Source organism: Polypterus senegalus, unplaced genomic scaffold (assembly GCF_016835505.1).
Source record: "Polypterus senegalus isolate Bchr_013 unplaced genomic scaffold, ASM1683550v1 scaffold_622, whole genome shotgun sequence".
NCBI lineage: Eukaryota > Metazoa > Chordata > Cladistia > Polypteriformes > Polypteridae > Polypterus > Polypterus senegalus.
Window position 1 is genome coordinate 1 of NW_024385143.1, and position 64194 is coordinate 64194.

Consider the following 64194-nt stretch of genomic DNA (forward strand, 5'->3'; position numbering starts at 1 on the left):
CCTGAGTTTACTTCCCGGGTCCTCCCTGCTTGGAGTTTGCATGTTCTCTCCCTGTCTGGGTGGGCGCCCTGCGATGGGCTGGCACCCTGCCCGGGGTTTGTTTCCTGCCTTGCGCCCTGTGTTGGCTGGGATTGGCTCCAGCAGACCACGTGATCCTGTAGTTTGGATATAGCGGGATGGATGGATGGATAGATAGACCCACTAATGTGCTTGTCTTGCGGTGTTGTATGTATGTTATCATCTAGTTGACGCTCAGAACCGGCCAACTCAGTTTAATTTGAAAAGCAACAATGGCGCGGAGCTGCTCAAAAATAAAGAATGCTGGCAGTCGTCTGGTGTATACTAACAGTGTAAGCATCCTAGAAAGTATTTAAATGTCAGAACTACTCTGGGCATCTCTCTGCTAGAAAGATTCATGTTGCCCACATGCTCGCATTATTTGTGCATTAGCAGCTAAGCGACTCTTTCTTAGGAGGTTTCCTTTTGCCGGTGTGCTGGCCTCGCTTGCGTATCATCGGAGCTGGAGCTCTCACCCCGACTCTACGTCTCACCTGCGGGCCGGACAGACATACACACTTCCACGCGTAGAACTGGATTTAATTTCAAAAGCAGCAGGGATGCGGTGGTGGCGCTCAAACAAAAAGAATGCTGGCAGTCACCTTCTTCAGTTCGCCCTCTGGTGGTCGTTCCGAGTGTCAACTGGATGATAACATGCATACAAGACCGCAAGATCACCCCCCACCCTACCTAGAAGGGGGTGGTTTACGGTTGATTTCACCCTACAATATTTTTAGTCAACCAATGAAGAACGCGTGTACCAAGCTGCATGAAAATCACTCCGTGATGCTGGAACACGGTAAATTTAACGGTAAAAATACTGTAAATGGTGAAAGTAAAAGACCTTTTCGGGGAAGTTACCTTATGTTCTAGTGAAAATTACCTGTATATCTAAAACAATGCATTTCATTATATTTTACAGCCAAGTTCTGTAAAATCGAAGTTTTTCTACCTTCAAAACCATGTTAACTACCGTTTACTGATGCATTACAATTACATTGAAAAATCTGTTCATTTTACAGTGTAAAACTGTCAAATAGCGAAGGTATACAACCGTAAAATGTAAAACAGTAAAGCGCTGTTTCAGTAAAACCGAAGTTACAATATTTGCATAAAGACACGCCCCTTTCACAATATTCCTGGTGAACCGCATACCTTTGAATAGTAGGGGAAAAAAACTTAAACACCGTTATTGGACGGATTTTTCCCTGCATACTGAAGATTTTTTAAAGCTTACTTATGGTTGGCTGTATTCAATAAGCTGGCACACCTGTAGGACACCATACACCACGAAAGCAAACTTTTCTTCCCCACCAGACAATGTGCCTTAGTTTCCTTAAGCACTGAATTGTTTTCAATGTGTAAAATTAAATGGTACTTGTCTACTATTGGTGGTTGTTACTCAACTGATGCAAGCTGTGTACTGGGGTTTGACCCTGACAGTACTATTTAATGGTTTATTGATTTGCATATTTATTACACTTCATGAATTTGTGGATATGGATAAACAGTCCCTTCTGTTGGAATGTGTTTCAAAGAAAAAACAGTTTTTACTATAAAGTTATACCGTAGACCTAAAAGTATTGTCAACTTATTTATTACAGTAAAATTTTGGCAACCCAGCTTCCAGTTTTTTTTTTTTTTTTTTATCGTAAAGATAAACTTTTTATAGACCTAAAAATACTGTCGCTTTTTTTTTTTTTTTTATGGTAAAATTCCGACGCTGACTTTATATTATCCAGCGCTTTATATATTCAGAAATATTCCAACACCATCTTTATATACTCTGGTTTTGACTTTATATATTTGGGAATGACTTTATATATTCAAGTTTTGACTTTAAATATTCAGAAACAAGTTTTGACTTTATATATACCGACGCTGACTTTATATATTCAAGTTTAGACTTTATACAGTATATTCTGACGCCGACTTTATATATTCACAAAATCAATGTATTTGCCTGTTTGGCACCCCATAGTATATGTAGTGTGTGTGTATATATGTACACATGTATGTATGTGACAATGACAAAACAATTACATTGTCAATCATGTTAGGTTATTATTAAAATGTTTCCTTTTCTTTTCACTTCTCCGCTGCCAAGCGCGGGTATTTTGCTAGAGATATAGATATGAGAACAACACTCCTATCAATGACAAAACAATTACATTAACAATCATGTTATGTTATTTTTTAAAAGTTTTCCTTTTCTTTTTCATAACTTCTTTAACGCACTACTTCTCTGCTGCGAAATGCGGGTATTCTGGAGAGAGAGAGAGAGAGAGAACCGGCAAAGTATGAAAAGCCGGCATTCTATATAATGCCCGGCGTTTTTAGGCAATGTATAAAATTTGAGAATTTTTACACACTTTCCCTAGGCATTCTATAGAATGACAAATGCTATTTAGGCAAAGTATGAAAAAAGGTCCTGATAAGGCTATTATATAAATGACGTGCATTCTTCAAAAATACAAATGTTATTCTGAAAAAAATAGAGTGCCATCAAAAAAAAAATTATTCAAAATACATAAAGAAAAATGATAGTTGTACAAAACAAAATTAATGCCTTTCTTATTAAGGGAAACAATTTTCATATAAAAAATAAAATTAAAATTAACCTACTTGTTGCAACATGATAGGCTTGAATGACATTTTGAATTACATTTCATTACATTTTTCACGCAAAGAGATTTAATATTTTGGCACTTTGTTTTACACATACATTTGACGAATCCTTGGCCGCTGCCACTGGACTGAGCAATTGCAACTAACCGGAGAGGAATTTCATGGTCAGGAATATCTTCAATTCTAAGCAAGTTCTTACGGCATAAAGTGAATTGTGATCTCGCATATACTTGTTTTAAAATTCCTTCATTAGTTCCAAGTCGGTAGAAACCATCCTCTGTCACACTCATTACAACTGCCAATATATTGCGCGAATTGCCGTCATGGAGTACAGTAAAAAACACGAATTTTTTGTTTAACAAATGTAAATAAAAATTTGACACTCCCGAACAAAACGCAAAGTGCAACTGACAAATTCTAAGCCTGAGGACGCGCGCTAAAAGTCACGTGTGTGTATATATATATATATATATATATATATATATATATATATATATATATATATATATATATATATATATATATATATATATATATATATATATATATATATATATATATATATATATATATATATATATATATATATAGAGAGAGAGAGACTCTGTGTGTATGTATAGATATATACTTATACTCACCTAAAGGATTATTAGGAACACATGTTCAATTTCTCATTAATGCAATTATCTAATCGACCAATCACATGGCAGTTGCCTCAATGCATTTAGTGGTGTGGTCCTGGTCAAGACAATCTCCTGAACTCCAAACTGAATGTCAGAATAGGAAAGAAAGGTGATTTAAGCAATTTTGAGCGTGGCATGGTTGTTGGTGCCAGACGGGCCGGTCTGAGTATTTCGCAATCTGCTCAGTTACTGGGATTTTCACGCACAACCATTTCTAGGGTTTACAAAGAATGGTGTGAAAAGGGAAAAACATCCAGTATGCGACAGTCCTGTGGGCGAAATTGCCTTGTTGATGCTAGAGGTCAGAGGAGAATGGGCCGACTGATTCAAGCTGATAGAAGAGCAACTTTGACTGAAATAACCACTCATTACAACCGAGGTATGCAGCAAAGCATTTGTGAAGCCACAACACGCATGACCTTGAGGCGGATGGGCTACAACAGCAGAAGACCCCACCGGGTACCACTCATCTCCACTACAAATAGGAAAAAGAGGCTACAATTTGCACAAGCTCACCAAAATTGGATAGTTGAAGACTGGAAAAATGTTGCCTGGTCTGATGAGTCTCAATTTCTGTTGAGACATTCAAATGGTAGAGTCAGAATTTGGCGTGAACAGAATGAGAACATGGATCCATCATGCCTTGTTACCACCGTGCAGGCTGGTGGTGGTGGTGGTGTAATGGTGTGGGGATGTTTTCTTGGCACACTTTAGGCCCTTTAGTGCCAATTGGGCATCGTTTAAATGCCACGGGCTACCTGAGCATTGTTTCTGACCATGTCCATCCCTTCATGACCACCATGTACCCATCCTCTGATGGCTACTTCCAGCAGGATAATGCACCATGTCAAAAGCTCGAATCATTTCAAATTGGTTTCTTGAACATGACAATAAGTTCACTGTACTAAAATGGCCCCCACAGTCACCAGATCTCAACCCAATAGAGCATCTTTGGGATGTGGTGGAACGGGAGCTTCGTGCCCTGGATGTGCATCATACAAATCTCCATCAACTGCAAGATGCTATCCTATCAATATGGGCCAACATTTCTAAAGAATGCTTTCAGCACCTTGTTGAATCAATGCCACGTAGAATTAAGGCAGTTCTGAAGCCGAAAGGGGGTCAAACACCGTATTAGTATGGAGTTCCTAATAAGTGTGTGTGAGATGTATATCCATGGAAAGCACGCCGTTTTTGGTTACGACGCACGACCGCGTGCACTATAGCAAACTGTTTTACATGCTACATACAACAATTCGCATTCACGACAAACATGCGTCGTCTTAGATGTTCCTGCACTTTGTACACACCGTGGTCGGGTGTCTTGGTGGAGTATATATAGAAAGGCAGCCAAAGCCGCACAGAGCAATGAAAAGTCTACGTGAGTCATAGGTACATCTGGACTGTACAAAGATGACAACGACTCGAGTGACGAGGTGAAGGTGGGCACATGAGCAGGTAGTGTATACTGAACGAGAAATCAGCAGACTAGCATGACGGAGGAAGCGGAGTGGATGTCCTTCTCCTCTCCTCCCGTTCCACCCTCCGCGTCACACCGACGATTGTGTGTTGGTTTGTTCCGTGCATTGGTTAAAACCCAATGAAGGAAGCAGTCTTTAAAAACCAATAAGCCCTGTGCCTCTGTTTCATTACCGTCTCACCTGCTTCACCAATGCAGGCCCCACAACAGGGCAGCCAACCGGGTAACCAAAGTCTTTGGGTTCAGGGGGGAGTATGGTTACAAAGCTGAAACTTAAAGGAATTGACTTAAAGGAATTGACGGAAGGGCACCACTAGGTGTGAAGCCTTTCGCTTCATTTGACTCAACACAGGAAACCTCACCCGTCCTGGACACGGACAGGACTGACAGATTGATAGCTCTTTCTCGATTCTGTGGGTGGTGGTGCATGGCAGTTCTTAGATGGTGGAGCGATTTGTCTGGTTATTTCCGAAAACGAACGAGACTCCCGCCTGCCAAATAGTTAAACAACCCAACAGCGGTCGGCGTCCAAATTCTTAGAGGGACAAGTGGCTTTCAACCTCATGAAATTGAGCATTAACAGGTCTGTGATGCACTTGTATGTCCGGTACTGCACGCACGCTACACTGAATGGATCAACGTGTGTCTACCCGGAGCGGGGAGGCGTAGGTAAGCCGTTGAACCCCATTCGTGATGGAGACTGTGGCTTGCAATTGTTCCCCATGAACGAGAAATTCCCAGTACGTGCGGGTCATATGCTCGCACTGATTACATCCCTACCCTTTGTAACCCCCAAACCACCCCCCCCCCCCCTCCATGTTCGTGTGACTTAGTGGATTATATATAAAAAAGCAACCGGAACCGCAAAGAACAATGAAAAATCAACGTGGAAACCGACTGAGGCGGTGTTTGGAAATTTAACAGTCAACGTGACTCCCAGGTGCGTGTGGACTGTACACAGACGAAAGCGACTCAGGTAGGGAGTTGGGGGCGGGCACATAAGCGGGCAGTGCGTACTGAACGAGCGCCGTTCAACCCCGTCCTTTACTTTGGAAGGAGAAGGCGTGACCTCGCTCCTCCGGTTTTCAGTCACGGACAATTTGTATGTTGGTTCGTAGCGTGCATTGTTGCAATGTTACTTTTCTTGGTGGTTTATTCAATTACGGATTTTTCAAATGTTTATTTTTTCCTCTGTGCTTAAAAATCATTTAAAAAGCGACCTGATTATGCGGCGTATGCTACGCTGCGGGTTGGCTAGTATTATCTATCTATCTATCTATCTATCTATCTATTATACAGTGCTTTTCATATTGTAACAACCCGGCAGCAAGCTGGCGGAGTGGGCTCTCATGGGTAATTTATGTAAATAGTTTGCGGGAAATTATGGGTAATTTATAAAAAGCTTATTGTATGTCGGAATTTACGTATTGTCATTTGTGTTGTAAATAATGGTGTGTTTGTATTTAATTGGTTGGGTGGGTTTGGGTTATCGCCGTCCGGGGTTATTTATTTTGTAAAAGTACCAATTTATTGAAATGTGTCTTGCTTGACCTTGGCAATGGCAGCAATAATGTTGAGCTTTTGTTTCTGACTATCTTCTGTAATAAAAGATACAACAGGACAGAGCTGTTTATTTGCTAAGATGTTATCTAAGCAAACTACCGAGACACTCGAGTCGTGCGGTGTATGGGGCACGAGTGTTCTCTTTCTTAAAGAGCTGGGTGCAGTTGCGTGCATGCGCTGGCAAGCCGCTAGCCGACAGCTTCGAGAGGTGCACGGCAGAGTTCGGCTCGAAATCTTAAAAGACTCCTCCACGGGTCGCTACATTGGTGTCAGAAGTGGGAGACCAGGCTGTTAAGAAGACGCCGTCATGGAACAGAGTCTTGAAGAAATAGAGCGTGCCATCTCGGAAAATAGCGTTATGTTGGAGCGCCTGATCAGCAGAACTGCACGGAGAAAAGGACAAACTGGCCTGAGGGTGCCAGTATTCCCCGGACAGTGTTGCGATCTTCTAGGCACGGCGGAATGAACCTGTAGCTGCCGCGACACCCCAAATCACCAGTCGGCCGGTCCTCCCCACACGGTCACCCGCTAAGCTGCCACGATACAGCGGGTTGGCGCCCTAGAGCCATACCTTGCACAAGTGGATCTGGCTGCTCTTCACAATGGTTGGAGCTGCGAGGAAGCTGCAACACACTTGGCCCTTGCCTTGGAGGGTCCCGCACTTCAGGTACTCATCGACCTGCCGCCTGAGGAGTGTCGTGATCTTCAGGCCCTCACCGATGCTCTCACCCGTCGTTTGGACAGAGAACCTCAGCGGAACACAACAGGGAGGAGCTGACAAACCGACATCGGCGTGAAGGTGAGAGTGTGGGAGCATTTGCAGCTGACATCAGGGTCTATGTGCGGAAAGGTTACCCTACTTTCTCGACAGCAGCAAGGGAAGAACTCAGTGTTCATGCTTTCCTGCGGGCCTTACACCAGAGCGTCTCCGTCAGCACGTCTGTCTGCTGTCGCCCAGACATTTGAGTGAGGCACTACGGGAGGCTGAACGGGCTGAAGAGGTACTACAGCTTGGGTCTCCGGCACGTCAATCATCACGCCCAAGCCGGCTAACGAGCAGTTGGCGAGTGGTAGAAAGGGACCAACCTGAGGGTGTGGAGGTCAGTCGCCCAGCCATCATCATCCCTCCGCAATGACTGCCCTAAAGTGGGGCTGTGGGTTTTCAGGTGGACTGTACCTAGACTGCATTATAGACGGACGGCCATGCAGTGCCTTAGTGGACACGGGTCCACTATTTGTCTATTACAGAGAGGAGTGTTGCCCGAAACAGCTGGTCCTCTTCCAAAAGACTGGACTCCTTCTAACATCGAACTGCGCGCGTTACGGGTGAGCGGACAAAAATGCCGGAAAGAAACTATTGACTGTAGTAGTAGGGACGAGCCAGACCAGCCACGAATTCTGGCTCATGGACATTAAAGACAAATGCATAATTGGGTTAGACTTGCTGGCCCACTGGGGAGCATGTGTTGATGTGTCCAGGGCCATCCTCGCGTAGGTAATGAGACTGTGTCGCTCCAATCGGGCTGGAATCATCCTGGAAGGGCTGTTAGCTTGGATTTGCCTGGACACCACGGCTCACCGGCTCCCCACCGTTGTTCGGAAGATGCAGGGAATGAAGAGACCCCCAGGAGAGTATTGCAGCTCAGACCAGTGCTCCCCAACGGTTTTCCTCACACGACCACCCATCCACTGAGACGGTTGCTGCTGTGGAAGAATTGGGCCATCGAAGTGGTGAACAGCTGAGCACGCCACAGCAGGAGCAACTCCAGAAAGTATTGAACGACTTTCTGGACATTTTGCGGCTCGAGAAGAGGACTGCACCAGAACCTCGTTAGTCAAACACCACATTGACACTGGCCACGCCGCCCCATTCGTTGCGCCCCACAGATTGCCTCTTGCAAAACGCCAAGCTGCCGAAGAATTGATTCGCGAGATGGTAACCAACGACATCATTGAGCCTTCTGACAGTCCTGGGCCGCACCCATGGTCATGGTGCGGAAGAAAACGGGGTTGGCGCCTTGTGTGGACTTTCGTAAATTAAATGCAGTCACTCGAAAAGACTCTTACCCATTGCCTCGCATCGATGATGCATTGGACTATGTGGCTGGATCCCGTTGGTTCAGCACTTTGGACTTGCGCAGTGGATATTGGCAGGTAGAACTGGCAGCAGAGGACCGACCCAAAACTGCATTCACCATCGGACAAGGGCTGTGGCAGTTTAAGGTAATGCCGTTTGGACTTTGTAATGCGCCAGGTTTGAAAGACTAATGGAGCGGGTCCTAAAGACATTCCCGAACCCGTTGTGTGGTCTATTTAGATGACCTGCTGATTCATGCCAGAGACTTTGACCAGGCGGTGCACAATTTAAGGGAGGTCCTGACCGCCATTCAGCGCCGGGTTGCGGTTAAACCCTGAGAAATGCAATCTTCTCGCCCGACAGACTCAGTTTCTAGGGCACGTAATCAGCGAGAGTGGGGTGGCTACAGACCCCGCGAAGGTGACTGCCGTGAGCAACTGGCCCCACCAGCCAATATCACTGAACTGCGGAGCTTTTGGGTTTAGCCTCCTACTACCGAAGATCGTAAAAAACTTTGCGACCATTGCCAGCCCTTTGCACCGACTAACGAGTAAGGGCCAACAGTTTGGGTGGACGGAGGATTGCACAGCCGCCTTCCAACAGTTAAAGGCTGCCCTCGTCAGCGCGTCCTGGCGTACCCTGACCCCAACCAACCTTTTGTGGTGGACACTGACGCTAGCAATGTGGGGATTGGGGCCGTGCTCTCACAGAAGGGGGAGGCTGGAGAAAGAGTGATAGCTTATTACAGCTGCAGCCTCAGTCGACGGAGAGGAATTACTGTGTCACTCGGCGGGAACTGTTGGCAGTGATCCTAGCGTGCGGCACTTTCGGCCCTACCTATTGGGCACTAGGTTCACACTGCGGACTGACCATGCTAGCCTCACCTGGATGTTGAATTTCAGGCAACCAGAGGGCCAGGTGGCAAGGTGGATGGAGATTCTACAAGAATATGACTTTGAGATACAGCACCGACCGGGACGGCAGCATGCCAACGCTGATGCCCTCTCCAGGCGTCCATGCCTCAGCAATGAATGTCGATATTGCCGCCGACAGGAAGAAAGGGGGCTGGGGCCCGTCCGCATCCGCAAGGATAGATGACACTGTTGGAGTAGGGGAGCCGTACACTATTGACCAATTGAGGCAGTTACAGGCTAACGATCAAGCACTAGAAAAGGTAAAGGGCTGGTTGGAGACACAAGAACGTCCCGACTGGCAAACCGTGTCGTCACAGGGGCCTGAACGCAAAATACTCCACTCTCAGTTGGGCAACTTGGAGTTGCGATGGCGTAATCTACAGGCGGTGGCACGCACCGGGGAGGAATTGACCGGCTACAACTACTGGTTCCCCAGGCTTTGCGCCGAGGTCCTCCGATGGGTCCACGGAGGCGGCTGGATCCGGACATTACGGAACGCTAAGACAGTCGTCGACTACGGCAGCGGTTTTATTGGCCGGTGTCGGCAAGGCGCAGAGCTACACGTCCACTGCTGTGACGTCTGCACTGCACAAAAGGACCTGGTCAACGCGTTCTCGCGCGCCATTGCAACGATACCTGGTCGGGCACCCATGGAGAGAATTGGCGTGGACATACTGGGTCCTTTTCCTGTAACGGAAGCGGAAATCGCTACGTTTTGGTAGCAATGGACTACTTTACCAAATGGCCAGAGGCGTATGCAGTTCGGATCAGAGTGCCCCACAGCTGCCCAAAACTCGTGGATGAAATGTTCACTCGATTTGGAGTTCGGACGAGCTCCACAGCGATCAGGGCGGAACTTTGAGAGCCGTTTGTTCAGAGAGGTGTGTCAGCGACTGGGGTGAAAAGACCGGACCACCCCTTCACCCACAAAGTGATGGATTGGTCGGCGATTTAATCGCACCCTGGCCACTCAACTGGCAATTCTGACCAGTCAACACCAGCGGGACTGGGACCAACATCTGCCTTTGGTCCTATGGGCATATCGGACAGCAGTGCAGGAGTCGAGCCAATGCACGCCAGCGGGCTGATGTTTGGAAGGGAACTTGCGCCGGTGGATTTAGTGTTTGGCTCACCCCCTGAGCCTGAGATTATTGGTGGGCCCGAAATGGATTATTTTAGACGGCTAAAAGAGCGGCTGGACACCGTTCATCGACTGGCCAGGGAGGCCCTGGAGGGAGCTGGAGCACGCCAAAACGGGCTTATGACTCGCGGGCTCATGGCCCGACGCTGAAGCCAGGGGGCAAAGTGTGGGTATTTTGCCCAGCGGAAGCGGGATTGTCCCCAAAACTAGCCCACCATTGGCAAGGACCGGAGAAATATTGGACAAAATATCGGAGGTAGTTTTCCGAGTCGAATGCCTGGGCGAGGCAGACGGGTGGTGCTGCACAAGGACCGTTTAGCACCATACCACCCACTGGCCCCAGAGCAACAACAACTCGAAAATATAAGCGGTTCTCCAACCTCCACCCCCGGCACCGAGTCAGACAGTGACAGGACTGAGCCCGACACCAGTGATGGCACCTCCGGCAGGACAAAGCGTGTCCGTCGGCGGCCAGGACATTTACGTGATTTTATCTGTGATGAGTAGGGTTGTGGGGACACTAACCCTCTTAGGAGGGGCTGTGTAACAACCCGGCAGCAGCGCTGGCGGAGTGGCGCCTCATGGGTAATTTATGTAAATAGTTTGCGGGAAATTATGGGTAATTTATAAAAAGCTTATTGTATGTCGAATTTACGTATTGTCATTTGTGTTGTAAATAATGGTGTGTTTGTATTTAATTGGTTGGGTGGGTTTGGGTTATCGCCGTCCGGGGTTATTTATTTTGTAAAAAGTACCAATTTATTGAAATGTGTCTTCGTGCTTGACCTTGGCAATGGCCGCGCAATAATGTTGAGCTTTTGTTTCTGACTATCTTCTGTAATAAAAGATACAACAGGACAGAGCTGTTTATTTGCTAAGATGTTATCTAAGCAAACTACCGAGACACTCGAGTCGTGCGGTGTATGGGGCAGTGTTCTCTTTCTTAAAGAGCTGGGTGCAGTTGCGTGCATGGCGCGGGAAAGCCGCTAGCCGACAGCTTCGGAGAGGTGCACGGCAGAGTTCGGCTCGAAATCTTAAAAGACTCCTCCACGGGTCGCTAGAATATCTATCTATCCCTCCCTTGTTTTACATTAAGATGAAACGTAGACTTTTCAGTACATGAGTCATAACCTGGAATTCAGCACGATTAGCAGAATTTTGTTCAGGCTGTGTAGTATACAGGTACTGGAAAGGTTTTGAAAACCCTCAATTTTAAAATGGTGCAGTACCAGCATTTTTGGATTTTGTTCAGGACTAGGAGTAAATGGCAGCTTCCTTCTCGATCGCCCCATTAACCCCCATACACACACATCTTCACGGTTCCCTTGATGCTGGTGATTGCAGTTGTGGAAAAGTATCCGTTTCGAAGACTACACAAAACAAATCTCCAAGATTCCACGCGATCAGGACTTCAAGGGGAAAAATTGCCTTGACTCCATTGGTACTATCTGGGAGACCCTCACCTTATTGTTTCAATGCAATCAGGATTTCATGGCTATTAAGAGACGTGGAGCGTTGGTGCAGGCACACCTTGGAGGCCAGAGTAAGACTGGAGAATTTGGAGTTGTCTGACTGTTTCAATTTTTGTACCAGTGTTGGTATCAATGTCCGCTTTTAGATCTCAAAGTCAAAATTTTATCACCTGTCAAAGTCTGATCACCAAGCCAGCCCAAGTTGGGAAGAAATACCTTTATGAATATGTGCGTGGAGTCATTCAGTACATGAGATAAGATTGACTTACAGATGTTGGTTGCACTTCTTAAATACACTATCAGTTACAGTAGTACGTGATTAATTTTATTTCTCATGTCCTTGCTATTTACTGATAAACAGAACCCTTGGAGTCTGGATACTGCTACACTAGCTTGTGCTTGTTCTCTTATCAATACTTGACCTCATGCTAAAGTAGCAGCAGGACTTGGTCACCAATCAAAAGGCTTTAGTTCTCCTAGTAGGCTTTTTAATTAAAGACAAAAGCTAATGGTTAAAAGCGATCAGTTAGTGCAGTGGTTCTCAACCTGTGGGGTTGGGGTGCAAAGTAACAAAAAGGGGGATGCGAAGATGTGAAAAAAAAGAAAACAAATCAAAAAATATGAAAAAAATCTGTTGAAACCAAAACAAATTTAACTTAAACTACATTCTGATACTAGAACAGTAAATATAGAGTTAGATAAATGTCGATAAAAGTTAAGTAGGTATAATATGCATTTAAAAAAAAAGTTAGGGGGGGATGCGATTAAAACTGTTATGAAAACTCTGGTCGCAAATACTTAAAGGTTGAGAAACGCTGAGTTAGTGAAAATTATATTTATCAGTATCAATCAACTCCTACACTGATCCAACACTGCCCGGAGCAGACCAATCCAACAAAAGAATCCTCCTTATCTAACACTTGTACTGTATATTGATTATTAGCTGATTTTTTGATATGCTTTATTACTCCTCGAGGTGAAATTCCCTTCCCATGACCTTTTGGAGTTGAGAGCGCAATGTCCGCCATCATGCATCACCCCTGGAGCAATTTTCAGGTTAAAGGCCTCGCTCAAGGGCCCAACAGAGTAGGCTCTCTACTCTGAACTGGACTGGCAACCTTCCAGATACCAGCACAGATCCTTGGTCTCAGAGCCACCACTCCACCATAACGTGAGTACTAGAGAATGTCCGGAGCCCACGAAGCTGGAGTGACCCTCTAACCACTTCATATCTATTAACAGTATGGGTTTGGTCCACTATAGTGATCTGGTGTAGTATGGAGTGCTTTACGTCAAGATGAAATGTCTCACCATAGTTTACACAGCCTGCTTATGGTTTAAAACGTTTACATAGACTAGTGTGCTTGATTTTATTTATTTATTTATTTATTTTGTTGTTCTGCAGAAAGCTGGAATTTCTTTGAAAGTGGACAATCGTCTGCCTAACCTGGTGAATCTGAATGAGGATCCTCAGCTCTCCGAAATGTTACTCTACATAATAAAAGAAGGTGAAACCAAGGTTGGAAGACTAATGGCCGGCTCAGACTTTGACATCCAACTGACGGGGGCTCTCATTGCAGAACATCACTGGTAAATCCAATTCCTATTGGCAGATTGTAAACATTTTGACCCGAGATGGTCTAAGCTTGAATAACGCTTGACTTAATGGTGATATTGGGTAAAGCAGCACCATTTGTGCCTTGGCTTTTTGAGGATTTGTAATCTACATGCTTTATTTAAAATTCTTTAGTTATGTACAACTAGCTGAAATACCTGGCGTTGCCTGGGAGGTAAATAGTAAATTAAAAAAAAAAATTTAAAAATATATTCACGAGCAATGAAGACTCACTAATGTGCTTGTCTTGTATGTATGTTATCATCCAGTTGATGCTCGGAACCGGCCAACTCTATTTAATTTGAAAAGCAACAGGGGTGTGGTGGTGATACTCGGACACAAAGAATGCTGGCAGTCACCTCCAGTTCGCCCTCTGGTGGTCGTTCCGAGTGTCAATTGGATGATTACATGCATACACGAGTGCAATGCCTCCAGAAGGGGTTGGGTTAGAGTTGACTTCATTCTACCATCAACCAATGAGAAACGTGTACCAAGTTTCATGAAAATCGCTCCAGCAGTTCAGAAGTAGTGCTGGAACATACATACAGACACACACACATCCATACATACATTGACTCTCATATTCTACTGGTGTGCTTCGCTGCACGTTTAACCGGCTAGTTTCGGCGGCGGATCGTGTTTTTTCCAACATGGAGCTCGTTTCTTCATGAGATTCGTTTAATTGCCAGGTTTTGACAGCCAAGCGCTTTTTTTCCAACCTACAAGACCTCTCTTGAGATCCGTTTTAATGGCCTCGTTGATTGCATGTCTTTCAAGGTAGATTCAATACCCATTTCCTGAATGGAGTCATCTCCCCTTTTATGAGTGAGTGTGTAAGTACCGCATGTACTAAACAGTAAATTAGTAAAGGAGAAAGGACTAAACACTAAGAAAAGAACGGCACGACCGCGTCAGCTGCAGAGCTCAGCTAGGAGCGAATTGAAGTGAATGAAACGAGATGAATGGGAGGGGAGATGATCACGTGACTCCCACACCTGCATTAATGCTGCATCCCTCTACAAACACACAAACAGTCTCTTGGATACCAACTCTCCTTTATATAAATTAGTAAAGGAGAAAGGACTAAACACTAAAGGAAAATGAACGGCAAGACCGCGTCAGCTACGGAGCTCAGCTGTGAATGAAATGACGTGAATGTGAGGGGAGATGATCATGTGACTGCCCCACCCGCCTTAACTCTCCATCCCTCCACAAACAGTCTCTCGGATCCCAACTCTCCTTTATAGACCGACTAGCAGACCATGTGCGCTTCGCTGCAGTCGCTGTAGTTGTAATAATTATGTATCTACATGCGACTTATAGAGCTTCTTTATATACAACATTTTTTGTTTGTTCTCCTGAAGCCAAAATATATAAATTTTCTCTATGACTAATTCGTGAACATGCGACATAAAAAATAGAAACAGGAAAAACCGCAACACCGGCACACCGCGTCTACTAAACAGTAAGAAACACTAAGGAAAAATACTATTCAGTAAGTACTGCATCTAGTAAACAGTAAATCAGTAAAGGAGAGAGGACTAAACAGTAAGTAAAAAGAACAGTAAGACTACGTCTGCTGCGGAGCTCAGCTCGGAGCGAAATGAAGTGAATGGGAGGGGAGATGATCACGTGACTCCCCCACCCACCTTAACTCTCCATTCCTCCACAAACACAGTCTCTCGGATCCCAACTCTCCTTTTTATAGATAGATCTATCGATCTATCTATCGATCTATCGAGAGAGAGAGAGAGAATTTTTTCCCCATACTTGCCACAGGGAGGACAAGCTCACCATTTAAATGGCTACTGTTTTGACATTTTGTAGATCAGTTTAGCGGAGAAAGGGTGTGTACAACAAACAAGCCTAAACTACTTCCCTCAAATGGACTATGAAGAATCCATCTTACTGTGCATATGGTACCAGAGCTGTTGCCCCTAGTCTTAATGATGGAGTGAAGTTTGGCCTCCCTTCCAGCCTTGTGGATGTGTAAGCAGCTGACATTCTTATAGTGCACAAACAAATGTGTGCATTCTGTGATCGCCTACCTTCAGTATGCAGAGATTGCAGCCTGGCATCAAGAATATACTGGAGATGCATTTAACAAGATGGCAGGTGTAATAAGTCCTCCTGATATTACCATAGCTTTGCGCAAGTCTTGGCTTGGCCAGAAAGGGCTTTTCCTCAAATTTTATTGTCTGTTAATCACTGCAACTAATTTCAATCACATCTTAAACACTCTATTGTCTTGAAGCGACCTAAAGCCCCCACTCATTCAGATCCCTGCAATTACAAACAGTTTACACTTGTCTACACTTCTGTTTGTCTATCTGCTGTGTCATATCAATCCAGTTCGGGGGTCAAGAGCAGTGGATACGCAACCAGTGTTGGCAGCTAAAGCTGTGAATGGTCCCTGAATAATAAAAAAAAAATGACAGCAGTACACTATATGGCCAAAAGTATGTGGACTCCTGTTAGAGGAAAAAAAAATAAATAAAAAGTAGCCATGAGTCTGCAGTAACGGTGAATCAAAGATCAAAAATCAAGCCTGATGGAGCCTGCCACGCATAGCGACAAGCAGCAACTTAAATAATTTGGGGTCATTTACATAACACAGTCAAGAATGGGAAAGGTGCTATATCATTATTTAAAATGTATTCTAAGAAGCATTTAGATTTACACCATTTATCTGTATTTTGATTGGTTATAGTTTTGTTACGAATATACAGTATGTCTTAATATGTAAAGGTCCCAAAATAGGTAACACAATAGTCTTTTGACACATTCTTCTAGAGAAACTCTTCTATACTAATAAAAGGCAAAGCCCTCACTGACTGACTGACTCACTCACTCACTCGTCACTAATTCTCCAACTTCCCGTGTAGGTAGAGGGCTGAAATTTGGCAGGCTCATTCCTTACAGCTTACTTACAAAAGTTAAGCAGGTTTCATTTCGAAATTCTATGCGAAGCGATCGATAGCGTCCGCCATGTTAAACTTTCTTATTTATGGCTCCATCTTCACGAAATTTGGTAGGTGGCTTCCCTGCGCTAACCAAAACCAATGTGCGTACTTATTTCGGTGGTATGATGCCACTGTCAGCTGCCATATTCCATTTTCCAACGGTCTTTGTTACTTATGGGCCCATCTTCAAGAAATTTGGTACGCGGGTTCCCAATGCTAACTGAATCCTACTTGCGTACATATATACGTCCATAGCCTGCAGGTCGGTCACCGTGTGAGGCGGCGTTGGTCCCCCATCCCAACGCCCTCCGTTGTTGGCTGCCTGCCTATTCTAACCGTCTGTCACTCCGGTCTCTACATTCCCTTCCTTGCTTCGCCACGGGATTCACGTCTCCCTGCTGATGATAACTACAGCCTTTTTATTTAATCCATGGCTTCTCCCCTGTTTTATTGTTCATTTACTACAATTATATTTATTGTGTATGTATTTTAGACTTACTTTCCATTGTTCAGGTACCCATTTCCTTTTATCATTCCAACCGTACCCGCATTAACATGATTATCGAGGCGATCACCATCAATCAAAGAACTGTCACTTACTGAGTGGTTTCCATGCCCGGAGATGGCACCTGCCTTTTCCATTCTCTTTGTTACATATTGCACGCGGCCATATCAGGCTCACTCTTGATATCCATTGTGTCTTCTGTATTGAATGACTGGACAGGTTCAAGGTGTGGACTGATGACGGTACAGGGGATAATTAGACTACACAGGAGCACTACAAGAGTGAAATGCTTAAGCCCTTCACCTATGGTTCTGCATGTGAGTTGATGGCTGCGCTGAATTGTTTGGTTGTCACTTTCAAGTGTACGAAATGGCCAAATATTTTACACCTTTGGACAACCGCCAATGCTTCTTAAACATCTTAGATTCACACGTGACGATTTCAGTAGTGGACACTTTGATGTTTATGAATGTTTAAACTCTCAAAAGCTGGATGTGAAGTTATCGATGAAACCGGTTGTGTGCTTACAACACTTGACAGATGCCTGTTTTGTTATGGGAAAATGGTTCAAGGGATTAGAACATAAGTAGGCAAAGAATCAGAGAGAAGAGGTCCAATACTTCTATTTTGTTTACTTAATCAATTATAACATTTAAATACATATGAATGGGTTATAGAAATAAAGAGACAAACTTATACTTAGAATAACATACATACATACAGTAACATACATCAAAAGACCCAGAGCCATCACCCCAGACCAGTAGACTGAGGGGCCCACTTGTCAGTCTTGACATATGAATGGGTTATAGATAAAGAGACAAACTTATACTTAGAATAACATACATACATACAGTAACATACATCAAAAGACCCAGAGCCATCATCCCAGACCGGTAGACTGAGGGGCCCGCTTGTCAGTCTTGTCAAAAGATCAACCCTTTTAGCCTTTCATTTACCGGGCGGTGCGCGCTGTCCCCACGGTTGAGCCTCCAAAGAAACTGAGGGCGGAACCTTCCCTTATATACTAATTGAGCGCCTTTTGCCCAAAGCGGCTTACGTAAGCAGTGTATACAGAAGTGATTAGTTTCAGCACACACACCTTTCCACGGGACGCGGTGTTGTTTTGCACTTGGTCCTGATGATGACGACACCTGGTACCAGGAGGCACACAAAAATAAGAATTGCGTAGTGAAGCCCCTTGAAGTGAAAAACAAGTCAGCATGACCCTCTGGCCATATTCCCAGTACTTTTCCTTCTTGAAGCTGGTTTTTGCGCTGAGCTGACCAACGCCCATCTGCTCTCTTGATCCCCCTCTCTTTAGAAAAATCCTTCCATTACAATGCGAATGTCACTTCAATACAACAAATCCTGCAAATACTGTCGTAAGTGAAACAAACCATGAAACTCAAACCGATTATGACAGCAGCAATCCAAGCTGTGAGATTTGAAACCAGATTACTGTTCACATTTCCCTCAGTTTAAAAAGGTTTACTTTTTTTTCTTAATAAAAATTTTAAGGCAGTACTTCACCGCTGCAAAGCGCGGGTATTTTGCTAGTCATATATTTATAAATTCTTAAAAAACAAAATCCCATTAAGATGTTTTCAAAGTGCTCCTTTAATTTTTGGTACCTTCTGGTACCTTGTCCAGGGATTGTTCCTGCATCATGCCATATGCTTGCTCAGATAAGCTCCATCCCTGCTGCGGCCCTGTTCAGGATTAAGTGGGCTTAGGAAATTGTATAGTATCATATCTGATGATTCCCTTGGTAACTCTTCTCTGACATATCTCTTCATATTATTGAGTTCAGGTATTTCACCTGCACCTATTGTTAACAGGTACATAAAATAAAGCATATGGCCAAGCAATCTCCATTGACAAACTCGGGGTCATTCTAAAAAGGTCCGTGTCTGTAGATGTGGCACTGTCATAGGATGGCACCTATAGGGTGGTCCAGATCTAATTATGCAACTTTTAATGCAATGCAGGAAAACAATACAAGACAAAAGAATTGTTTGAAATATCTCGTAATAAACGAAAATGGACTTGCATTGAATTAATTCACTGATTTTTCCTTGTAATGTCCCACTTGTCCTCCATTCAGTTGGATGCAGGCTCGGAGTAATAAACTTAAGTTATAGCGTAATGAAAATTGCATAATTGGATCTGGACCACCCTATATAGTCACAAGTCAGTACCTGAAATGTCTGCTCTTTTTTATGTCTGTCCCAGTCAGCTGTAAGTTATAGTACGGTGACTTGGAAGCGCCATGAAATGATAGACCACACAAACTCGGAGAGTGCCAAAGTGCATAGCATTGTAAAACCAATCTCTCCAATGTGGCTTCAGTCACAAAGTGCCAAACCATCTCCAGAAGCACCATCAGTCACGAGAACAGCGCATCAGAATCTTCATGGCTGCACACAAGCCTAAGGTCTCAACATGCAATGCCAGGTGATGGCTGGAGTGGTAGATGCTCACTGCCCACCATTGGACTTGGGAGCGGTGGAAACGTGCTCTCTGGAGTGAAGAATCGCACGTCGATATCTGGCAGACTGATGGATGAATCTGGGTTTTGTAGATGCCAAGAGAACGTCCCTTCAGGATTGCATAGTGCCTACTGTAAAGTTTGGCAATGGAGAGTTAATGGCAGCATTTTGAGCTCAACCCCTTAGTTCTGGTGAAGGGTTATATTAATGCCGCAACATAGAAAGACATTTTGAGACTATCGTGTGTGTGTGTAGTAGAAGTTTAATCGATGTAATTAACTGTTACCAGCCTCAGGCCTAGGAGACCCTGGGCCAGGTACAAGCCACTGTTACTACATTGCTGTACCAAAGGCATCAAAGAAAAGCAGGCAGCAGTCAGGAATTTCTCGCCATACTTTCTGTCCTTTATATATCTCTGGGAATAAACAAGGATACATTTCCTCTGTGGAAGAATAGTGTAAACACATTTACTTTGGTTCAGCAACAGCTATCAAGAAGTACCGATTAGAAACCAATATCCCCAGAACTCGTTAATTTTCAAAGGAAGTAAATACAAACATTTGCTAAGGAAGCAGGCAGTTCTGCTATGACAATACTGTACAGCAGTATGGTGATGATGAGATGCCAGTCAAAGCAGCCTGGTCTTCAAAGCAGATTCTTTTGTGAGACCAGTTAATATCCATGTCCTGTAGATTGGGGTCACCAAGTCCAGTCCTGGAGGACCACCGTGGCTGCAGACTTTTATTCTAACGCTTTTTAATTGAGTGCTCTGTTTGTGCTGCTAATTAACTTGTGAATTCATTTTAATTGCAGTGCTTTTTTAAGTTTTGTTTCCCTGAATTTCTTCATTTCTTAAATGGCACCCAAACAGAAATGAAATGTGAAGTGAGGGAGCCAACAGAAGACCAACTAAGTGAGGGCCTCAAACTTCAACCAGCTGCTTAATTAGGTGCCAAGTCTCATCGTTAATTAAACCCGTTCTTTAATTTCGTGGCTTGCTGCTGCTCTCCTGGTGCCTTAGCAGACATTTCTGAAATTGTTGATTTTTCTCTTTCCAAAGAGCACCGTTAACATGTTTTAGGGGACCTGAGCAGATCAACATTCTTGAGACCTTCATCTTTCTTTATTTTTCAGATATTGGATGATGGACACCAGTTGTTTTGACTCATTTTGTATCTTATTGTTTGGCTGCTAATTAAGGAAAAAGACACAAAGGGTCTGGGTCTTCAAGAACAAGTCAATTCAAATTAGTTCAAAAGAAGATAATTAGCAGCAAAAGCTGGTCACTCATTCAGAAAAGGGTTAAAATGAAAACCCTGCAGCCACGGTGGTCCTCCATTACTGGACATGGCAACCCCTGCTGTAGATAGCTACCAACAATAACCTGTAACAGCATTACCCAAGAAACTTGCCTTTTTACTTATCCAAGTCTCAAACAAAGGATGCCTATTGTCCCTTCATCCATTGGCTTTTCCATTTATTATTGCCATGGTTTTTTTTCTGTAAATGCAACACACACAAATGTCATTTTTCCAGCCCATTACCAATGTCCTTTTCTTTAAACCACCAATTTCTAGCCCAGTAAACAATTACTCTGAAGAACCAGGCAGGAGGAAGCTTGTCATCTGTCTTTCATTTCCGGAAAAAGGAGATCCCTGCAGGAGGGATGGTCCCCAAGCAGTGGTATAGTGTTTTATTTATAATGGCTTTATTTTCAGGACTGACTAGCACAACATGTGATATAACCGTTAACATGCATGTAGTTTAACCCTTAAACCACCACAACCAGCTATATTCCGTTCCCAAGGCAATTTGCCAGCACGCCGGAGTCGAGTATCTTAGGCGACGTACATTCGTTGAATGCCACAGACCGCCATAGTCGGTTCCCAGTGCAATTGCCAGCCCGCTGGAGCTGATCAGTCCATGCCGTATGTTTGTTGAGCAGCCAGCTAATGACCACTGGCACCACCCAGTGAATCGGCCGATGTCGCTGGGATTCAGCAGCTGCACTTGACTGGCCTGCAAGCATCCATGTTGGCTGCTGTGTGCTTGCAAGCAGCCAGTTCAAGCGCTCGCTGATTTACTGAATTTTATCAATGGCGTCAGTTGCACCTTGTCTATATAATAGATTGTTGCAGTAGTGTTTTATATTTTTTACAGTTCATTGGTAGTGTGTAAAATGACCATTGTTGCAGTAATTGTGATGCTCTTTGCATGGAAAAAAGTGTTCTACTATAATTTCACTATTGGTGAATTTTGACGCTTCCTTAAAAAGTGCAGCTAAAAAGTACTTGGCATCTGGGTATGTGGCCAGTATGTTAGTTTAAGGGTTAAACACATTTAGCTGGTAGGCTGAGAGCAGAGCACACGGGCACAAACCTAGATATATGGGCACACGCAGCGTCTTGCTTTGCCTGGTCAGCTTGAGGTCTGCGTGTAGGAGATTTATCTGGTGGCATGAATCATGGACTATCTTTCAGACAGACCTCAGTATGTGCATCTTGGGAACTGCAGGTCTGACATTGTGGTCAGCAACATAGGAGTGCTGCAGGGGACTGGACTTTCTCCGTCCTATTCAGCCAACATATATCAGACTTCCAATACAACTTGGAGTCCTGCCACGTGCAAAAGTTTGCTGACGACACTGCTATCGTGGGCTGCATCAGGAGTGGACACAGGCCCGGTCTTGGGTATTATGGGGCCCTAGGCGAAAGGGGGGCAGAGCCCCCCCTGGAAGCTCTGTGCAATGCGTTCTCGCAACTCAGATTCCGGTTCTGCCTTCCCTTCACACTCCCATGCCACCTGCTGCCACTGACGAGGTGGAAGGATTTATGAGATCTTGACTTCTTCCTTCTTCTTCGAATGATGATGAGGGCTGATTCACTGATGTGAACGTTCGAACCTTAGAGATCTTCACTCAAACCGCTCCGCTTTTAAAGACAGCCGCCCCCGCGGACACGCCCACGTGATTTAAACATGCGAGGGGAGGGGCGGGCCGGGGGCCTGGCTGCCGTCGATCCAGGGCCCCCCGGATGCCGGGGCCCTAGGCGGTCACCTACTTCGCCTATGCCTAAGGCCAGGCCTGGTGAGCAGGAGGAGGAGTATAGAAACCTAATCAAGGACTTTAACTGGTGCGACTCAAACCACCTACACCTGAACACCAGCAAAACCAAGGAGCCCCTCATGGACCCCATCATCATCAGAGGTGACTGTGCAGAGGGTGCAGACCTATAAATACCTGGGAGTGCAGCTGGATGATGAATTGGGCTGGACTGCCAATACTGATGCTCTGTACAAGGGAGGACAGAGCCGACTATACTTCCTTAGAAGGCGTCAACATCTGCCATAAGATGCTGCAGATGTTCTATCAGACGGTTGTGGCGAGCGCCCTCTTCTACGTGGTGGTGTGCTGGGAGGCAGCATAAAGAAGAGGGACGCCTCACACCTGGACAAACTGGTGAGGAAGGCAGGCTCTATTGTAGGCACGGAGCTGGGCAGTTTGACATCCGTGACAGGCGGCGCTGAGCAAACTCATGTCAATCATGGAGAATCCACTGAACAGGATCATCTCCAGACAGAGGAGCAGCTTCAGCGACAGACTGCTGCCACCGTCCTACGCCACTGACAGACTGAGGAGATTGTTCCTCTCCCACTATGCGACTCTTCAATTCCACCCGGGGTTAAAAGTTAACACTAAACAAGGTTATAGACTGTAATACCTCCCTCGCAGTCTCCACCTTGCATTTTTTAACTTGCACTGTGCTTTTATTGCTTTTTAGTTAATATTGGTTTTTATCAGTATGCTGCTGCTGGTATATGTGAATTTCCCCTTGGGATTAATAAAGTCCATCCATCCTGCCTGCCTGCCGCTGATTCTGGACAGACTCTTGTTCTTTGCCTCAGAAGTCTGAAGCCGAGATTCTGGTCTCTCTCTCTCTCTCTCTCTCTCTCTCTCTCTCTCTCTCTGCTTTTTAGCACAGCCAGCCTCCTCCAGGCAACCTGGCATTTGTCATTTACTCCCAAGTGAGAGTTACTGAAATGTTTGTGTTTTCTTTCACATGTGCACTTCCAACTTTGTGGAAACCATTTGGGGGTAGGCCCTTTTTCTGTTTCAGCATATGACTGAAGACATGGTGGGACTTGTGTGGCCTGCAGAGAGCCCTGATTCTTAACCCTTCTCAACACCTTTTGGGATGAATTGGTCCAAACTCGGCACCTGACCTCATAATTGCTCTTTTGGTCAAATGGGCATCGATTCCCACAAACGCGAGTCTTGTGGAAAGAGGAGTGAAGGATGTTAGAGCCGCAAAGGTGGTGGGAGGGAAGACCATATGAAACTCACATGCTGGAAATATGTAAAAAGTGATTCAATTTTAATGCCAAACGTCCTGACTTTTGCATGTTTTTTTGTTTTTTTTTATTCTGTTACAGCCTTATTACAAATAAAGAAGGAACTGTCACTTTAACTCCAACACCAGAGGCAGAAACCTACTTGAATGGGAAGCTAATTACCGAACCTGTAACTTTGCATCATGTAGGTATTTGAAGGAAAAAAAGTTCTGAAACATACATATTGTCTAGCTTCAATTCATAAATACTATATAATCTATATAAGTAATTTTAATGCTCAAGCCAATTTACTGTACTGAATCATTACTTAAGAAAAATGAAGATCAAATGATTTTTACGCAGCTGTCTCTATTGTAATTAAAGCTTAATTGTTAGTGTGCCTTTGAATAGGGCAGCCATACCACCTGCGCTTCACAAGAGGTCACTCGCCAGAAGCTGAGGACTTTCGGGCCTGGCCAGTACTTTGATGGGGTGGGCAGTGCTGGTCCTGGAGGGCCGCAGTGGTTGCAGGCTATTATTCTAACCCAACTGCTTAATTAGAAACCAATCCTTGCCAATCTAAGACCTAATTTAATTTTAGGGCTTCTTAGTCTGCAATATATAAGGTTCTTGTATCAGAGATTTTTTTTTCCTTTCCAAGGGTGCCTTTCAAATAATTTGAAGCCTAAAATGAATTATTTTCAGTCTGTCACATTTTTCTCTTACAGTGGGATGCAAAAGTTTGGGCAACCTTGTTAATAGTCATTATTTTCCTGTATAAGTCGTTGGTTGTTACGATAAAAAATGTCAGTTAAATATATCATATAGGAGACACACAAAGTGAAATGAAGTTTATTGGATTTACAGAAAGTGTGCAGTAATTGTTCAAACAAAATCAGGCAGGTGCATAAATTTGGGCACCACAAAAAGAAATGAAATCAATATTTAGTAGATCTGCCTTTTGCAGAAATTACAGCCTCAACGCTTCCTGTAGGTTCCAATGAGAGTCTGGATTGTGGTTGAAGGTATTTTGGACCATTCCTCTTTACAAAACATCTCTAGTTCATTCAGGTTTGATGGCTTCCGAGCATGGACAGCTCTCTTTAACTCACACCACAGATTTTCAATTCTATTCAGGTCTGGGGACTGAGATGGCCATTCCAGAACGTTGTACTCGTTCCTCTGCATGAATGCCTTAGTGGATTTTGAGCAGTGTTTCGGGTCGTTGTCTTGTTGAAAGATCCAGCCCGGCGCAGTTTCAGCTTTGTCACTGATTCCTGGACATTGGTCTCCAGAATCTGCTGATACTGAGTGGAATCCATGCGTCCCTCAACTTTGACAAGATTCCCAGTCCCTGCACTTGCCACACAGCCCCACAGCATGATGGAACCACCACCATATTTGACTGTAGGTAGCAGGTGTTTTTCTTGGAATGCTGTGTTCTTTTTCCTCCATGCATAACGCCCCTTGTTATGCCCAAATAACTCCATTTTAGTTTCATCAGTCCACAGCACCTTATTCCAAAATGAAGCTGGCTTGTCCAAATGTGCTTGAGCAGACCTCAAGTGGCTCTGTTTGTGCTTCCTCTGCATCACTCTCGCATACAGCATCTCCTTGTGTAAAGTGCTAATGGTTGAACGATGCCCAGTGACTCCATCTGCTGCAAGATGATGTTGTAGGTCTTTGGTGCTGGTCTGTGGGTTGACTCTGACTGTTCTCACCATTCGTCGCTCCTGTCTATCCGAAATCTTTCTTGGTCTGCCACTTCGAGCCTTAACTTGAACTGAGCCTGTGGTCTTCCATTTCCTCAATATGTTCCTAACTGTGGAAACAGACAGCTTAAATCTCTGGGACAGCTTTCTGTATCCTTCCCCTAAACCATGATGGTGAACAATCTTTGTCTTCAGGTCATTTTGAGAGTTGTTTTGTGACCCTCCATGTTGCTACTCTTCAGAGAACATTAAAGGAGGAGGGAAACTTACAATTGACCCCCTTAAATACTCAGATTCACCTGTGTATGTAGGTCAGGGGTCACTGAGCTTACCAAGCCAATTATGAGTTCCAATAATTAGTTCTAAAAGTTTGGGAATCAATAAAATGACAACGGTGCCCAAATTTATGCACCTGCCTGATTTTGTTTGAACAATTATTGCACACTTTCTGTAAATCCAATAAACTTCATTTCACTTCTCAAATATCACTGTGTGTGTCTCCTATATGATATATTTAACTGACATTTTTTATTGTGACAACCAACGATTTATACAGGAAAATAATGACTATTAACAAGGTTACCCAAACTTTTGCATCTCACTGTAAGTGTTTTATTAAACCAAACAGTGCAGGATGAATCCACACAAGGTGGCGATGGAAGCGAGTTAGATGGAGAACTGTTGGCTCCTTTATTTGCATCTTGCTGCTCGTAAGGAGCCATTAAAACAGCAAATGTAGCTGTTAAAGACTGAAATAAGTAATTTTTGGTGACTTTAACAAGCTTGACCACTAAAATGAAGCATGAAAATGTCACTTGAGCAATAAGTGCTCCATTAGTGATAGTCGACCTCTCATTGAGAAACAACAAACTGAAGCCACTGCAGCCCGCCAGGACAGACATTGCCCACCCCTGATCTAGGAAACGCTTGGGTCACTGGTGGAAGAAGAGTTGGTGAGGGCCAGCAGGGGGAGCTGCATGTGGATCCCAATGACCCAGTGCAGTGACGTGGGCCACTGGGCTGTTAATATGGCATATTAATACTGTCCTTTAAATGAGACATACAGTAACGGGGGTCCTGACTCTCTCTGGTCTAAATTGTCACGGCCTGGTCCATTCTGTCCTCCTAATCATGCCCTGTCTTTAATTGGCTAACAATCTCTGTTATCCCTTCACCACCTAATAGCTAATGCACGGTGAGCGTACAGGCGCGAAATGGCAGCTGTCGCATCGTCAGGTGGGTGCCACACATTGGTGTTGGTTGAATTGGCCCCCACTGTCTAGGTAAAGTGCTTCGAGTAACGAAGAAAAAGCTATATATGTCGTCGTCATCCTCATCATCATTTAGGGGGATGGCTTTTGTACCCTTGAGATGTACAAATCTAAAATTCTTACTACTTAATTAAATCAAGTGATAGTTTTCTTAAAAGTACTGTCGCCTGTAATCCCTGCCATGGAAGTATCTTTGGTAGAGTTTCTTTGTAAACTTGACTTAAACGCTTGTGTATTTTACCCAGTAATAGACTGTCTCCTGAATTAAGTTTAGGTGATCCCGTAGAAGCCTTGTTAGCAAGATTTGCCTACTCTGTCCTGAATTTCTTGATGTTCTTCTTCGTAGGGAGATCGAGTTGTTCTTGGGGGTCAACACTATTTCCGATTCAATCACCCACTGGAGGTTCAGAAAACCAGAAAGTTCAGAGGATTAGGGCAGCAGTAAAGAGATGCCTCACGACTTTGAGTTTGCTAAAAATGAGTTGATTGAAGCACAAAACCAAAGGTAAGAATACAAATATTATATAAATTGTCAGGAAAATTTTAAAGTCTTGAATAGTCAAGATCACTGTTACAGATCCTCTTGGGGATTAATAAAGTATATCAGATAAAGTATATGAATACATCTGTCACTCCTACAGCAGACCTCACCACGGTCACACTTCCCTCGTACATATCCTCTACCACTCTTACATACTTCTCTGCCACTCCCGACTTCCTCATACAATACCACAACTCCTCTCAGTCACCCTGTCATCTGCTTTCTCCAGGTCCACAGACGCAATTGAACTCCTGGCCTTCTCTAAACTTCTCCATCAACATCCTGACAGCAAACATAGCATCTGTGGTGTACTTCCTTAGCATAAAACCCTACTGCTGCTCACTAATCATCACCTCACTTCTTAACTGAGCTTCCACTACTCTGTCCCATAACTTCATACTGTGGCTCATTAATTTTATCCCCCTGTAGTTACTGCAGTCCTGCACATCCCCCTTATCAGCACCAGTACACTTCTTATCCACTCCTCAGACATCCTCTCACTTTTCAAGATTCCATCAAACAATCTAGTTAAAGACTCCACTGCCATCTCTCCTAAACACCTCCATGCTTCCACAAGTATGTCATCTGGACCAACGGCCTTTCCATTCTTCATCCTCTTCATAGCTGTCCTTCCTCCTTGCTAATCCGTTGCACTTCCTGATTCACTATCTCTACATCATCCAACTTCTCTCTTGTTCTCTTCATTCATCAGCCTCTTGAAGTACTCTTTCCATCTGCTCAACATACTCTCCTTGCTTGTGAGTACGTTTCCATCTTTATCTTTTATCACCCTAACCTGCTGCACATCTTTCCCAGCTCGGTCCTTCTGTCTAGCCAATCTGTCCTTTTCTCCCTCCTTAGTGTCCAACATCTCATACAACTCATCATCTGCTTTTTCTTTAGCCTTCACCACCTCTCTCTTCACCTTGTGCCTTATCTCCTTGTACTTTTGTCTACTTTCTGCATCTCTCTGACTATCCCACTTCTTCGCCATCCTCTTCCTCTGTATACTCTCCTGTATTTCCTCATTCCACCACCAGGTTTCCTTTTCCTCCTTCCTCTTTTCAGATGTCACGTCAAGCCCCCTTCTTGCTGTCACCCTTACTACATCTGCTGTAGTTGCCCAACTGTCTGGTGACTCTTCACTGCCACCCAGTGCCTGTCTCGCCTCCTCCCTAAACTCAGCCTTGCAGTCTTCCTTTTTCAGCTTCCACCATTTGATCCTTGGCTCGTCCCTCCCTCTCCTGCTCTTCCTGATCTCCAATGTCATCCTACAGACTACCATCCTATGCTGCTTAACTACACTTTCCCCTGCCTCCACTGCAGTCTTCAGTCTCCTTCAGATCAACTCTTCTACCTAGGATATAATCTATCTGTGTGCATCTTCCTTCACTCTTGTACACCACCTTATGTTCCTCCCTCTTCTTAAAATATGTATTCACCCCAGCCATGTCCATCCTTTTAGCAAAATCCACTATCCTCTGACCACCTTCTTTCCTCTCCTTGACACCATACCTACCCATCACCTCCTCATCTTCTTTGTTCTCTTCCCCAGCATGTCCATTGAAATCTGCTCCAATCACCATTTTCTGTCCCTTGGGTACACAGTTCATCACTTCATCCAACTCACTCCAAAAATCATCTTTCTCACCCACTGCACACCCAACTTGCGGTGCATATGCACTAACAACATCATCACACCTCCAATTTTCAGCTTCATAATCATCAGTCAGTCTGATACTCTTCACCTCCAAAGCACTCTTGACCTTCTGTTCCTTCAGAATAACTCACTTCATAACATACTCCATTTCTCCTCCCATCCACACCATGGTAGAACAATTTGAATGCCCCTCCAATCCACCTGGCCTTACTCCCCTTCCATTTAGTGTCTTGCTCTCACAATATATCAACCTTCCTTCTCTCCATCATATCTGCTAACTCTCTCCCCTTACCAGTAATAATGCCAACATTCAAAGTTCCTACCCTCCGATCCACTCTCTTTACTTTCCTCCTCTCCTCCTGCCTCTGGACACGTCCTCGGCTCCTAATCATCTTCTCTTTCTTGCCAACAGTAGCCCAATTTCTGCCATCACCCTGTCTTGATTGTTCTAATAACATAGTTAAAAAGCACATCCGTTTGCACCAATCAGCGCACAGATAAATGGTATAATCTTTGACACAACTTTCCTATGTCTAACAGTTCAAACAGACTAAAAGTTTTGATACACATCTGTATAATACATTTTACTTAATTGCGCCCTTCTAGATTCATTACAAGATAAAACCATAAAACAGTACAATTATATAAATAAAACTAAATGAAACGCATGTTTTATTGCATTTTTTTTGTACAAATAATTAAAACAACTTTAAAAGGATTCCATCTACGACACCGAGAAGGCAATTTTGAAAAGGTGAGTTTTAAGTTTCTTTTAAAATGAAGAGAATCAAGAGTCCAGATATAATGAAGCAGGAAGTTTATAGAGCCAAGAAGTAACATGACTTGAAAGTTCGACATGTCATTAGAAGATGTCATAATTAAATCACAAAGCCAGTCCAGCATGAGAAGATTTCCTTTATTGACAAGTACGTGGAGCCCAGTACACGGAAAGAGATGACTGACTTACAAATGCTGGTAACTCTTCTTAAATACACTTCATCAGTGTACTGACTAACGAAAAAACACATCTCACACGCAACTGGACCTGTGAATACTCTTGTTAAGTGAAACCGTGACATGTGACACAATGACAAATGAGTAAGTCAGATCTGTGGATTTGTAATTGCATTGTTTAGTTCTGACAGCATTCATGTTTTAATTTAGTAGTGTGAGATACACTAGAAAAAGCATACAGACATACAAAATGCACTTGCAGGTGAACAAAATATTTTTTGTGATGGGTTAATGCAAAATGTGAGTTGTGGACACCAGCATTTTGTAAATGTTCAGGCAAAACCAAGCTTATTCAGTTTGTTTGAGTTGAAATAAGCGATAAGAATAAACGTTAGAAAACATGAGGAGCTCTCTGCCATTTTCATTTTGTAAATGTAGCTCTCTGGGGAAAAGGTTGGAGACCCCTACTCGATAGTTTCATGAAGCCTTCTCCCCTTGGTGATTTTTGGCTTGTGGTCGTTTGACTGTTACATCCAGCATACCCTTGGTAATATTTCATTGGGGTTCAACATGTAAAGACCCCTTCTTGTTAAGGGTGCACCCTGATGGTAGGTCTACACCTGCTAAACGGTTTTAATTCCCAGAGTCTGTCACGGTAGGACATGTCCTTGACAAGTCCTGAGATGCACTTGGTTGTTCACCTCAGCACCACTTCAAGTGCTGCCATATCTGTCTTGTAGTCTGATGACCAGAACTGCACACACTACTCCAGAGGTGGTCTTACTAGTGCATTATATAGTTTGAGCATAACGCCTCTCGCTTTAAATTCAACAGCTTTTGTGATATAGCAAGACATTTTATTTGCCTTTTTAATAACTTCTACACATTGCATAGATGAAGACTTTGTCAAACTCCTAAATCCTTTACAGGGGTTGCTTCCCATTTCTCCGCATCTCCCATCTTGTATTTATAGCTGATGTTCCTTTGACCTGCGCGTAGCACTTTGCACTTTTCTCCATTAAACTTCTGTACCTTGTCTAAAGCAAGGTTATTATAGTTAACGAAAACTAAAATCAAAACTGAAACTATTTATTAAACATTTTCATAAACTGAAACAAAATAATTAACAAAGCTGAAATGAAAAACTAAACGAAACTGTTAAAGTAGCTGGAAAGACTAACTGAAATAAAATAACATATTAAAAATATTTTTTAGTTTTCATTTTTGAATGAATGTTCATGCTGTTAGTCTTTAACCCTAAAACAAACTCATCCACCATAAGCTGCCCGCATCTATCCATCCATTGAATGGCGGCTGGTGACGGAGGGCGGGTGTTCACACAGCATTTACGGTGACACAGCGAATGGACTACGGGCGTGTAAAGTAGAAAGCGATTTACTGTGCCTCCTTTCTTTGCGCTTCTTGTATATCGAGATGCAATTAAAACTCCTGAAGTCGGAATGTGCTGGTCAACAAACCTTTATCGTATGGACAGAAAAATCACGAGTGAGTAACGCTTCAATTAATTTCTCAGGTGCCTGCGTTTTGTTGACAGTAATTCACCTGCCACTTCGCACAGGAGAACACTGAAGCCCAGTATGGGAGATTTTTGAATGTAATATTGAAGGCATTCATTATAAGCACATTGTCTTGGAGTGAGATATGTTGTGTGCTGTAGACATTTAGAGTAAAAAAAAAAAAGCTCAAACCTTAAAATTCACCTAAATTTCATTACAAATTGTCCACATTCTGGGCAAAAAGATTAAAAGTGCCAACAATCAGAGCACATTTGTTTAGCACAAATGACAAAGAAAATTATTTTTTTAAATTATGTAAAATTGTTCATATACAGTATATAGTAAATGATGTGATATAGTTAGCTTTTAAAGTCATATCCTGACCTTTTAAGTGTACAATTCTGACTGTGACACAAAACTAAACTCCATAGTAGCTCTTTAACCAGACCATAATTACTAAAACTAAATATAAAAATAGAAATGTCTTTGTGAAATAAAAACTAAATTTAAACTAAAAATATACGAGGAAGAAAACTATAACTAAACTGAATTTCCAAGTAACGTCAGAAAAAATATAGAAATAAAAACTAATAAAAGAAGTCAAAACTATAATAACCTTGCTCCAAAGTTCCCCGAGTTTTAGTTTATGGCCTGCTCAGTGTCTGCTATTCCTTCAAATATAGTATCCTTTACTAATATCATTAATAAAAAATCAGAAAAATGAGTGGTCCCAGGACAGCCCATGAAGTACTCTACCGATGTCCTCTTCTCTGTACTCTGTCTCCTGCCGGTTAACCAATTTAAGCTCCACTTTTGTAAAGTTGTCTCTGATGCTTACAGCTTCTCGTTTCAGAATTGATCTTCATTGTGGGACGACCGAGTCAAAGGCTTTGTGAAAGTTTTGCTTTTATCGACTATTGTAGTTGCCTGTTCAAAAAAAATCTGAAAGTTTTTGGTTTCGCAGGAGAGAGAGAGGTTGAGAACATACAATTAACTCCTTTACCCTTCTTTTTAATAGCCCTGTTTTTATGGATTCAGTCCTTTGAATTGATTTTTCTTCAATAAATGGCAGACAAACAGAATGAAATGTGAAACGAGACGACAGATGACTAGCTAAACTGGAATGTCATACTGCAGCCAAGTTCACTCCAACCAGTTTCTTAATGAGAAGTCGATTCTTGCTGTTCATTAAAGCTGTTACTGAATATCATGACTTGTTGCTGCTCTCATTCTGCCACAGCAGACTACTGATGTTTCTGTTTTTTCTAAGACCACCATCAAGATCTTTGGGCAACCTGAGCAAACCATCATGACTGAGACCTTCACATCTCTTTATTTTCAGGTTAGCTGGTCATGAGGTGGCGTGTTTGGTGTCTCATTCTTGTTTGGCTACTCATTAAGGAAAAAGAAAAAAAAACTAAGGGGTCTGTGTCCGTTAAAACGAAGATAAAACAAATTAATCAGCAGCAAAACGGCTCACTGATTAAGAATATGATTAGAATGAAAATCCGTTCCGGCTGCAAAAGGACTGGACTGGCCAAATGTTCCATTCCAGCTTTGCAGAGAAAACTAGAGGTGTGGGAATTCAGACAGCATTCCTGTAATATATAAAATTATTTTACAGTCCCTCCCTTTCAAAGATTCAAGAGGACAATGGAAAAGGGTCTCTCACTCAACATATCCGAAAAGGAGAGGAAGGTAGCAATGCAGAGAATTCACTCGAGCTCCATATGCGCAAAGCATACAATTATTCAACTTCAAATCATATATCGAGCACATCTGTCTCGCTTAAAACTGTCTAAAATGTTTCCAGGGCAAAATCCAACCTGCGAACGCGTTGCAATCGAGCTCCAGCCTCACTGTGTCACATGTTTTGGGCCTGCGCCAAATTAACATCATTCTGGACGAAGATTTACGTGCCTACCAGACAGCCTTGGTGTCTCAATCCCTCCTAACCCACTAACAGCTGTGTTTGGGGGGCATGACAGAGGGGCTTAAAGTGGAGAAGGACAAACAAACTGTGATTGGCTTTACTTCACTATTGGCACGCAGACTTAGTTTGCTAAGCTGGAAGAATCCTAACTCTCCTCTTTTAAGTCAGTGGGTAACTGATGTTTTATATTATTTGAAATGGGAAAAAATCAAATTCTCACTTAGAGGATCTGTGCAGAACTTTTTCAAAACCTGGCAGGTTCTGATCAATAACATTATAGAATAAGCTCTTAAAGCACTGAGGAAGTAGATTCTCTTCCTTTATCCACCTATTAAACTCATCAATTTATTTTTTCTAGCTTTAAGTTTTATTCTGTTGGTCATGCCCTCTTTCTCAGGGGTGGAGGTTGATTTGTTTTCAAGCCTATTTTTTGTAAAAATTGATCAATTTGTATGGAATGATTACAATAAAATCAATAAAATAAAAAAAATAAAAAAAACCTGCAGCCACAGCGACCCACCAGGACCGGAGTTGGACACCCCTGCTCTACAGTAAATTTTCAAATCTTTACCAGTGATAGAACTGGTCCAGGCTACCTGTATTTATTTTATATCCAAGGCATCTTAGAGAAATTTTGAAAGATCAGAATATAAAAGCTGTTGGAAGTATGTCATACTATACAATTGAGAAATGAATCTTCATATACCAGTTTGTGTAGGCCAGTGTTTCCCAACCTCGGTGCTGTGGCTGCAGGTTTTTGTTTCAACCAGATTCTTAATCAGTGGCAACACCTGGTAGCACTGATCTCATTTAATTAGTTGGTATTTATTTCTCCTCTTCTGTTATTCTAGTGAGCAAGTGGATAACGTCCCAGAGGTAAACGCAACTACTAAGGAGGGACTGAGGAATTTGGAAATTGTAGAGGGCGAAGTGCTGCTCAGATTAAATAAGATGAAATCAAACAAATCACCAGGCCCAGATATTTATCCTTGTGTTCTTAAGGAGGCTAGTGAGTACAGATATAAACCCTTGACACATATTTTTAGGAAGTCACTGCGCTGGAGAGATTCCAAAGGACTGGAAAATGGCAAATATCATCCCGTTATATAAAAGGGTGACGGGCAGATCCAAGCAACCATAGGCCAGTAAGCTTAACATTCATAACAGGAAAATTAATGGAAGGAATTATTAAGGATAAGATTGAGCAACACATGGCAAGGACAGGAGTTATTCTGAACAGTCAGCGTGGGTTCAGAAGAGGGAGGTCGTGTTTTACTAACATGCTGGAATTCTATGAGGAGGCAACAAAAGCATACGATCAAAGTGGAGCAGATGAGATTATTTATCTGGACTTTCAGAAAGCATTTGATAAGGTGCCACATGAGAGGTGGGCATCAAACTAAAAGAAGTGGGAGTTCAGGGTGATGTTTTTAGAGGGGTGCAGAATTGGCTCAGACACAGGAAGCAGAGGGTGATGAGGGTGTGAGGAACCAAATCAGAACTGGCTGATGTTAAGAGTGGTGACCAGCAGGGGTCAGTGCTAGGGCTGCTGCTATTTTAAATATATATAAATGATTTAGATAGGAATATAAGGAACAAGCTGGTTAAGTTTGCAGATGATACCAAGATAGGTGGATTAGCAGATAATTTGGAATCCGTTATATCATTACAGAAGGACTTGGATAGCATACAGGCTTGGGCAGATTTGTGGCAGATGAAATTTAGTGTCAGTAAATGTCAAGTATTACACATAGGAAGTAAAAATATTAGGTTTGAATACACAATGGGCGGTCGGAAAATCGAGAGTACACCTTATGAGAAGGATTTAGGAGTCACAGTGAACTCTAAGCTATTGACTTCCCGACAGTGTTCAGAAGCCATTAAGAAGGCTAACAGAATGTCAGGTTATATAGCGCCTTGATGTGTGGAGTACAAGTCACAGGAGGTTCTGCTCAACCTTTATAACACACTGGTGAGGCCTCATCTTGAGTACTGTGTGCAGTTTTGGTCTCCAGGCTACAAAAGGACATAACAGCACTAGAAAAGGTCCAGAGAAGAGCGACTAGGCTGATTTCAGGTCTACAGGGGTTGAATTATGAGGAAAGATTAAAAGAGCTGAGCCTTTACAGTTTAAGCAAAAGAAGATTAAGAGGTGACATGAGTGAAGTGTTTAAAATTATGAAGGGAATTAGTCCAGTGGATCGAGACTTGCATTTTAAAATGAGCTCATCAAGAACACGGGGACACAGTTGGAAACTTGTTAAGGGTAAATTTCGCACAAACATTAGGAAGTTTTTCTTTACACAAAGAATGATAGACACTTGGAATAAGCGACCAAGTAGTGTGGTGGACAGTAAGACGTTAGGGACTTTCAAAACTCGACTTGATGTTATTTTAGAAGAAATAAGTGGATAGGACTAGCGAGCTATGTTGGGCTGAATGGCCTGCTCTCGTCTACAGTGTTCTAATGTTCTAATATTCTACATTCAGAAAAGCACAGCAGCATGATTTTCACATTTATAAGACATGTAGAAATATTTCTGCTTTTGCTATTGATTTAAATGCTTAACTCTCTTTTGTTGATTTCATTCTGTTTTGCCCTTTTTCTGTGCAGTTTTTCCCTTGCGTTGCATCTTAATAATGACAATTAAAAATGAGCAGAGCAGACACGCAGGCAAACACTGAATAATCAAAGGCTGCAACTTCTTTAGCATCCGACCCACTAATTAGTAAATAATTGATTAATTAAACAATTGAAACACCTAGAAAAGTAGAATGAAAAATCAAGATGAAAATATTGTTAAAGAAAAAAAAAAAACATTATTCTCATATAATTGATTGGTACAATTTTTATATATAAAAATCTGTGTTTTAGGAATAATATAGAAATTAGAAAACTAAGAGTGTGTGTGTGTGTGTGTGTGTATATATATATATATATATATATATATATATATATATATATATATATATATATATATATATATATTATGAGGGGCCGTTCAGGACAAAAAGATTGGTTTGTAAATATATACATTGGTTCAGATATTTATATCGGTTCAGATACATTGGTTTGAATATATACATTGGTTTTAATACATCCATTCAGATATATACATTGGTTTAGATACATTGGTTGAAATATATATAAATTGGTTTGCATAGATCCGTTCTGATATATATACATTGGTTGAGATACATCCGTTCAGATTTATACATTGGTTTGAATACATCCGTTCAAATATATACATTGGTTGAGATATATATATTGGTTGATATACATTGGTTTAAATATATATATTGGTTAAAATAGATTGGTTTAGATATATACATCGGTTCAGATACATCCGTTCTGATATATATATTGGTTCAGATAGATCGGTTCAGATATATACATTGGTTGGGATTTATGGGCAGGCACAACGCGGTCACCCATGTTTAGCATCTCCCTTTTGCTTCAACACTGTTGTAATTATTGTGAACATTTTATACAAGCAGCATACGCTTGTCTGTCGCGTTTTGTTTCAGTAAGCCCTATTTGTTGGGGGCCCTCGATTTCAAAGCACTTTTTTCCTTTCATTATTTAAAACACTCGCGAGATACCGCCGCCTCGCTCCGCCCCGGCTCATTGTACCGCCTCACTCGCTCCCTCTTGTCCCTCCCATGACAGATTCTTCTCAAAAGCAGAGTTACTAGAAAGCATTAATCACAACCACAGTACGTCCCATTTTTTCACCTCCTCAGACGCTGGTTTATCATTGGTGGAAAGCCGCCTGGTGACATCTGTTATTCCGTATTGGTAGCATTTCATTTAAAGGGCGATCTGCTTCAGCAAGGAACTTAGTCCTGTTTGCTGAAAGATTTTATGAAGGAAAACACTGGAGTTGCTCTGTTTCTTTAAATGTTCATCAGGGATCAAAATGACCAGAATATTCCCGCATCACAAATAACTGATGTTTAACTATTTTTATAGTAAAACTAACAAAACCACACACAAGCACGTACAGCGCTCACACACACACTCACACTCACAAATCGTGGGTCGCACGTACTACTGATTAAGCGTATCTGTCAAGGACGATTATTTTTTCACCCCATAAAACAGATTCTTCTCAAAAGCTGAGTTACCAGGAAGCATTGAGTGCAACCGCAGTACCTCCCATGTTTTCACCTCAACAGACGCTGGTTTATCATTGACCGAAAGCCGCCCGGTGATTTCTGTTATTCCGTATTGGCAGCATTTCATTAAAGGGCGATCTGGTTCAGCAAGGAACTTAGTCCTGTTTGCTGAAAGGATGTTATGGAGGAAAACACTGGAATAGCACTGTTTCTTCTGAATGTTTATCAGTGATCAGGGACCAGATTGATCAGAATATTCCTGCTTCACAAATAACTGAGGTCTGTTTTTATTGTAAAACTGAGAAAACCAAACACACAGCGTACACAACACAAATACTCAAACTCACACATCGTGGGTCGCACATACTGCTGATTAAGTGTATCTGTCACGGACGATCATTTTTTTTTCACCCAATAAAACTTTAGTTCGTCAAAGTTAGAAAGCAGCGGTGATTTCTATTATTCCTTATTGGCAGCATTTAATTTAAAGATGATTCACTTCAACAAGGTGAAAGAGTCTCTTATTTTGATAGGGCGATCTTTTTTTAGGCTTAAGCATTTTTGATTGACTTACAAAAGAAAATAGCTATTACTTACCCGTAGTGCTCAAAATTATAATGCGCGTATCTATAAGGAAGAGGTGGTGGTAAGATTGCTGACTCGCAGTTAAATGATCACTGGTTTGTGTCCGGGGGGCTTCCTTTCTGTTATTTTATTTATTTACTTATTTATTTTTACAAATTGCTTTGAGTAGTAAGAAATGTAAGGAATTAATAACAATAATATTATTATTATTATTATTATTATTATTATTATTATTATTATACGTGTGAATGCATGATCAAATTCAGCCGCTGCGTAGTGGGGTATGAATAAGGACAATACCACGAGTTCATTGAAATAATTACACAGCAAGGTGCACACGCAATGCAAACATAATGTGTATATTATTGAAGTAAAGGTTCATATAAATTAATTATATTCAACTTTTTAACAAGTTGAGAGATGTCAACTGGTTAAAATGCACGAAATTATACATGTATTGCTTTATAGTCCACACATAGTGTATGTATATTATTAAAATAATGATGTAAAATTCCTATAAAATGGTATAGAATCTGCGTCGTAGACTTATTTTGTGTCAAATTTCTTCAAAGAAGTTTTAATTAGTTTGCTTTAAAAAAATCTTACGGCAAACATGTGAACCGTTGAAAATCGCTGATCTTAATCAATTTGTTTTAACGCATGCTCCGTGCAAAATGCTGTCATATCTGTTAATAAACATGCACGCACAGCGATGTCCTGATGTCTGCGTTCTAAGGCTGCAGGTAAATTAAACGCTATTGACATTTTACTGGGGTGCTCTGTGATTGAGGGCGGACAGTAAACTTTGGTAAAATGATGAGCTCGTTAAAATAAATGTAGCAATCCATTGTCATGCTATAAGTGACAGCTTGCTCTTAAACATTTACACAGGTGGTTTTTCCTGGGAATAAAAAAGGGGGGAAAAATCCACGGGAAAGGTTTTGTTGTTGAACTCAAATTTCACCTCCGCCATGTGAGCCAATCAAAACTATTGGAATGAAATATACAGTAGTTCTATATAAATAAATAAATAAATTTCCTATCACACCCACCCTTTCACCTCCTGTACATTGGAGAGGATTCTCATTTTCACAGCAGGTGCAATTATCCTATAAAACACATAGGAGTTCTCTGCACCGTTTTTCATGGGAGATTAAAACTCATCAAATGTATTTAAAAAACTTTTAGCAGCCTGTGGCATTCCTTATCTGCTGTGGTCCATTACAAAATGAACACCAGGCAGTTACAATTGTGCACAGTTTCTTTAATAAGTCTATTAGACAGTCTTTTATAACGTTTTCATATCGAGTGTGTCTCTTAATCCCTTCTAGCAGAGGAGACACTTATTTCCACAGCTTGGTCTATGCTGTAGAAACGCGTGCCCCCGTCTTCTGCTTGTAAATTAACACTGGAATTACAAAACTGTCCATAGTTTATTTAAAGAGATTGAAGGAAGTCTTCTATATCACTTTTTGTTTACTATGTCCTTACTCATCCACTAATTAAAAAAATCAAGCTTACACTGTCTTTTTAAGTATGTCTATGAAAATCGCTGTGAGTAGCCAGAAAAATGCTATATAAATGTATATATTATTATTATTATTATTATTTTGGTTTTTTAAATCCAAATAAACCTGATAGGACTTCTTCCAGGATATGTGCCACTCTAGGGTACCAACAAAGTCAAACTGATTAGGACATTTTGTGATCAGTTTGTTTAAAGTATATTAAACAAAATATAACTTTTCATCATCTTCTCATTTCTAATTTGGCATTTCAGGATACAGTACAGTATATACTGCAAATATACATTTAAATTGTAACCGCTGATAATTATTTACTCGTGTGTTTGCGTTTTCCATAAAACAGCATCAATATGTGCACAAAGTATAAGTGATAAAACACACAAATTCTGACATTAGCATGACTGTTGAAGGAAAAACATGTATTAGAAAGTATTCTATGGAGTTTTCATAAATTAATCAAACCTTTTGAGTTTTCTTAATATATTTTGTAATCAGGTTTTTAAATTTTTATTATTTTTACTGCCACTTCACAGATCAACAATCCCCAACATGGTCACTGTCAGAATAAGTCTTTTAACTTTTTTCCTGTGTCCATTAATACATTTTCTTGGTTTCACTACCCATCTGAAAGAGTTGGCATCAGGTTGGGTGGCACTTTTAAACTGTAGTAGTATGAGCAAGCGTCAGTGTGGTAAGCACTAGTTTGGCATTTCTTTCCGTCTCATTTTTTGTCCTGGGCCCAAGCCTGTAAATCTCTTTTGTAAATGGGTGGCTTGGATAGAGGACAGATACCAACAATTTTCAAGGCTATATTAAAACAATACTAAAAGATATTTGTGTATGTGTGTTGTAGTGCCCCATGTTGTAAGTGTTAGATCCATTGAAGAAGTCAACTTAAACAAAGAAAATGTACATTTTACAGGCTTGTTTGAAGTGTTTTACATTATAACCATATTTTTAATTGCTGCGTGAATATAATTTTTTAAAGAGGATGACCTTTACTATTGTCAAAAAAGACAAGCAGAGCAACAGGAGGAATATGAAAGTTATTTGTTGAGTTTAGGAGACAAAGGATACTTGTAAGGAAGTTCATGCCAGTGCTATTGGTGTACATTCTGGAATTTATAAAACTGCTGAAATTATTTCAAAAAAATGTTACTGGCCTGGTTTTATGCTGACATTAAAATGGCTACGTTTTCTGATAATTATAATCATTATTTTAATTAAAAGACTATAATTGTCAGAACAGATTCAATAAAATGTTTTAATATCTCAGTTGCTGTTTGTCGGACTCTTTAATTGACTTGTCCTACAAATGTGGATATTTGGTACTTCATTTGACAAATAATATGAATTTTTCCAAGTCTCATGTATTTCATATAGATAGATAATTAGATAGAACTTGTACTCTAAGGGAAAATGTGCTTCTTTTTAACAGAGGCTGAATGAATAAATAAATTAATATTAATATAATGAAAAACAGCCAATCCAATAAAATTGTCTAATGTTCATTCTGCAAGCAACAGTTGAAGCTCACAACTCTGACGCAAAAGCTCAGCTGTAGAAGTGAGTGTCCCTTTGAGTGGAGAGGATAATGGGACACAGTAGACTTGAAAGTTATATAGATGACTTTCAACAATCTTTTACCATGGATTTCAGACAATATTAGTTATCCAGGGTTCATTTTGAAAGAGCAGACAGGGTGCACACAAGCCCATGGATCTGCTCTAGCCATGGAAATGAGTGTTGCCTGTAGGGAATAGGATGCAAACACATAGTGGAGAAGATTATATAGAAAACTATATCTACAACCTTTTAAAATCAATTTTACATATTTTTAACTATTTTGTATAATCAGCAGTCAGAGGGCACACATTTTACAGCTCTACAGCAGCCATGGAAAATGAGCGTACCGACCAGTGGATGAGACATGCGTTTTCATTCCAATAGTTTTAATGACTCACATGGCTTGAGGTGAAATTTGAGTTCAAAACAAAACATTTCCCGTGGATTTTTCCCCCTTTTTTATTCCCAGGAAAAAACACCTGTGTAAATGTTTAAGAGCAAGCTGTCACTTATAGCGTGACAATGGACTGCTACATTTATTTTAACGAGCTGTCTTTTAAATGTCTTTGTAAAGTGTTACTAGGCGTCGAGCAATGTATTATTATTACTGATATTTTACTAAATCTTACTATCCATGTTTCTTTGTTGATGATCCCCGTTGAAGAATTTTTTGGTAACAGAACAGTAAACACGCCAAAACGACTAAAAAACACAACTGACGACTGGTATTTTTCGATATCATTTTAACAAAGTTTACTGTCCGCCCTCAATCACAAAGCACCCCGGTAAAACGTCAATAGCGTTTAATTTACCTGCAGCCTTAGAACGCAGACATCAGGACATCGCTGTGCGTGCATGTTTACTAACAGATATGACAGCATTTTGCACGGAGCATGCATTAAAACAAATTGATAAAGATCAGCGATTTTCTACGGTTCACATGTTTGCCGTAAGATTTTTTTAAAGCAAACTAATTAAAAACTTCTTTGAAGAAATTTGACACAAAATAAGTCTACGACGCAGATTCTATAGCATTTTATAGGATTTTTATATCATTATTTTAACAATATACATACACTATGTGTGAACTGTAAAGCAATCATGTATAATTTCGTGCATTTTAACCAGTTGACATCTCTCAACTTGTTAAAAAGTTGTATATAATTAATTTATATGAACCTTTACTTCAATAATATACACATTATGTTTGCATTGCGTGTGCACCTTGCTGTGTAATTATTTCAATGAACTCGTGGTATTGTCCCTATTCTTACCCCACTACGCAGCGGCTGAATTTGATCATGCATTCACACGTATAATAATAATAATAATAATAATAATACAATTGTTATTAATTCCTTACGTTTTTATAGCGCCTTTCTTACTACTCAAAGCAATTTGTAAAAATAAATAGGTAAATAAATAAAATAACAGAAAGGAAGCCCCCTGGACACAAACCAGTGATCATTTAACTGCGAGTCAGCAATCTTACCACCACCTCTTCCTTATAGATACGCGCATTATAATTTTGAGCACTACGGGTAAGTAATAGCTATTTTCTTTTGTAAGTCAATCAAAAATGCTTAAGCCTTAAAAACGATCGCCCTGTCAAAATAAGAGACTCTTTCACCTCGTTGACGTGAATCATCTTTAAATTAAATGCTGCCAATAAGGAATAATAGAAATCACCTCGCTGCTTTCTAAATTTGACGAACTAAAGTTTTATTAGGTAAAAAAAATGATCGTCCGTGACAGATACACTTAATCAGCAGTATGTGCGACCCACAATGTGTGAGTTTGAGTATTTGTGTTGTGTACGTGCGCGTGTTTGGTTTTCTCAGTTTTACAATAAAAATAGACATCAGTTATTTGTGAAGCAGGAATATTCTGATCAATCTGGTCCCTGATCACTGATAAACATTCAGAAGAAACAGTGCTATTCCAGTGTTTACATCCATAACATCCTTTCAGCTAACAGGACTAAGTTCCTTGCTGAACCAGATCGCCCTTTAATGAAATGCTGCCAATACGGAATAACAGAAATCACCGGGCGGCTTTCGGTCAATGATAAACCAGCGTCTGTTGAGGTGAAAAATGGGAGGTACTGCGGTTGCGATCAATGCTTCCTGGTAATTCAGCTTTTGAGAAGAATCTGTTTTATGGGGTGAAAAAATAATCGCCCTTGACAGATACGCTTAATTAGTAGTACGTGCGACCCATGATTTGTGAGTTTGTGAGTGTGTGTGGTTTTGTTCGTTTTACTATAAAAACATCAGTTAAACATCAGTTATTTGTGATGCGGGAATATTCTGGTCATTTTGATCCCTGATCAACATTTAAAGAAAGAGAGCAACTCCAGTGTTTTCCTCCATAACATTCTTTCAGCAAACAGGACTAAGTTCCTTGCTGAAGCAGATCGCTCTTTAATGAAATGCTGCCAATACGGAATAACAGATATCACGGGGCTTTCCACCAATGATAAACCAGCGTCTCATGAGGTGAAATATGGGAGGTACTGCGGTTGCGATTAATGCTTTCTAGTAACTCTGCTTTTGAGAAGAATCTGTCATGGGAGGGACAAGAGGGAGCGAGTGAGGCGGGTACAATGAGCCGGGGCGGACGGAGCGAGCGAAGAGGCGGGTATCTGCGCGAGTGTTTTAAATAATGAAAGGAAAAAAGTGCTTTGAAATCGAGGACCCCAACAAATAGGGCTTACTAAACAAACGCGACAGACAAGCGTATGCTGCTTGTATAAAATGTTCACAATAATTACAACAGTGTTGAAGCAATGATGAAGCAAAAGGGAGATGCTAAACATGGGTGACCGCGTTGTGCCTGCCCATAAATCCCAACCAATGTATATATCTGAACCGATCTATCTGAACCAATATATATATCAGAACGGATGTATCTGAACCGATGTATATATCTAAACCAATCTATTTTAACCAATATATATATTTAAACCAATGTATATCAACCAATATATATATCTCAACCAATGTATATATTTGAACGGATGTATTCAAACCAATGTATAAATCTGAACGGATGTATCTCAACCAATGTATATATATCAGAACGGATCTATGCAAACCAATTTATATATATTTCAACCAATGTATCTAAACCAATGTATATATCTGAACGGATGTATTCAAACCGATGTATATATTCAAACCAATGTATCTGAACCGATATAAATATCTGAACCAATGTATATATTTACAAACCAATCTTTTTTTTTTTCCTGAACGCCCTATATATATATATATATATATATATATATATATATATATATATATATATATATATATATATAAAAATATTAATTTAAAAATAAATAAAACAAGCTAGTTGGAATAAAAACCTGCAGCCACAGTGGGCCCCCAGGACTGAAGTTGGGAAACACTGGTGCAGACTAACTTCTATCGGTTTATCCCTTGGTGACAGCTTTTTCTTTTTTTCTTTTTTTTTGGTTCATTTCCTAAATTACCGTATATACTCGTGGTTAAGTTCTCCCGCGGATAAGTCGGGACTTGATTTTACTGTACAATTTCTGGTATTGTATAATGTCAATCGTATAAGACGAATGAGGAAAACTCGCGCTATTGGTCCAAGAGATTATGATATGCTAACGCCCACCTGAGAGAGTAACCACGGAGCACACGATGTATTGTGCCTAAGTGACCACACGGTAATACCCACACTATTCCGAAGCAACGTTTGCACTGATTTGTGTTTTGTTTTTTTTTTGTTGTGTTTTTTTTTTTTTTAAAACACAATCACATTTTTGAACGGGCGTATAAGTTGGGGTCTGATTTTTATGATCGGTTTTTCAGGTTTCAAGACCCGACTTGTACGTGAGTATATACAGTAATTTACTTCAAAAAGTAACTGTGAGGGTGTTTTGTTTTGGGGCTAAGCATTCATTTTAAAATCCATGATTCTAGGATTGAAGCTGAAGTTGATGAAGCTTGGCAACATACACAGCAAGAAATTCTACTGGGGTTGCAGGCTGCAAAAGATGCTGCACAAAAGGACTTGAGTGATCCTCATGAACGTTACGAAGATGGACTTTGTGCTTTCCAAGATGAAATGGTAACCTTCTGAGAATAACTAGGGAGTTGTTACTAGGGGCGAAGTGGGGAAAGTAGGGTTTCTGCATTAGTGAAATTCTTCATTGCCCGATTCTTAACATCTTAGATCTTGATTCATTTCTATGTGAAATTTTGCTTTCCATCTTAATAAATTGTGGTCTCTCTCTTCTATTTGTTTTATTTTGAGAAAATGCTGGTTCAGTCTTATTTGAAATTTTCTTCACTGTGAACTTAATTTGAGTTGAACAGAAAAAACTCCATAATAAGAATACAGCCATGACAATATTTTTTTGACATGGTTTAAACCAAAACTCTTAACATTTCAGTATTGACTGCTGCTGTGCCAGCCTTAAACCTTTTGAAGTTACTTATCAATACAGTGGGGCTTTGTACTTTGAATGTTCCAGAGGGATATTCGACAGAAATTTGATCCGGAGTTCGATTGATGCTTCTTCATTCAAACTGTGTGTGTGGTGAAAAAATACTGCAACAAAGGGTGTTTGCGCAGCGAGCGTGAGCGTCATCTGTTATGTACAGTCTTAGCGTTAGTACAGCAGCAGTTGTTGACCTACAGCCATAATCTCCTCCCTTTCTCTTGCCTGAGTCTCTGGTCCGGTCCTGTCCTGTCCTGCTGGTGCTCTGTGCGGCCTCCTAACTCGATAGCTGTATCCAGAATGAGTGAATGAAGCAGGTCTCTAATTAGCAGAATGCAACACTCCATTAGCTGCAACTTCTAGCTTCAATTCCTCCATCTTATTTGCGAGGGATCTTGAGTTGGTGAGAAAAATGCTAGGAAGAGGTGACTTGTGTAGCCAATCTCTGTAACCACGCCAGCCCTGCTGCTGCTGCCTCTTGACCCTGTGCTGCCTCGGTCTCCTTCCTATGGGGATAGGAATCCACGGTGAGCCCCTACGCTCCGCTAGGTCTGCTGGGATATTGTGTTAGCCGAGAAACTCCACTGTAGCAGCCTGCTCGCTACATTGTCCCATTTATAGGAGATCATGCCGGCTGTAGACGTTATTCGCCCAGCAGAATGTCGTCATGACAAATGGCAACACAAAAGGACAAAACGGCAAAAGAAGAGCACAGAGCTGCTGCATCTATACGTGCTGCCATACATTTCACTTTATTATTTGGTATTTGTGTATTCTCATGTTTATTATTTAGGGATGTTTGTGTATCAGAATGGGTATTGTGTAATAGTCTGGGATTAATTCCCTCTCCGTTGTTTCTAAAGGGAAAAATTGATTCAGACTTTGAACAATTCAGAGTCTCCTGAAACTAAAGTTTGAAGTATGAGGCACCACTGTATTACTTCTCTGGCTGACATCTCTGTCCAAGGTGACTTACGGCATTTGAGATACAACTGGTTACACTTCTCATGCTTTTTTCAGTTAGAGTACAGACAGATGACATGCTCATGGTCACTTGGTGTCAGAAGTGGGATTCAAATCCCAGAAATCCCACAAATGCAGGTTTAAAGTACAAAGCAAAAGTTCCGTGAGCATGGGAAAAGGAGCTATATAAATAAATGTAGTATATTATTATTATTATTAAAGCCTTAACCTCTACTAAACACTGAAGATTAGCAAATACATTTCTAAATCAAAGCACTAAACGGTCCCTATAGAAAGTCTTCACCTATTGGGGGCTTTCAGATTTTTATTAATACAATATTGGCTCACAGTGGGTTTAATTTGACATTTTTGGGCTCTTATCAACAGAAAAGGACTGTTTAATGTCAAAGTTAAAAGCCGAGTGGTCTAAATTGCACATATAAAACAATCGTTTGCATAAGAATTCATTGCCTTCAAGTCACTATTTAGTGAATGGTAACCTTGAGTTTGTGTGCTCGGTTGTCTCTATCGGCTCTCCCTCCCAAGAATCCATCATGGCGATCATGAACTGACCAACCTTTGTCAAGTCCAACCACAAATTGTCAATCAAGTTGTGATCTGGACTCTGACTCTGCCACTCCAGGGTCCTCATCCATAAAACCCGTGTGTGGATTAGATTGTGAAACTATGTGCATGCCTAAAAACAGGAAAATGTAGATTTATAAAACCTGCCGTACGCACATTTCAATGCGATTTGGTTTTATAAATCTCAATTTTGTAAATATTGTTTGTGAACACGTCTCGATGCTTATCGGCCACCTCATTATGCAATCACAATGCTGCAGATCTTCATTGGTTGGTACAGCAGCTTCCACCTGACCTGTTGAGACCCCACTACCAGCAGTCAAGAGAATATGGTTGGATAGCACAAATTTTACTGGAAGCAAAATGCGAATATTCATGCTTTTTGCTGCAAATTTCAATTTCATGCAAATTGTTTTGCTCATCTCTATCAACACTTCTGATTATACTGGTATTTGAATTTGCATCAAATAATGATTCTTGGAAAGCCAGTCCAGTTGTTCACTTTTTTTTTCCCCCTTTATTTATTTTAATGGCTTCTCCAAGGAAAAAGAGTTAAATCCAAAGCAAGAAAAACTGAGCCATGAAGTTAAGGAAAAAAGAAGCAAAATTCATCTGAAGAAGTTGCTCCTCGCCTGTAAAGCTGAGTCTTTATCACAGGTGAGTGTGTGTTGTTTCTTTTATACTTCCTCCTAAAATGAAGTACTTCTGGAGTCTGGTTATTGATTATCTGCTGCTAATCGAAGGTGATCATCTAGTCATGTCAAAGGATATCCTTGTTGGGGAATTGTGGAGTGCAATGAGGTCTGCCTTAAGTTTTTGAACTTGCCTCTCTTTAATGGCCTCTTTGGGGAGATGCAGCCTGACCCAGCAGGGCAAAGCTCTGGACAGAATGCTTTCCCCGTTATGATTCACTTAAACAAAACTCCACCATAATTAATTGGTTTAGAGCTGCTAGTCAATCATTGCATCTACATGAGTTTTAATAATTCAAAGAAATTTGTTTTTATACTGCTCACAAAAATTAAAGGAACACTTTTTTTTTTTTTAACTAGGCCTGGCATGAAATCAATTAAACCTGTCTGATAATTTTCTGGTTGGTTAAGCAGCTGAGGTCATTGTTAATCACTTTCAGCTGTATTGGTGTTCATGGACTTAACGACAGGTGCACTAAAGTGGCAACAATTAGAAAACCCTCAAAACAGGACTGGTTTTACATGTGGAGGTCATTTCAAGTTTCTCCCTCTTGATCTTTTTTGGCTGGTTTTCCACTCGTGCTAGTTTTGGCTTGAGTAATCATCTCTACTGGCAGTATGAGGCGATTCCTTAACCCTACAGAAGTTGCACAGGTTGTCCAACTTCTCCAGGATGGCACATCCACACGTGCTGCAGCAAGAAAGTTTAATGTGTCTCCCAGCACAATCTCCAGAACATGGAGGAGATTTCAGGAGACTGGCTGTTATTCTCGGAGAGCTGGACAGGGCCGTAGAAGGTCCTCAACCCATCAGCAGGACCAATACCTGCTCCTTTGTGCAAGGCGGAACAGGCTGAGCACTGCTCGTGACCTACAGAATGACCTCCAGAGGGCCACTGGTGTGAATGTCTCTACCCAAACAATCAGGAACAGACTTCATGAAGATGGCCTGAGGGCCCGACGCCCTGTAGTGGGCCCTGTGCTCACTGCCCAGCACCGTGGAGCTCGACTGGCATTTGCTCAAGAACACCAGAATTGGCAAGTCCGCCACTGGCACCCTGTACTTTTTACAGACGAGAGCAGGTTCACCCTGAGCAGCTGTGATAGACGTGAAAGAGTCTGGAGAAGATGAGGAGAACGATATGCTGCTTGCAACGTCGTTCAACATGACAGATTTGGTGCTGGGTCAGTGATGGTCTGGGGAGGCATATCCATGGAGGGACACACAGACATCTACTGCGTAGGAAATGGTGCTCTGACTGCCATAAGGTATCGAGATGAAATCCTTCAACCCATTGTCAGACCCTACGCTGGTGCAGTAGGTCCTGGTTTCCTCCTAATGCACGACAATGCCCGGCCTCATATGGCAAGAGTATGCAGGCAGTACCTGGAGGATGAAGGAATTGAAACAATTGAATGGCCTTCACGATCCCCTGACTTAAACCCAATAGGACATCTGTGGGACATTATGTTTCGGTCCATTAGACGCCGCCAGGTTGCTCCTCAGACAGTACAACAGCTCAGGGATGCCCTCATACAGATCTGGGAGGAAATGCCACAAGACACCATCCGTCATCTCATTAGGAGCATGCCCCGACATTGTCAAGCATGCATACAAGCTCGTGGGGGCCACACAAGATACTGAAAAGCATTTTGAGTTGCAGAAATTAAGTTTTTGAAAAAATGGACTAGCCTGCCACATCTTCATTTCACTCTGATTTTAGGGTGTCTACACAATTGAGCCCTCTGTAGGCAGAAAACGTTTATTTCCATTAAAAGACTTGGCATCCTTTTGTTCCTAAGACATTGCCCTGTCGTTATTTGTATAGATATCCAACTTCATATTGAGATCTGATGTATCTAATGTGTTTCTTTAAAGTGTTCCTTTAATTTTTGTGAGCAGTATATATAGCTTAATTCTAGTTAGCGAAACTGGGTGATTGGACTCTTAAAAACTCCTGATTAGCAGCAGTGGATGTCTCCATCAGTATTTGGGTTATTTGGCCATGTAGACCCTTAACTGGGTTATGGTTAAAGGATAAGTCTGGTATTTTTCAAGTCCGTTATTTTTTAACAACCATGCTAAACTGTATATGCATCTGCCCCATGAAATTGCATTCTAACATTAATCGCTTTCTATAAATTTAAGAAAAATCTCTTCCTGCACTGGTGCTTTCATTGAAGTCTATGGGGCATGGAGAAAAAGCTTAAAAACTTGCCAAATACAGTGATACCTTGAGATACAAGTTTAATTTGTTCCGTGACCGAGCTCTTAAGTCAAAATGCTCTTATCTTAAATCAGTTTTGCCCATTGAATGAATTGAAATGCCATTAATCCGTTCCGGACCCCCAAAAAACACTAATGTTTTTGTTACATGTTTTTAAAAAAGAAAAATGTACTTGTAAATAACGAATAATGTATTAAACCGCAATACAATAGAATGTACTGCAATAAACTGGTTTTATTAAGTACAGTATAATGTAGAGCATTTACCTTGGAGATCAGACGAGTTGAAGATGCTGACGGAGGTGGTGGCTTAACTGAATGTTATTCACTGATTTTTGCCCTTTTCACACGACCTTCCTCACTTTCATCTGCAGGGGTTTTCGATAAAAACCTGTCCAATGAGGTCTGCTTCATCCTCTCTTTCAGAATGTTTCTAAAATGTTAGGCAAGTGTCATTAAATACAGCTGCTCCGTGATCAGTTGTAACTTTTTCAGGATGTTTCTTTTCAGTAAAGTCAAGCATTAGGCAAGTGTCATTAAATAGCACGGCTGCACTATCTATTGCAGTTTTTTCAGGGTTATCTTTTAAATAAACTCAAGCATTAGGCAAGTGTCATTAAATAGAGCCGCTGCGCGATCAGTTGTAATTTTTTCAGGGTGTTTCATTTCTTTAAAATTCAAAACTTTTTTCCCAAATTGCAAACACTTCCTTTATCTCACTTTGAGGTAACCTCCTCCGCCTCTGCCTTCTCCACGATATCGATCTCCTGCATACAGTACATGATGTTGCCTCGCCTGTAGTTCCGTCAACTCCTCCATCGTCAGATCCTCTGAATGTGCAGCGACAAGCTCTTTGAGGGCTTGTAACTCAAGGCAAAAAATAAACTTAGTAACGGCTCGTATGTCAAAAAACTCGTACATTGGGGCACTCGTATCTCAAGGTACTACTGTACTGCCCTGTTTTTCAGGTCAAGTATTGATCCACATCTTGTGATTACACACACACATTGTTAAATAGTTTATAGTGTCATTTTTTGAGCCAAAAACACCAATAGTGTAAGATTCAGCCTTTTTAGAAGAAGACAAGCTGTGCACGACAGCTCACCATTTAATCGTCCTACTCCACAACCTTTTACTCCTCTATGATGCGGTTTCCTCCCGACAGACCAAATCACAGTAAACTTTTTGTGCCACGTGCTTGGTTTTGCTTTGATTTAATTCTGTATTTACATGAAAATTTGCAAAAGTGAATAGAACAACATGTATCCTTAGAAATATGTGATAATATAAATATTTCCAGATGCCCTTTGTTGTCACAAATGTACTTTGGAAACATGGAAGGCATGTTGGTGTATTTAGTAATTTTAAATTTTTCCTCCATTGTAAAGCCCCAGAGCAGGCAAGATATGTTCTTTTAAATTTATAGCAATCACTTAATTTGCCACATGATAACTTAAGTACGCTTTCAGTTAGGTCAATCAAATATTGCATACAAGTAGGTACAAAATGTAGATTTCTATCAACTTTTGAGCTATTTCCGTTAAACGGAATTGATACGTTTTTATTCATGCAGCTGCAGAGTCTGATTTATTCAATTTTATTTTTATAATGTTCAATAATATATTTGATTTGTTGTTTGTGGTTCTTTAATGTACATAACATAAAAATATAATAGTCTTGCGGTTTACTCCTCAAATATCCATCCCCATATCTGACTCTGTTGGTTAAATGCACTCAATTAAAAGTAATCCTAGTTTTCCTTTATACAGTCATATAGAAAAGTTTGGGAACCCCTCTCAGCCTGCATAATTGACTCTCCTTTTAGCAAAAAAGATAACAGTGGTATGTCTCATTTCCTAGGAACATCTGAGTACTGGAGTGTTTTCCAAATAAAGATTTTTAGTGAAGCAGTATTTCACTATTATTTTTTCCTCCACTACTATTTAATTTGAATATAAATCAAATGTGAAAAATTGGCTATGCAAACATTTGGGTCCCCTTGCTGATTTGAATGCCTGTCACTGCTCAATGCTGATTACTTGGTATGATGAGCTCGTTAAGCCTTGAACTTCACAGACAGGAGTGTCCAATCATGAGTGGTGGTCAATTACAAGTTGTGCTTCCTTCCCTTTGACTCTCCTCTAAAGAGTGACAGACAGCATGGGGTCCTCAAAGCAACTCTCAAAAGATCTGAAAACAAAGATTGTTGAGTCTCATGGTTTAGGAGAAGACTACAAAAAGACATCTCAGAGGTTTAAACTGTCAGCTTCAACTGTAAGGAATGGAATCAGGAAATGGAAGGCCACAGGCACAGTTGCTGTTAAACCAACACAGCAGGTCTGGCAGGCCAAGAAAAATACAGGAGCGGCATATGAGCAGGGTTGTGAGAATGGTGACAGACAACCCACAGATCACCTCCAAAGACCTGCAAGAACATCTCACTGCAGATGGTGTATCTGTACATCGCTCTACAATTCAGCACAATTTGTGGCGTGCCCTGCCATACAGATGTTCTTTGTGCAAACAGAGTCGCTTGTTGTATACAAATGCTGATTTAGACAAGCCAGATTCATTTTGGAACAAAGTGCTTTGGACTGATGAGACAAAAATGGAGTTATTTGGACAGAACAAAAAGCATCATCTGGGGCTGTGTGGCTAGTTCAGGGACTGGGGCCCTTGTTAAAGTCGAGGGTTGGATGAATTCAATTCAATATCCACAAATTCTTCAGGATAATGTTCAAGCATCAGTCACAAAGTTGATGTTACGCAGGGGTTGGATATTCCAACAAGACAATGACCCAAAACACAGTTCGAAATCTACAAAGGTATGCATGCAGAGGGAGAAGTACAATGTGCTGGAATGGCCGTCACAGTCCCTGACTTGAAAATCATTGAAAATCTATGGGATGATTTGAAGCAGGCTGTCCATGCTCAGCAGCCATCAAATTGAACTGAACTGGAGAGATTTTGTATGAAGAATAGTCAGAAATACTTCTATCCAGAATCCAGACACTCATCACAGGCTATAGGAGGACAGCGTCTGGAGGCTGTTAGATTTGAAAAGGAGGCTCAACTAAGTATTGATGTCCTATCTCTGTTGGGGTGCCCACATTTATGCACCTGTCTAATTTTATGATGCATATTGCATATTTATAACCTTAATGTCACTGCTGACATTCTACTGTGTCCATAAGGCATGTCAGATATTAAAAGGAAGTTGCTACTTTGAAAGCTCAGCCAATGATAAGCAAAAATCAAAAGAATTAAGAGGGGTTCCTAAGCTTTTTCAAATGACTGTAAGCCCCATACTTTAGCTATAGTGTTGGTCACACAGTTTTTGCACTTAGAAGCTCCATCTTATCAAGAATAAATTACACAATTAGTCTTAATAATAAATGAAATTAAACTTTAATTTTCAAAACTATTATGCTGTTAAGGTCACTATATTAGACACACACACCATTGTTTTTACTCCTTCAATTAATCCTCAGTCTCATGTTTCTATCTTTCTATGACCAAATGATTTAAGGAATTTGAAGAGACGCGGTTAAGGCACAGTAAATTCATGGAGGCTCTTGAGCTGGAAAAGGCCAAATTGTCACAAGAAGTGGCAGATCTTAAACAAGCACAAGCCAGCAGGGGAGAAGAGCAGCAGATGATTCCTCAACAAGGTAGGTGCTCACCAATCCGCTCCGCCAACACTCGCTTTTATAACATGCCTAGCCGATTTGATCCTGAGATTAATTGGCTCTCTGTGTCCATCCTTTGCCATTTCTTATTGGCTGTTACTTTAGGGCAAGGATGATTTTTGTATTCTTTTGAATGAATTTATCAACTGAAGTGGGGTGATAAGTCTGATCTGAGAACCATGGGATTACAGGTTGGGTAGCGCTTGGTGCCGGATTGCTAATGTGGTTCATGGCTGGATTCATTGTGAGCCAACCCGAAAAACCCACATTACCGTCTCAAATTGGGGGTGGTTCTTCCTTGGGTGGAATGGAGGAAGTCCTTTAACCTAAAAGTCATACCCAGGTTGGAGCAGTTGTAGGTCAAGGGCCCAATGGGGTGGAATCACTTCTGGCATTTACGGGGTTCAGACTGGCAACCTTCTGATTGCTAGCTCTAGCTAGATCGCAGATCCCTAGCCTAGAGACCACCACCACTCTGCCCTACTGCATATACAGCTGTAATTTTATTGGGATTCTCATAATCTAAGAGTCCTTTTAGGTACCTTTTTGCCATCTCCAAGCAGGATTTCATATGTTGTCTTGTCACTCTGTTATAACAGATGAATTCCTGTATATTGTATTTGTTGTAGGGTTGATTGGGAAAAGGGGGGCAAACCACTACAAAGTGAAAATTTAGGCTTAGTATTTAAACCTTAAATCACCAGCAGTTTGACGACTTTGCATGCAAATACAAGTTGGGAGTTGGGGAGTAGGCACTGATGCATGATGAACTACCTCGGGATCCCCAATTACAACCTGAGTGCAGCCTTGCATTGGGTGACACCTCTGCACCACATTAGTTTGAATGGAGTGGACATTAGTTTGAATGGAGTGGAAAAGTGTCAGGTGCTTATATATATATATATGCGGGGCCTGTGCTCATTAATGTCATACCCAGGTTGGAGCAGTTGCCCTACTGCATATACAGCTGTAATTTTATTGGGATTCTCATAATCTAAGAGTCCTTTTAGGTACCTTTTTTGCCGTCTCCAAGCAGGATTTCATATGTTGTCTTGTCACTCTGTTATAACACCAAGATTAGTGGAGTATTGCAGTGGAGGTGGTTCTTATGGAAGTTTCTCCCATCTCCACAAATTCTCTTGTGCTCATCCAGAGTGCCCATTAGGTTCTTGGTCACCTCTTTTACTAAGATCCTTCTCACTTTCTTGATCAGGGTGGCCATATCTAGGAGGAGTCATGCTTGTTCTAAACTTATAGTATTAAAGAATTTTGGATTCCACTCTACTATTAACACGTACATGCCAGCCATGATATCCAGCAACCTCGAGGGATCCCGCAAACCCTCGGGATGTCCAAAAAATTTCACAAATCTTTCTCTAAAATTTTGTTGCTAAAGGTTAAGAAGGTCAATCAACAGGAAAAAAAACAGCTATGGGCTCAAATATCTGACGTCCGGGGTACCTAAAGTGGATGTGTCAGAATTGGGTCAAAAAAGACCCAAAAGGCACAGCATGGAGTTAGGATTTGAAGATGCTGTGAGAATGAAGTCTGAGATGCTCCCATAAAACAAACCCAAAAGTGATCTTCTTTCAACTGTTCATAACTTGACAGTTTCAATGCAAAGTAAATTCTTAGCATCGGGGGCCTGGGAGATTCCAATATTGATACATTTGCAAATTTATTCTAATGTATGCAAGTCAGAAATTTACGTAAAATGTCTTGCCAAGCTTTCCTTAATCTCCCTTCCTTCAGCAATGATAGAAACCACAGCATGTTGTCTTGCAATAATGAAGATGGTTTTAAGCAAAAGAAGATGAAGAGGTGACCTGACTGAAGTGTTTAAGGGACACAGTTGGAAACTTAAGGGGAAATTTTGTCAAGCATTAGGAAGTTTTTCCTCACCCCGAGAATCACAGACACTTTAGAATAAGGTGGCCAAGTAGCGCGGTAGACAGAAGGACTTTAGGGACTTTCAAAACTCGACTTAATGTTTTTTTTTTTAGAAAATTTTAAGTGGATAGGACTGGTGAGCGCTGTTGGACTGAATGGCCTGTTCTAATACAAGTAGAGGATTTCCACTCTACCATTCTTGAAATGGATGACCTTGGGGTAGGACTGTGAGATTTCAGTCAGATTTTCGGAGGAGGAATATCAATGACCTTCTGATTCGCTCCTGTGTAAAGTGCAACATAAGTTAACTAATGAGCACTACACACATTTACAGTATCTCAAATTCACCTGCGGCAAATGGATGGTAGTTGTGATGTTTTGGACCCTTTTGACCATACAGGGGGGCAAAATCTTTGACTTCCTGTCAAACCAAATTGGAATCCGAATTACTTTTAAAATTCTTACAGTATTACTGGGCAAAATCATACGCAATGAAAAATGTATCTTGTACTACGTTGCCCACTGGGGGCCCTATTCAATTAGAAATATCCCAATCCACATGTGGAATGAGGATGTCCCGTTTTAAAGTGGTTGGAATTCCATTTGATCTGTCTAAAATGGCTGTTGATCCACCCTTAAATGAGAGAACTTGGATTCTATTGTCAGTGTCTCTGATTGACTACATGATGGGTTGTCAGGTTTAATACCTCGCCATGTGGGCTGCAGATAAATTCCTGTATATTTGTTGTAGAGTTGATTGGGAAAAGGGGGGCAAACCACTGCAAACTGAAAATTTAAGCTTAGTATTTAAACCTTAAATCACCAGCAGTTTGACAAAACTGTTCAGAAAAGAGAGTCCATTCTGGGCCTTCAGCTGGATAGAAAGTAGCATTTTGTGTGCTGTAATGTTCAACCTGTCCACTAGATGGGGCCAAACTAAAAGGAATGGTTCTAAGGGTAGGCGTGGAAACGTCTCCTTTCGTGGTGCTTTTAATGGTTTGTAAATAGTCGTCGTCTTCACCTTTAAAAAGCAACGAAGCTCAATTAATATGATCCAGTCATATTGTGTGAGTGAGAGGGAATTTTTATTTGTTTTTATTGAGTTGCATTTATGACTCAAGTTTTGAATGGAAAATTAAGAGAATTGAGTGGGTATCAGTGCTGCTTCTAGGAGACCAGCAAAATAAAATCAGCTGTCTAATGAAATTCCGATTTTTAAAAATGTTCAGATTTGTTTCTCTAATACCCAGTTGCCATTCAATTGGGATTTGAAGTCCTTTTCTGTCGGTGGCTATCTCACCCCAGATGCTCCTTTCAGGCTTCATGAGTCAAACAAAAAAAAATTGTTTTCCTTCTACTACTACAACAACATGGACATTGAGTGGGGTGTCTTCTCGTGAATTAAATTTAATTGAATTGCTTTTTTTAAGATTTGCTCCCCTGAATTTCTTCTTCATTCCTCTGAATTGCTTCATTTCTTTCCTTAAATGGCACCCAAACAGTTGGTCTCCCTCACTTCACATTTCATTTCTAAGTCAGGGCCTCAAACTCCAACCAGCTGCCTAATGACGTGACGATTCTTGTCGTTTTAATTAAACTCGTTCTTTAATCCTGTGGCCTTAATGCTCTCGTGGTGCATTAACAGACATTTCTGATATTGTTGATTTTCTCTTTTCTAAGAGCAACCTTAAAATGTTTAGGGGACCTGAGCAGATCGACATTCCTGACACCTTCATCTTTCTTTATTTTCAGATATTGTATGATGGGCACCAGTTGTTTTGGCTCATTTTGTATCTCATTATTGTTTGGCTGCTAATTAAGGAAAAAAAACAACTAAGGGGTCTGAGTCTTCAAGAACAAGTCAAATAAAATTAGTTCAAAAGAAGTTAATTGGCAGCAAAAATAAGTCACTCATTAAGAAAAGGGTTAGAATGAAAACCTGCAGCCACGGTGGTCCTCCAGGATGACCAGAGTTGGTAACCCTTGATTTAAAGTACTCGTGGATACTTTAAATATGGAGTAACTCTTCATAAAAATCGATACTTCTCTTAATCTGCTGATTGTAATGAAGAATCAGACTTTTTAATATTTTTTTTTTTTCCATTTTTAGGGAATCCAAAATGGACGTCTCTTAGACTGTCATTGCTGCTACAGGAAGCAAATGCCATTAGCAGAAGTCTGAAGAAGCACACCGTGTTCACAAGGTGCGTTATATACGTAGCTTCCTATTAAATGGTCACATTTAACTCCACATTGCTGGCTCTTGAGAGTAATGCCTTGACATCGGCTCCTGAATCCATCGGTTCAATTTCATTCTTGTGGTAACACCCTTCACTGAGAGAGAGGTTGGGTGCATGTGTTGATAGGATGCACCCACCACACGACGAGCCACCTGCATTGGGACTCGAGTGAGTGCAGCGGGTGACAACTCGGCATCACGCTGGTACAGTGTGAGGTGGTTTGTTTTTTTTGGTGGCTGGAGTGCCAATCGTGCCACCAACCTACACATTTTCCCTATAAGTTGGAGGACCTGCTTGCAGATTAACGTCATACCCATATTTTAAATTATTCTGAGATAATTGTTTAAATCTTGAAATAAGAATGAGAAGAATGTATTGGCTTCTCTGTAGGTTTAGAGCTGTGGAGGCCATTATTGCTTATACGGTTACTCTGGCTACGTGTCAATAACTGGCTGATTTTAAATTACACTCAAGTAATCCCTGAGGATTTATTATTAGGGTCTTCATGCCCTGATCTCCATACAGTTGTAGCTTTTTAAAACCACTGGATTCTGTGATTTTAACCTCCTTAGTGTGAACCCCTGCTCAAAATGTCAAACAGATTGTTGCACGTTACCCGATGTGTGACCCGTGGTTAACTTTAACAGCATGGAATTCCGAGCCGGAGTCACGGGAACAAGTAATACTGCAGTTCAGTAACCGATGAAACTCCAGGTAACTGCACATAACAGCACCTTCACAAACCAAAAAAAATATTCAAAAGGTAGGACATGTTCTGCTACCATCTAGTGGATGAAATATCATGCTGCAAAAAAAAAAAAAAATCATTAATATTTCTTGGTGTGTTGCTGATCTAAGGTAGACTCCTCAATAAACATTGGATAAGCAGAGTTGGAAACTCAATAGCAAGCGTTAAGCCAGATTTCGATCAAACTGAAACTGAACCATAGCTTCGCTCAAGGGGTAGCTGATAACGTTGTGAATTGGTCATCCGACATTTTACTCGGAAAGTAAAACTGATACATGGTGCAACGCTTTATGGTCAAACCAAAGTAATGTGCTCTGTGAATTCTGTTGCATGAAGCTTCAGTGTGATGCAGTTTTTGAACAAACTGAAACTGAACCATCACTCGAATCGGTAGATAGTGCTGAAGGTGAGCATCGGTCATCAGATGTTGACACAGAAAGAGAAGCTGGTGTATGAGAGCACTATATGAGCGAACCGCCATGATATGCCTGGTGAATTCAGTCATGGGATGTTTCAGCATGATGCAGTTTTAGATCAAACTGAAGCTGAACCAAATCGAGGAATAGTGATGAAGATGTGAATTGGTCGTCTGATGTTTACACTGAAAGTGAAACTGATTCATGATGGGGCATTATATGAGCGAACAGCCGTGATATGCCTGGGGAATTCAGTTGTGTGAAGTTTACTCATCAATATTCATGGGAGAGGCGGATTCGGCAACTCGAAACACAATGGTGAGCGTAAATCCAGTTTTATTAGAAACTGAAGCCGAACCATCGTTCGAATCGAGGAATAGTGATGATGCGTCATCGGTCATTCGATGTTGACACGGGAAGAGAAATGGATTCATGATGGGACACTATATATGAGCACACTGCCATGATATGCCTGGGAAATACAGTTGTGTGAAGTTTACTCATCAATATTCATGGGAGAGGCGGATTCGGCAACTCGAAACACAATGGCAAGCGTAAATTCAGTTTTAGAACAAACTGAAACCTAACCATCGATCGAATCGAGGGATAGTGATGAAGATGTGAATTGGTCATCAGATGTTTACACTGAACGTGAAACTGGTGTATGATTGGGCACTGTATGGCCAAACCGCTGTAATTTGCTCTGTGAATTCTGTCGCATGAAGCTTCAGCGTGATGCAGTTTTTGAATCAACTGAAACCGAACCATCACTCGAATCGAGAGATCGTGATGAAGGTGAGCATCGGTCATCAGATGTTGACACGCAGAGTGAAACAAACTGATTCATGATGGGGCACTATATGAGCGCACTGCCATGCTATGCCTGGGAAATACAGTTGTGTGAAGTTTACTCGTCAATATTCATGGGAGAGGCGGATTCGCCAACTTGAAACACAATGGCAAGCGTAAATCCAGTTTTGGAACAAACTGAAACCGAACCATCGCTCAAATCGAGATGAAGATGTGCATTGGTCATCAGATGTTTACACTGAACGTGAAACTGGTGTATGATCGGGCACTGTATGGCCAAACTGCTTTAATATGCTCTGTGAATTCTGTCACATGAAGCTTTTTGGAACAAACTGAAACTGAATTGAGGGATAGTGATGATGTGCATTGGTCGACAGATGTTGACACGGAAAGTGAAACTGATGCACGATAGGGCACTATATGAGTGCACCGCCATGATATGCCTGGGGAATTCGGTTACATGGTGTGACAGTAAGCTGTGTGACAAAATTGCAAAATAATTGCGATTGAGTGCAGAGACAAACAAGACGTTGGCCCCCTAAGGACTATTCACAATGCGGCAACTGTCGACGTCCATGTGAGAGTAAATGCAGAAGTCACTAAGCCTTGCGCTGTGGCAGCCTACACTAACACAAGTTAGTGTCAATCGTGCACATCAAGCACTAACACATTCCGCCTTATGCAAAACCGAAAACCTCTAAGAAAAGTACACAAAGAAACGTATGTCTACTGTCCTGATGGTGATGTTTGCTTGTATGTTGGTGACTGTTTCTGAAAGTGTCACATAGGATGTGCACTAAATGTGCATCAGTACAGCAGAGGACACTCCACAGACATTTCCTATTGTATGTACGTTGACTTTTTCATATTTTTATGTTTCGGTTACCTGGAACGTTTTTTTTTCTTGTTGGCTCATTTTTCTGGGGGTGATCTCTGCCCTCTGTGACTTCATGTGCAGCATCTGTAGTTCCTTCAGTTGTTGTTCTGCCTTTTTTACTGGTCCCCAATCTTTTCACTTCCTTGACAGGAAGAAAAGAGCTTTGACTTGCAAATGACCTGCCTGGTTTGAGGGACTACATGCTGGGACTTGGTTTGGAATCCTTACCCGGCCGGGGCACCATTTAAAATGGATGGGCAAGGGAGAGCAATATTTACACTAGGTGGCAGCATTTCTGGGTATTGGTACCCAGAAGGAATGCTGGGAATTGTATTCTAGTAACGCAGCCCTGCTGGAGTCTGTAGGGGCCACTAGGGGGTGCTGCAGGGTAGTTACACTCCCAACTATTCATGGCTTCCAACAGGCAAAACCCTGGCACCCGAAATACTCCTGGATCTTCAATAAGAGACCACACTGCCGTGTCCAGGCAAGTTAGAGGTGGGAGGATGGAAGGCATCGCTCATCTAGGAGTAGCAGCAGTGTGGTGGAGAGAGAAAAATGCAACGTATATAACAATTTGAACCAGGGACTATGTTTGTGTGTCATGTATGGGATTTGGGGGCTCAGCATTCACACTGCCTTATGTCCACGTGTCTCCATCAGGCTCCTATTTAACGTGACCAATGAATAATTTCTCAGACCCGCCTTCTTCAAAGCCAGAAATCGTTACTGACTTCCTTCGGACCATCTTTGACCTCTTCCCTAACAAATGATCACTCCTTGTTGGTTTCAAAATCATATTTTCATTCTATTTGGGTTATTTGCATACCTGTAAGATTTGCCAAGTCCTCTCGGCTCCATTTTCTCCCTCTTTAGCCACTCCTATGAGAACCCACAAAGAGCCGGCGGTGGTCTGACACTTTTTAAAGATGCCTGTTTGCAATGGCTGAGAAATGCAAGTTTGAAATAAACTGGTTTTCTGCATCTTTAGCCAAGTTTTCTTTGTTCTTGTGTGTGAATGGTGGGTCGTGAACAAACACTCAAAGGCACAACCATGGAAACGGAACCTCCGAATGTCCCCCAATATAAACCTGCCCCAAAGGTGCCTCTTGCAGCGACTGACTGCTGCCATGCAGCTGTGCCAGACAAAGAGTGCAAGAAGCGGCGCCCGACTCCAGGCGCACCAGTTCATGAGACGCTAAACAGACCGGGTCTGTGCAATCTGCCCTTTTGAAACTGCAGCTTAGAGAAGCATGAACTGACATACTGTACTGTAGCTAAGGTCTCCTGCTCTGTTTCTGCTCAACTATGGCTTACTTTTTGCCGGTCTGTATACATCAAGTACCCTGATAGTAATGTCTTGTACAGAAATTCATCCTGACTCAATTATTAAGAATCGCTTAATGGTGAATGATAGACTTCAGGGGTAGCGTATGTAGGACTGAAGCCAGGAAGCACTTCTTTACTTGAGTTGTTGGAATTGTGGGAAATAAATAAAACTGTGACATGGAGATAAAGCCGAAACCTTGACAACCGTTCAGAGATGTCTGGTTGAGATACTGGGACAGCTTTAGTTATTAGCTAAACAGACGGGCTTTATGGACATGTATTCTCATTTGCCTTATCTTATGCTCTCATGACTGCTGTTCCTTCAGAGTTTGCAAATAGTTGGCCTTATATAGCATACTAGCTCTGCCCATGAAGTAGTGAATCAGGACAAACTTTTTAAAAATCAATAATAAAAAAAAATGTAATTCTGGCCAAGTGGAAGGTAGGTATGCTACAATGTCTGACGTTGGCACTGCATCTGAGCGTGTTCACCTCTGACGGGTTAGCGTCCCCAAGCATAGGGAGAAAAGCACATGGCCGTGATATCTCTGCCAATGAGCAGGTACCCTCTAAAACACACGTAGCTCTGATCTCTCTCTCTCTCTCTCTCTCTCTCACATCAACTGCACATATTTGCAGTTACTCCTAAACAATCTCTAGATGATGAAGTCTGCTGAACAAACAGGTATCGCTAGCTAAGAAAAGGCAAGATGTGTTCCAACATGCGGCGAGAGGTAGAGTGACTCGAACAGAGGCTGGCGTGTGAGTGAGGTGTTCCCCGCCTGGCTCCCTACTCCTGAGGTCTTTACTACCCCCTCCCCTTGGCCTATAGCCTCTCTCTCTCGGATTTGAACAAATTGGTGCTACAAGTGAACTCTGATTCGTAGCACGATGAGAGAAGTCGAAAAATCAACCACCAGAATGTTCAAGCAAATTATAGAAAAAAACCCGATCTAAATCCGTAAAGGAGTTCTCTTGTGAAAAGTGGACAGACACTGGAGATAGATAGATAATTAGAGAGAGATACTAGGGGGCTCTGCCCCCTGCTTGCTTCGCTCACCCAGCCCCAGGTTTGGTTTACCGGATATACAATTTAAAGAGATTATTTTCATGAGAATCGTTACGTATGCATTATTTTCACTTTTACTTTAAAACTTTTGTAAAAATAATACTTTTTCCTTTATTTTCGGCCCCGAGAGTGGTTAAATCTCTTTCTCGCAGAATGTACAACACTGCTTGCATTGTGAAGGGGAGTCAGCTGAACGCACACTAAGGAGAAGCACTTGGATCATCTGCTGGCTTGTTGCTGCTGCTGCTGGCGAGCTGCTTGTTCTGTGTGTCTCGCTGCACGTTGATGACTTTAAAATCCTGTACAGCAGCTGTCCTTTTGTCACTTTGTGTCTCTGCTGCTCACATTGTGACTTGGAGGAGTGCTTAACGCACGCTAAGGAGAAGCGCTTGGATCATCTGCTGGCTTGTTGCTGCTGCTGCTGCTGGCGAGCTGCTTGTTCTGTGTGTCTCGCTGCACGTTGATGACTTTAAAATCCTGTACAGCAGCTGTCCTTTTGTCACTTCGTGTCTCTGCCGCTCACATTGTGACTTGGAGGAGTGCTTAACGCCCGCTAAGGAGAAGCGGTTGGATCATCTGCTGGCAAGCTGTGTGTTCTGCTTGTCATTGTTTTAAGAGCTGGGAGCACATGAAGTTTGTCTGCCAAAAGCATTCCAGCAACTGCTAGGTTAGATGTCTGTGAATTTTGTTTTAAATGTTGTCTCACTGCCTTGTCTCGCATGACGTTAAAGAGTCTCTTGCATGACGTCAAATTGTCTTCCGAGAAGATCAAGTCTCGTCTCTCTAGTCTCCCTCCCAAGATTTGTTTTATAATGGAGATATAGATATAGAGAGAGATTGATATTGATTAAAGGGGTTACCATCACACCCTATATCAGCTTGT

At 41.5% G+C, this 64194-nt stretch overlaps 1 protein-coding gene across 1 annotated transcript; it reads left to right on the plus strand.

Moving 5' to 3' along the window:
* Nucleotides 1–27341: 27341 nt before the first annotated feature.
* LOC120522240 (kinesin-like protein KIF14) lies at nucleotides 27342–58026 on the plus strand (the record flags this gene model as incomplete). The annotated part of the gene is made up of 5 exons (XM_039743305.1): nucleotides 27342–27407; nucleotides 45257–45404; nucleotides 47869–47982; nucleotides 53773–53914; nucleotides 57933–58026. Coding segments are annotated over exons 1-5 (554 nt in total), but the record flags the coding sequence as incomplete, so codon positions are not given.
* Nucleotides 58027–64194: the final 6168 nt, after the last annotated feature.